The sequence below is a fragment of the Heteronotia binoei genome, chromosome 8 (assembly GCF_032191835.1).
Source record: "Heteronotia binoei isolate CCM8104 ecotype False Entrance Well chromosome 8, APGP_CSIRO_Hbin_v1, whole genome shotgun sequence".
In the NCBI taxonomy this organism is placed as follows: domain Eukaryota; kingdom Metazoa; phylum Chordata; class Lepidosauria; order Squamata; family Gekkonidae; genus Heteronotia; species Heteronotia binoei.
The window spans coordinates 92,796,097-92,857,044 of NC_083230.1; the positions used below are offsets into that span (position 1 = coordinate 92,796,097).

At 44.9% G+C, this 60,948-nt stretch overlaps 1 protein-coding gene across 1 annotated transcript; it reads right to left on the reverse strand.

Annotated features, from left to right (window-relative positions):
- Positions 1 to 36,291: 36,291 nt before the first annotated feature.
- On the reverse strand, positions 36,292 to 39,706 carry ASCL1 (achaete-scute family bHLH transcription factor 1). The gene is made up of 2 exons (XM_060245601.1): positions 38,936 to 39,706; positions 36,292 to 37,582 (listed from the first exon to the last, which is right to left on the reverse strand). Exon 1 carries the CDS (start codon positions 39,660 to 39,662, stop codon positions 38,976 to 38,978), a length of 687 nt encoding a protein of 228 aa, XP_060101584.1. The 5' UTR covers positions 39,663 to 39,706; the 3' UTR covers positions 36,292 to 37,582; positions 38,936 to 38,975.
- Positions 39,707 to 60,948: the final 21,242 nt, after the last annotated feature.

Sequence of the window (60,948 nt, forward strand, 5' to 3'; positions counted from 1 at the left end):
GCCTGAGATGTGAATAAGCCTGAGATGGTGTACTTGATGTTGTTAGGTCCAGTGATTATGTTGTCTGGGTGTATGTGGCAGCAAAGCTAACATCTAGCTTTAATGCAAGTTCTAGTACCAGTGTCCATGTTCAAATTAGATGTTTTATGTTGTACTATTGTGGGTGATTAGTTGTTTGAGATTGGGGGGCTATCTGTGAGCAAGAAAAGCTTTGTCCCCCCAGTACTTGTGAAAGAGAAGTGTCATTGTTCAGTCAAGGTTGTAAGTTGTTGATGATATGTTAAAGTGCCTTGAGTTGAGAGCTGTATGTCACCACTAGTGGTGTTCTGTTATTCATTTCATTTCATTTTATTCGATTTATATCCCGCCCTCCCCACCGAGGCCTCTCTTTGGGGCCTGTCTCATGACAGGCTTTCTCTGCCTTTGTTAATCTGTTTCTTGACTTCATCAGGTGGATACTTTAGTTCCAAAAAGGTTTATTGTAGTTCCCTCAGATGAGAATCTTTGTCTGTAGGACTGGGGCAGATGTATCCATAGCAAAGAGTCTGGCTGCATACAGTGAATCATTTGGTATGTTTAGGAGGTACGTTTATGGTATGTTTAGGTATGGTATGTTTACCTGGAGACATGTAGGTATGTTTGTCAGTCAGTAGGTTTCTGGTATAATGCAGTATCTAAGTATCCATTTTGTATTTTTACAGTAGTGTCCAGAAAATGTATTTCTTGCATAGATTGGTTCATTGTCAGATTGTTGATGGGGTGAAAATCATTGAATGCCTGGTGGAATATGTCCAGGACTTTTTTATCATGTGTCCATAAGAACATAAGAGAAGCCATACTGGATCAGGACAGTGGCCCATCCAGTCCAACACTCTGTCACACAGTGTGCCCCCCCCAAAAAAAAACAACAGGTGCCATCAGGAGGTCCACCAGTGGGGCCAGGACACTAGAAGCCCTCCTGCTCTTGCCCCCCCCCGGCACCAAGAATACAGAGTATCACTGCGTCAGTCAGAGAGTTCCATCTATACCCACTCTGACAATAAAAACGTTGTTAATGTATCACAGGTATAAGAGAGGTATGAGTGCTCCAAGTCAGTCATAAGCATATTGTGGGGCCATGCAGGTGCTCATGGCTGTACTATTGATTTGGAGGAACAGTTCATTGCCAAATCTAAAGTGGTTATGGGTGAGAACAAAATGGCATGGCTTGGTGGCAAAGTCAGCTCTGGTGTTGTCAGAAATCATATTCATTATGGCTTGTAATCCATCTTGGTGTGGGATGTTGATATACCGAGATTCCACATCCATGGTGACTAAAATACTTTTATCTGGAAGGTTGTTCAGAGATTATTTTTTCTCAGAAAGTGTGTGGTCACAAACTTAACTAGGAGCATTTGTGAAATGCCTTTCCCCTTAAGGCTTACCTGGCACCTGTCTTACTGTCCTTTAGGTAGCAAGCCAAAACATTTTTTTTAATGCAGGCTTTTAACTAAGGGCTTTTAAGCATCTTTTTAGTTGTTTTATGGACTGTTCCTAGCTTGAGGATTAATTGATTTTTAAAGTTTGCTCAATAGTTGTTTAATGCCCATTGCTTTTTTTTTACTAACTTGTTTTACTACTGATACTTTCTGTTGTTTTATAGTATCATAGTATTATTATTTTTATTTGTGAGCTGCCTGAGGTAGTATATAAATCCCCAAATAAATAAAGAGTAATAAATGATCAGTAATATTCAGAGAACTCCAAAAATCATGACCCAACATCGGCTTCTTCTTAGAACAAATCCAAAAAGTGGGTGGCTACTACAGCCCAAAGTACCAAGTAAGGAATTGTGGGAATGATGAATAGTTGCCTAGATAGTTAATGGCAACTAAATTTTGTGTAGTGGGCAAATCAAAATTTCACTTTACTTGCTACGAAATAAAATGCAATGCTTTGATAACTGCAACCTCTAGCCAGATATTCAGATGAAAACAGGTTCATTCACAGACCTCTAATGCATCTTAGGCTTTGTATTTTAAAAAAAAGTCCATCAAGCCTTCAGTTCACCACCTAACATGAAAGCTGTCTATGCCTGTGGCCATCACAACATCCTTTGCTGCCAGAAGATGTAGTAATGGCTACAAGCATGGACAGTATTAAAAGAGGATTAGACAGATTCACAGAGGATAGGATTATCAGTGGCTACTAGCCATGGTGGCTGAAGAGAATCTCCACATTCAGAGACAGTAAACCTCTGAATCCCAGGAGGAGGCAACATCAGGGGAACGCCTCAGCCTCTATACCCTGTTCTTGGACTTCCAGAGGGAGTGCTTGGCCAGCATGTAAGATAGGATGCAGGACTAGATGGACTACTGGTCTGATCCAGCAGGACTTTTCTTATGTTCTTTATTTCACTGTATTTTACAGGTGACTGCAAAGGGATGCCACTTCTATCAACTGTTTTCTGTGGCACAAACTAGCTGTAAGTAAGCATCCTGTGGTCTGTTTGGGATGTGAGCTTTACTGATTGAGACAATGCATTTATTTTAGGTTCAGACTGCTGTTCAGATTGGCAGCGATCCCTGACTGTGGGAAAATTGTGCTTAGATAGTTCTCCCACTTCCCCAACCCATTCCCACTCTACCTGCCACACAAACCCTTCCTCTCATATAGCTATATTTTCCTGAGTTGCTGTACCTGTATAATACCCTGGGCAGTTTCCTTGAACTGTGTAACACCATGACTTGTGATGGTGCACTGATCAAGGATCCTTGTACCATGTCTTATCCACTGTTTGCCACGCACATCAGATCATAGATTCATCTGTTGTCGTTGTTTTTAAAAAGCATACATCTCAAACTACCTTCTCTGGAGTACTATCTTTGAAATCAATCTAACAAAATTGTCATTGGGAAATCAAAGATTGTAACCTTCTGTTTACACAGCCCAAAGCAGTCTAATTTAAATTCCTGTAAAGCCTGTAAAGCTATTTCAGAATTACTGAAGGGGGGAAAGGGAACTTTCAGGAATAACACTGGAATCCAGTGTGCTGTCTATGGTACTGAAAATGTCATGCTTTAAATATTTAGTGATTCCTTCGATCCAATGACTTTTGGAGAAAGGTTGACAGATTTATTAAAATAGTAAGAACATTGTTGAAGAGAAGGAGGGAGGCGAGGGAAAAACAAATGAGAACAAAGTAATAGGATTATAAAACTATTTCAGACACATTTTAATTAACTGATATGTTTGTATAAAATGTAAATTCAATTTACTCTAAGCATTTAGTAATAAACATAAAATAGAAGTTGGTTAACTAAAATCTTGTAATTGAATTGAAATACCTTAAACTGGTGGAAAACTGTATATTTTAGTTCTGATCATCATAATATGAATTAGGAATAAGAAATTTAAAAAATCATGGTTATTGTTCAAAAATATATCAGGCCATCAAATACATACAGATTCATTCCCATTGCATCCAAGACATAGCTTCAAGTTTACTCCCCCCACCCCTTTATTGATACTGGACCCTCTGTTGCCTCTTACAGACATTTCACACATGATGGCTTCCCTCTAAGGCATTTCACATATGATGGCTTTTCTCGAAGGCATTCCTCAGACAAAGGCTCCCAGATTATGCACTTTGTCCTCTTTTCCACCTCCAGACTCCAGTGGGCTTGTAAGGAGAGCGAGAGATGCGGAGCAGCCCACAAGCACCCTCTCCTGGGAGAAGTTGGGCCTGTCACTGCCCACTCTGCCACACGTGGCTCTCTCTCTTCACCCGTGTTGGGGGGGAGGGCAAAACTAGATCTCCCATGAAATGCAGCTGATGGCACTGTACTGTTCTGTGTCAATATGCAGAAAGTAACCTACTGAACAGGTGATGTCACTTCCAGTAATGTCAGGGGGTGTGGCCTAATATGCAAATGAGTTTCAACAAAAAACGCCCTGTGAGGAACCATTTACAAGCACTCTTTGGGTGCGATCTGTCAACCGGTTACAGACCCACCTAACAGTAACAGGATCCAAATCACATTTTACCAACTTGTCAACACAAATATTATGTGGAACCTTATCAAAAGCCTTACAGAAATCAAGATAAACTATGTCCACAGCATTTCCCTAATCAAGCAAGGTAGTAACTTTCTAAATGAGATAAGGTTAGTCTGACATGACTTGTTCTTGAGAAACCCATGCTGGATCTAATAATCACAACCATTCTTTCTAAATGCTCAAGGACTGACTGTTTGATGATTTGTTATAAAACTTTTCCAGTAATAGACATCAAGCTGACAGGCTGGTAGTTACCCAGATCCTCCTTTTCCCCCTTCTTGAAGATGGGGACAACATTTGCCTGTCTCCAGTCTTCTGGCACCTCACCTGTTCTCCAAGCATTTTGAAAGCTAATAATTAGAGGCTCAGAAATTACATCTGCAAGCTTTTTAGTACTCTTGTATGCAGTTCATTTGTCCCTCCTCCCTGAGGACAGTTTCATTCAAATAAACTAGGTGTTTATGTACTACCCAAGCGCTGATTGTAGGCTACAACTCCCTTCCCTCATCATGTGTTCTGTTTTTGCCAGGTTCAGCACCTTTTCCCTCACAAAAGAAGTGTGAGGAAAAGTTGTAATTGAGCAGTTCTGCCCTCTCTTCATCATTGGTTACAATTTTATTTTCCTATCCCCACAAGAGGCCTACCATGTCCTTCCACTTTTGCATACTTTGAATATAAGAGAAGAACCCTTTTTTGTTGTTTGCAGCATTTCTCACTAGCCTCAGCTCATACTGAGGTTCAACTTTCCTAACCTTTTATCTACAAGCACTGGTGTGATGGTAATGAATGGGTTAAGGAGAAAACTAAGGACGCATAGAGCCTGCATCAGGTGATCTGAGGGTGGGGGCCAGAGTGCTCGGAACTCTCAGAAGTGATTGACAGCTAACGGATGAGGGCAGTTAGTGTCAGATGGAGTCTGAGGGAGATTGCTGAAGAGAGCAGTTGATTCTGAGAGGGAGCTGAGACAGGAGCTGAGGAGAGTCTTCAAGGGAAGAAAAGCTCACTGCTAGCTCTATAAAGACAGCCAAGGGGCTGTGTGTGACAAAAGGAGAGTCACAGTGAAGACCTGAGAGGTCACAGACACATATACACGTCTCTTAAGAGCTAAAGAGGTGATTGAGGGAATAGATGTGGGTCTAGAAGTCTGAAGGGCTGGGAGTAGAGGCACTAGTCGACTTGAGAGACTTGGCACATTATACCCAAGAGGCCAGCCTATAATAGTGTTGGAGAGTGAAATCTATATGATCTGTGAAACCTGAGAGACCTAAGTGAACAATATATTATAAAGCCTGGAATACTGAGAAACTGTTATCTACTTGAGATACAATATAGTCCATGTAAATATCTCGCATCCCCAGTTGAAGACTGTGTGTATGTAAATAAATTTCTGTGGTTTACTTTAAAGTTCGCTGGTGCCAGTATATTGGGAAAACTATCAAAGCTGCTGTGGTCCCCTACAAACTGAGTTATCCATCCATCTGAGAGCAAAACAAACCCCCCAAAGAGACTAGTGTTGAGAAATCATAATACCCACCCATTGAGTTCAGTAGTCTGAGGTAAAATTCAAAAAGAAGAACTGAGGCTGAAGAGGGACTGGGGTAGCCATAAGTCGCTTATAGAAGCAATCCAGTCGGACCGCGAGATGCGCTGTTATAACTGGTTATTTGTTTCTATTCATCGATTATAAGGCCCTCCTTCCACTTCCTAAATAAATCTTTTTTTTAATTTCTCAAGTCCCTTTGGAAGCTGTTTATAAGCCACCTTGGCTTCTTTAGGTTCCTCCCATTTTTCCTTCTCATAGGAATTATGATTGTGCCCGCAATATTTCACTTTTAAGAAACTCCCACTCCTCTTGAACTCCCTTCTACTTAAGTATTTCTGGCCATGGGGTTCTACCCAGTATAACTTTAAGTCTGTCAAAATTTGTTTTCCTGAAGTCCAACCTATATGCCAGACTACATGTAGCTTTTCCCTTCCCCAAGACTGTAAATTCCAAAATTGCATGGCCACTATTACCCAGGGTACCCACTGCTTTCACCTCATCAACTAGTTCTTCCCTGTTGGTAAGAATCAAGTCCAAGATAGCAGATCCCCTTGTTTCCTTCTCCACTTTCTGGAAAATGTTGTCTGCGAGACACATCAGGAATTTGTTTGATCTTTCATTTTTAGCAGAGTTGGACTTCCAACAGATATCCAGGTAATTGAAATCTCCCATTACCACCATGTCCTATCTCTCTGAGAACTTTGTAACCTGTTCTAAGAGCGTCTCATCCAGATCTCCTGCAAGGCTTGGTGGTCTATAGCAGAGCCCCACCATAAAATCACTATTGTTTCTTACTCCTTTTATTTTACCTAGAGACTCTCAACTGAACTTCCACACTCAGGTATTTCTCCACATACCGCATATAATGCAACTCCTCCACCATTCCTTATTTGTCCGTCCCTTTTAAATAAGTTGTATTCCTCAGTCCTAATATTCCAATCGGAAGTGTTTCAGTACCAAGTTTCCTACCAAGTTTCAGTAATGCCTTTTAGGTCATAGTCCCCTTCCTGTATTAGGACTTCCAGTTCTTCCTGCTTGTTTCCCACACTCTGTGCATTAGTGTAGAGACATTGGAACCCACATTTTATGTTCCCTGAGGTTTTTGTTTCTGTACTTACCTGCAAGTTAATGTTACCTAGCCTATTTACCACTCTCCACAAAACTTCAGCGTTCTTATCTCCAGTTATTGGCATCACACTAGACTTTGAATTTTTGTCTTGCTCCCCCATAGGATTTAGTTTAAAGTCCCCCTTATTAGATTTGCAAGGCTTTTACAAAACACATTTCCCCCTATCTTCATGAGGTGCAAATCATCTCCTTATAGAAGAGCTTCCTCTCAAAAGTGCAATCCATGGTCCAAAAATCCAAACCTTTCCTGATGATGCCATCTATATAGCCAGTCATTTATTTGCAGTATTCATCTTTCCCTTCTTGAGCCACAGCCTTTAACAGGAATAACTGACAAAAACAAAGCCTGCAGTCACGGGTCCTTCACCTTCTGACCCAGAGCCACATAGTCTCTTTTAGTACATTCTGGGCTGTGCCAGGAAATATGGATCACCAAGAAAGGATAATTATTCATGGGCTTGATGAGACTTTCTATTCTTTCCGTCATGTCCTGGATGTGCGCAGCCTGTAGACAGTGTACCTCTTGAGATGACAAGTCCAGTCAGCACAGTTTAAGCTCTACCCCTCTCAGTAGGGAATCCTCAATTAGCAGTGCATGCCTTGGGGAGTAGAAGCTCAAGTCCTCTCATCTACGAGAGCCTGAGAAATTTCCTTTGAGCTTCTAGGAGAAGAATTGTTTTTTATACCTTGCTTTTCTCTACCTTAAGGAATCTCAAAGTGACTTACAATCACCTTCCCTTCCTCTCTCTGTAACAGGCACACTGTGAGGTAGGTGGGGCTGAGAAAATGCTGAGAGAATTGTGTGGGTAGCCTGAGGTCACCCAGCAGGCTTCCTGTGGAGGAGTGGGGGAATCAGTCCTGGTTCTCCAGATAAGAGTTCACTGCTCTTAACTACTACACCATGGTGCCCTTTTACATAACTAGATTTCAGTGCAGTAAAATAGGAAAGGGGCTGCCATGAAAATGCTGGCCTCAGTTCAGTTCAGGTCTGATCTAATCTAATCACTTCCATTAATGAATTACTCTGGTTTGGAGTGTGCATCCCCAATCATGTGAAAAAAACACATCCAACTTGTTCAATGGAGTCCAAACATGCATGCGAATACCTAGTCATTATTTGCAACAAAAGCATATGGCACTATTCAGGGTCCCACTCATTCTGGTGTTTATACAACCAAATACAGCCAACTGAATCCACTTTAGGTAGCTATGGAAATAATACAAAATTGGCCAGCAAGCTTCTTTTGAACAAATGGGGCTAGAGAGTTTTTTGGATGATAACCTTTTGTTTTATTCATTTATTTAAATAGGATAGTCCTCCCTACCCTAAGGCTTGAAAGCAAACATAAAAGATCTTGTTGAAACCCAACAAAAACAGCCACATGATTACAAGCACTTCAAAAATCCTCTAATTAAATCCATCTCCCTCCACCCAAGTCAGCTTAATCGAAAGGTCTTGAAGTTCCAGCATTAGTGGATTCTGTTGTTATGGGACACCTTTCTGAGTTTCTCCTCCTGGCCATCATGCAGCTTATAAAGGATATCCTCAAGAAGGTGTTTTCAACTGATGGGAGAGACTTGGGAAAATATGAATAAAGCATCTACTACACATTCAACAATGAAGCAGCTGGCCTAAGTCCATCAATATGTTGTCCAGGAATTGCCGAGGAAAACTGCATATCTTCTTTGTATTAAGAAACTTATGTATTTAATCACCATCAAAACACAACTGATTTATGATGGCCCCAGCAAGGAGCTTTCAAAGCAAGTGAGAAGCAGAAGTGGTTTGCCATTGCCTTTCTCTGCAGAGTCTTTCTTGATGGTCCTCCATCCAAGTACTGACCCTGCTTAGCTTTGAAAATCTTTAACCCACAAGAAAAATGGACAATCTTCAGTCACTTTGACTGCTAGATTCCATCTATTAAAGCTACTGATGGTTTCCTTTTTAAAGGGATTGTGCAAATTCATGAAGGAACAGTCCAGCAACTGCAATTAATGATGAAACCTAAACCTGAAACCTCCATGTTTGAAGACTGTGGGTTTCATCTGGTCAAAATGATCCACATGTGCAACAGTGAAACAATTCCCCCTTTCTTGTGTCAACCCTCTAACTCACCTCTCCTGCTCCTGAGGGGGCGGGGGCAGAGCAGCCTTTCAGGGAGCATTTTGTACAGCTTTGGGAGGGGGAGGCAGGGAAGTTGTGCTTCCGTGAATGGAATTTAAATGGGAACCAACCCACTATCTCTGAGTTCTTAATGCTGGGGAAAACTCACAGTGTTGGCCAAGACTTTCATGTCCAGCTTATAAACTCCTCAGGGGCACCTGCCGTGAAGAATGCTGGAATCAATGGTCTGACCCAGCGAAGTAGTTTCCATCTTCTTATGTAATATTGGTTGCAGTAAAGCCCGAACTTTGAGATAAACTTTTTCAGACCATCTGCTACTTACATCCCAACCTCTGATCTAGCAGCTTTCCTCATATACGACAGCACGGAGACCTAAATCTCTGGTGCAAAAAAGTGCTTCTCCATAGCACTTCTATGTTGTGCCAGCTGTGCACACAAATTGCCACAGTATGCACATTGCTGTCCCTGACGTTGAACTGCATGGGAAGCTCTTTAAAAAAAATCTAAAGGATTACTTGGAAGTCCCTGATTTCTTGGAAATGAGTCCTCTCCATTTTAGTGGAACTCCCTTCCAAATGAGCTTCGGATTGCAGCCATTTATGTCCAGCCAAAGATAGCAATGCTGAACCGTTAAGGCCAATGCAGCCTCCTTTTCCTCCAGACTAGCTGCTCCACTTGCTTTTCAGGAACAAGTGAGGCTTTGGCAGTGAATCCTAAGCCCAAGGTCGGCATGCCTCTTTTGCTTCAATGTGGCCTCCTGTTCTTCAAGGCTGTGCATTGCTATTTGTGTGTCTACTTTCACTATTCAGATTCCAGGAGATGTCAATCTCTCCTCCGCTCCCTTTAGTGCTTTACTAAATGAGTGTAATTTCCCTCTCCCCTTAATGCCTCCCGACTCCCTCCAAGCTCCCTCTTCATCTACGAGCAGCATCACTAATTGCTTTTTAGGGTCCCTTTTCTATTCGCTGTTCAAAATTCACAGGGCATTCCCTGGTTCCTTTATGCTCCTTTTCTGAACCTTTTCAGCTTCTTTTACAAACTTCGCACTTTCTGGGCCTCCCTTAGTTCTTTGCAAAAAAAAAAAGTTTGATTTTTTTTTTGGCAAAAGAGCACCCACCCTCATCCAGGCCTCCTCTTTTCCCCCCTCTCCAAAAAGCACACGCATTGTCCCGCCTCCTGCTGAATGGGGGGCTTTGTGTGTGGAATTTCCGGAACACAGCCCAATGCCGAAGTCTCAGTGTGAGTGGAGGGGCTTTGGGCAAGCAGCCTCCCTTAAGCCCACCCCATTACCACGGTCACTGTTTGCCCTGGACCCTCTAAAAGAACCATTGTTGCTTGTTGCCAGGTATTCCCTAGCAACATTTAAGCCAAACGGCCTCCTCTATTTATGACCCAAACTTTTCAACGGTTTCCAAAACACGTGCTTGTCAACGCAGGAGAATACGTTTCAAACAGACGCACAAGGGAAAGGAATAGCCTCTGGGGCCTTTGCTGGAGTTGAAATATGTGTGTTCGGAGTGCCTTCTTCTTTTTTAAAAAAATATCATTTACCTAGGCACAGCAGCCCAAACAATTGCAATTAAAGCTTCACCCATGTCTCTTTTCCCCCTCTACCCTCTATCTCTGGCCTATAATTTAATAATGAAGATTGGGAGACTGGGATGATGAGATTATGGTAGCAAGAGGGGGTTTTTTTGGGCGGGGGTACCCTTCTAAAAGACTTTATTACGTTTCTCAAGAGTTTCTAGAAGATGTTGTTTCATTGTTCCAAACTCCCTAACTTTTGGAGTCTCAGATTCTCAGTATTTGAATGGGGTTCAGAGCATGGCTTCTGACAGACGGAAGCAGCTTTGGTCACTCTGGTGACATTTATACTGTGGCAAAGAGCAAGCTGGATGAATGAGCTGTGTGTGTGATGCCTGAAAGGGCATCCTGCCAATCTTTTAAACACATAGAAATATTAGAACTGAGAAATAAGTCTTCCTCTTTTGCTTTCCCTCTACCCTCCAACAAACAAACAAAGAAAAATGACAGCAAGAACTGCTGCTTCCTCTGCAGTTCAGGAAGCTGCCACAGCTGTTGACACACCAGAACTTTTCATGACCAGTCAATGAAATCCATAAATAATAACTGGGTGGGGTGGGTTAATGCCACTAATAAGTTGCCCTGTTGGAAACCTCGTGACGTTACCTGTTCACACTTGACAAAGTTATATCCCTAAACATATAGCAAATAAAATCCTGGGCTTAAGGTCACGAATCACAGAATATACAGATGTTAAGTAAAAACACAAATGTGAAATCCTTTCTGTGCCAAGTTGCAAACCCCATTCCATTTCTATGCCTCAACCGGTAGTATAATAGAATTATATAGCTCATAGGCTTTTAGACAATGCAAAGTTATATAATATCCATTATTATATAAAATATAGGGTTTACAAAGATTCCAGATACTGTTGTGTGAGGGAATGTATCCATTCTTGCAAATACCCCCACCCCGCTTTATTACATTTATTTTCCCACAACCTAGAATATGCACTTTTTATATTGCATATTTGTATATTTTTATCATAGATTTCACAGGCTAGTTGTGAACATGTTGACAGTTTCAAAAGTCAGTACCCAGTGGCAAAACCATGAGAGCCAGTTCTCAAGAGAAGCAGCCAACATTTCTGGGCCATAGACATTCTGTGACTCTGAAATCACAGCACACAAATACAAAATTTGAAAGATCTTGTGACAGGGAGTGGTTAATGACTGAACTATGACTGAGGAAACCTGGGCTCAGCCTCTAAAACCATCAAGCTGAAGGACTGTGGCTAGTCACTTTCTCTTAGCCTAATCCTATTTACAAGTTTGTAGTGAGGGTAAAATAGAGGAGTTGGAAGCTCTGTGTACCTCTGTGAACTGCCTGGAGGAAGGAAAGGTCTGTGCAATATTGAACTTTGTAGACTCCCCCCAAAATGTAGCAGTTCTTTCACTGGAGGAAGAGCCACTTGTTGGAGAAAGTCTATTTAGGTTGGAGGAAGGCTACTTGGAGAATGGCTTAATCCATTGCACTGGGGTTAAAAATTGAATGTTTGCACTACAACTAAGGAGACCTGGGATGAAATCACCATATTGCCATGTAGTTCACTGGGTGATTATGGATCAGTCTCTTGCTCAGTCTACTCTTCTTCACAGGGATAAAGGATAAAATGGAGGAATAAAATTGAAGTATAAAGTGGAGGAAAAGAGGACCGTGTACACTTCCCTGTGCTTCTTTGGAGGAAAATGATGATAGATGGGCAAGAAGGAGAAAGCATGGGGAAGAGAAGAAGGGATACGGAGTTGCCTCTGTCCACTCTTGAATAGGCTGGTCCTGAGCTAACATATATGCTTTACCAGGGCTTTTTTTGTAGCAGGAACTCCTTTGCATATTAGGCGACACACCCCTGATGTAGCCAATCCTCCAAGAGCTTAAAGGACTCTTCGTACAGGGCCTATTGTCAGCTCCAGGAGGATTGGCTACATCAGGGGGATGTGGCCTAATGTGCAAAGGTCTTCCTGCTACAAAAAAAGCACTGTGCTTTACAGAGACTTCTCATTTGTGTACACACAAACACACACACAGAGCCAACTGGTCTCACTGTACCCTGTGTTGATCTCATCTGTTTCTCAGCTGGAAACAACAGCTATGCATGTACTTAACATTTTATTCCTCACCCCAAGATTCACTTGCAAATATTATTGGATTTACAAAACTCCTTCTGCTAATAGAATCTCCTATTGGTTTACTGGGATTTGGACCTCAAATCAGAAGGGTTCTGACTAGAAAAAGTTGACAGCATTGCCTATCAGAAATCTGCACTGAGCCAGTATGTATTCCTTGCTGCTGTGGCCCCTGGCATGTTGGCTCCTTAGTGCCACTCTCCAGTGCAGCTGTCAGTCAAGCAAATGGCATGTCTGCAGCTATGAGGAAAGAGGAGAAGGAATGGGCCATATGTTTGATTAAATTTGCTTGTTGGTCAAGACAATGAGCAGAGTTGTCCACTCTGGAATTAAATGGAGCAAAAAGGGAAACCCAAAATCCTGAGATCATGATTGGATGTGGGGTTGGGTTTTCACTGACCAGTGTCACTGCCTTACAAGGAAAAAGATTCAGTAATTTCATACACTGAAACATAGCACTATTTGTCAATTTTGATGTGAAGTGCAATTTCCACCTTTCTCCCCGTTTGAAAACTGGGACCTTTCCTGGCAGGCCACCTTTGTTGTCATCCCTGACAAACAGAACACCAAGCTTCTTTCTCTCAAGCCAGGGTGTGAGTTTAGGCATGTTCCTGGAGAGGGTGTGAATGAAAGGCTGCTTGGAAAATCCTCAAGGAACACAGATCAAGCCAAGAGTAGCTGTGAGCACTGAAAGTGCTCCAGGAAAAAAAAACTAGGTTCGAGAGACCTCCAGCAGCCATATGTAAAAGTGCTCATTCTAGTTCTGTTCAGGAACTAATTGTTTTCTATCCAGTTCCTGAAGTTTCCCTTTAAGGTGGGATAAATAGTTCTAGGTCTCTGGTAGGGTAGCTCCATGGGTCTCTCACTAGGTCTTTTAAGTTGGTTTTCAGTGTCTGACTAGCCCTTGCTCTCTTCTCCTCCCCACAGTATTGCTGCCTGAATCCTTCCCTGCCTGAAAACACATCCTTTGCTCCACCCTGATCCTGAAGCAGGAAGTCTCAATCAGGGGCAATATGCAAAGCAGAAAGCAAACTCTTTGTTTGCGGAGGGGACTGGAGGAGCCAGTGTCCCATTTTCTGCACACACAACATCTAAACTTTAATCACATTAACAATCACAGGCAAAACATGCCATAAAATACCATACATAATTGCATTCTGACCAGTTCAATGTATGAGTATGGGTTTTGTTTGGACAAATGTCTACAGGGCAAAAATGAGATGGTTGTTCTTAGAGATATTCTTATTTTATATTTTTAGTATTGTATAGTTTTGCGATTTAGAAAGTATACAGATGTTTTTAATATTGGTATCAGTCTGAAATCTTCTGGAGTAGAGGGAGGGAGGGAAGGAGGGAGGGAGGGAGGGAGGGAGGGAGGAAGGAAGGAAGGAAGGAAGGAAGGAAGGAAGGAAGGAAGGAAGGAAGGAAGGAAGGAAGGAAGGAAGGAAGGAAACTGTAACTCTTTATTCATTGCTCTTTCCTTCTTTTGGTAAACCGTTCCTTTTTCCTGAACAAGATCTTCACATCTCAAAACATTTTCATCTGATGGCAACAAAAATGTGATTATATTGTCAAATCCTTATTTGATTCCAGGGTTTTGGTTTCTTTTTGTTTTTTTGCAGAAACAGATTTTTAAAAGCTGGTTGTAGATGAAACTAAATAACATTTCAGTGAAATGGTTACAACCTACTCAAGAATTAAAAGTGAAATGATAATAAAGCTCATACATTTTGAAATCTGCTGAGATTTTGAGATCCTGTTGATGCCATGGGCTTTGAAAGATTAACTTTTCTCTTTCAAATGGCATTAATAGCATTAGGCCTCAATTAATCAGATTTGAAATTTGGAAACAAAGACAGTATTTTGTCGGCATAATCACTGAGAGGCCATACACCGGGGTCTTTTCTTACCAACCTTTTAAACAATTATTTCAAGTCCCAATTTTGTTGGGGTTTTGTGTTTTTTTTTTAAGCAAAAGAAAGAAACCACTGAAATCTGGGCTTTGAATTTTGTAAATGAGCTTGCTGCCCAACACACTCCTCAGCAAGATAAGGGCAGAATGGCATTTGCTGAAATGCTTAGCTATCTCTCCAACAATCCGTCTGGGTTGTGGGCCCCTTGGTAACAGCTTGGCAAATCTGCAAAAGGAATGTGACTATATAGTTTGTGTGTGGATTGTCGAGTCATTATAGCCTCCAAATTGCACAGCAGATCATTAATCACAGGCCAAGATAGGCAATCTCTGCAGAAACCTGATGAAAAGGCTCCCCTGAATAATGCCTGCTAAATCATGTTTAACATGCAGACTCTGCCTGCACAGATATGGAAAGAGCTAAGGGGAGGAGGAGGGGGGAAATCATCCCTCTTTTAGGAAAGAAAACTTCTACTTATCTTTGATTTGCATTCAGCCCTTCCCTCAATAGTCTTTAAGCCTGTTATTTAATTCATTTGGGTGCCAAGTCCCATCACAAAGCAGAAACCCCTCGCCAGGGCCTGTGCGCTCTTATGACCGCCCCCCCCTCCACAAACTGCCTGTCTTTTCTTGTCAGTTCTATGTCATTTGTGGCGTTGAACTCCACCAATTTGAAATGCTGACCTCTTCCATAGACAACCTTATTCTCCTTGAGTGAAAGAAAGGGCCGAGGCCTACAAACCACTCAAGCGAGAGATAGCAAGAAAAGAGGAAAGTGGTTGACTCGTAAATCAATTTCCACAGGCCACCCAAAACCCACACCACACACACACACACACACACAATATTGGGCTGGAAAGAAAGGAGAAGCCTTGTGTTAGTGGGGGGAAATACTTTCATTTTGAAGATCTTCTGTGCAGTTTTTTAAAAATGGAAAACAGATTCGATATGCAAATGACTGTTCTGTTATATTCCTCGGGATACTTGTATGGGTGTGGTTGCCTGCAGCAGATTCCACCTGTTGTCAGGAATCAAAAAGGAAGCAGGCATACAAAATGCATGAATGAGTCTTTGTTGGGATCTGCAAAGTTGCTAAGAAAGAAAAGTAAATCCAGCACACAATGGTGCTGCTCATAAAGGATGAGCTTGCTGAGGGCAGAGGATAGCTAGCTAACTGAGCAGACAGATAAATAGACGTGCTGGAGCTGCAGACTAGCTTATGGGTGTGTCACTGAGTCCTTGATGCATACCACTTGTGCAGCTAGTTGGTATCCTACATGCTGGGGCAGTGAATCCCTTAGGGCTGTTACTCACTGAATGCAAAAGTGCTTCCTTTTGCCCATCCTGAATCTCATGCTTGTAAACTTCAGTGTGGGCCAACAAGTTTTAGTGTTTGTGGGGAGGGAAAATGGTTCTGTATCTACTTCCTTCATCCCATGCATAGTTTTCTCTACCATCTCCTCAAATCTGAAAAGCGCTAAACTCCTTAACCTTTCCCCATAGGGAAGGTTTCCTTGGTCATTTTGGGCTTGACCTTTCCTGCAACAGTTCCAGCAATACAATACCCTTGGTGAGATAGAGCAGCCAGGACTGTACAGAGTATTACAAACAGGGTAGTATTGTAACCAACAAGGTTGCTGAGAGGATAAAATGAAGGTGAATTATAAAATTGCATTGAGTCTGCATTGTGGAGAAAGGTAGGGCATAAATGAAGTCAGTAAATGAATTACAGCAACTCTGCAGCACTATACAGGGGGTTTATCCATTTTGTTTTTCCAATCCCTTTCTTAGCACTGAATCTCAACACAGTGAGTTAATGCTGTCATTGAAGTATAAGATCGCTTTCCTGGTCAGTAAATTCAGGATTTTTCATTCTAATGTGCATCACTTTATTCTTTCTTACACTGAATACAATGTATTCTTCCTTACACTGAATACAATTGCTGCTTATTTACTTAGTTTGGAGAGACCCTCTTGGACATTCCATTTTTTACTACCATGAATAATTTTGTATCATATGCAAGCTTGACCCTTCACTTTCACCCCCAATTCCAGATTATTTCTTATCAAACTAAATGGTCAACATACTGATCCCTGTGGGACTCACCATTTACTTCTCTCCACTGCAGAAATGATTTACTGATACTTTGTTTCAGGTTGTTTTTCCAGTTACTAACCTACATGATTAAAAAGGTAAAGGTAGTCCCCTGTGCAAGCACCAGTTGTTTCCAACTCTGGGGTGACATTGTATCACAATGTTTTCACAGCAGACTTTTTTTGCATTGCCTTCCCCAGTCATCAACACTTTCCGCCCCCCAGCAGACTGGGTACTCATTTTACCGACCTCGGAAGGATGGAAGGCTGAGTCAACCTCAAGCTGGCTACCTGAACCCAGTTTCCTCCAGGCTCAAACTCAAGTCATGAGCAGAGCTTGGACTGCAGCACTGCTCCGCACCACAGGCCTCTTACTAACCTACATGATTACCTGTCCTCTTATCCCATAGTCAAATACTTTGTCAAGGGCTGTTCAGAAACCCATGTATGCAGTGTTACCCAGATCACTATGGTCCATATACTTCTTAAAAGAACTTCCAGTCTGATGAAACAGAAATTTCTTCCTTAGTAGGCCCTGTTCTTCTGTTTACTTAAAAATCTGTCTTTCATAGAGTCCATCAATTTACCCAAACAGATGTTAGGCTATTTGACTTGTAATTTCAGGATTTTTTTCCCAAGAATCCTTTTAAAAAATCATTGTTACATTTGATATTTTCCATTGCTTCAAAAAGGACACCAATTGTAGCAATATGTTGCAAATTTTGTAATGAAATCAACAATGTCACATTCTTCATTTCTGAACCCAAAAGTGTATGCCATTTGGACCCAGTGACTTCTTGTCAGTTAGCTTCCTCCCACTAGGATCCCAAACAATGGCCCAGCACACTCACCCATTTCCCCATTGTGACCACCTCCCCCTTCACAGACACTACCATCTACCACAACTTTCATCACTTCTATTTGACTCAGTTCATCAGGGACCCACCTGGAAGATGGCAGTTCTGATATATGAAATTCTTTACTTGCACAGGGGAAGGTATTTTTTTATTATTTATTTATTGGATCTATATCCCGCCCTCCCCTCCGGAGCAGGCTCAGGGCGGCTCACAACAATCAAACTAAAATAATAAAACAATAGATAAGCATTAGAGTTTAACAAACCAAGTTAATAATAACAATTAAATAGCTTAAAATAATTTAAAACAATTGGTGCTATTATTATTAATTTTAGTATGTTCAGCAATGTTGGGCGTCCTCTCATACTATTATTCAGCTGAAGGTGAGTCAAAATAGTGCTGTTTTACAGGCCTTGCGAAACTGGGCAAGGTCCCGCATGTCACGGCTGGGGCCGGGTCAGGCAAAGTCCAGAGGCAGTCCGAGGTCTGTAGCCAGTAAGCAGGAGGGTCCGAGGCGCCAAATCCGAATCACTGTAGAAGTATCGCAGGTCTGAGGTCCAGAAACCGAGGTCAGGGAGTCCAGAAGTCCAAAGCCAAAGTCAGGGAGTCAGGAACCAAAGTCAAGCCGGAGTGGATGCTAGAATGTCAGGGAGATGACTAGTTGCTTCCACAAAGCTTCCTCCCAAAGCCCACAGCTATATAGCCCTCTGCTGGCTGTTGCCCGTTTGGGCTAATTGCTGGCTCAGGGAGGCAGCCAGGATCCTGTTACCACCCAAGCATCCTTGCTCTCAGAAGGGCCAGAATCCTCTCAGAACTCAGGGCTCAGGGAGCGTCTTGCTTGTGAGCGTGCCGCCCTCCTCCGATCCCTGAGGTCCTGCCGGAGGCGGTCACGCACACGAGCCACCCGAGAGGGCGAGGCAGGGGGGCTGGGATCTTCTCCAGCAGGAGGCAGGGGCACTGGTGCAGGTGGCAGGGGCACTGGTGCAGGTGGCAGGGGCACAGTTTCCTCATCAGACTCAACTTCCTCTGAAGGGTCCCCAGCACCCATGACACCGCAAGGCCCGTACTTCTTCCAGAAGTTGGTTCCACCAGTGGGGCTGCAATTGAGAAGGCTCTCTCTCTAGTAGACTTCAGTCTTGCCTTCCTCGACCTGGGGATCGACAATAAATTCTGCGTTCTGGATCTGAGTACCCTCTTGGGAACATGTGGGGAGAGACGGTCCCTAAGGTAGACAGGTTCTCAGTCATATAAGGCTTTGAAGGTAATAACCATACCTTGTAGTGAATCCGGTATACTATTGGCAGCCAGTGCAGCTCCCACAGCCCTGGTTGTATGTGCTCCAGTATAGAGAGGCCCAATAACAGCCTGGTTGCCGCATTTTGCACCAACTGCAGTTTCCAGATAAACATATGAAGCTGCCTTATACTGAATCAGACCCTCGGTCCATCAAAGTCAGTATTGTCTACTCAGACTGGCAGTGGCTCTGCAGGATCTCATGCTGAGGTTTTTCACGCCTACTTGCCTGGACCCTTTTCAGTTGGAGACACCGGGGATTGAACCTGAGACCTTCTGCTTACCAAGCAGATGCTCTACCACTGAGCCACCATCCCTCCCAAATATGGGACAAGGGCAGCCCCATGTAGAGGACATTGCTGGAGTCCAATCTCAAGGTGACTATCGCATGGATCACAGTTGCCAGGTCACTATGCTCAATGAAGGGGACCAACTGTCTTACCCACCTAAGATGGAAGAAGGCAGATTTGGTAGTGGCTGCTATCTGGGCCTCCACTGCCAATGTGGGCTCCAGCAGCACCCTCAGGCTTCTGACTCTGGGCACCGTTTTAGTGGTACTCCGTCAAAGCTGGTAGGGGAACTTCCCTTTCTGGACCACAGGTAGGGTGCGATGGTTTGAGATTGAAGGGGGCCAAAAGAGGAGACACTGCCCCCTTGCCCCATCTTCTGCCTTTTGAACTCTGGAGTTTCTTACAAGGGTTACATTCATTCAAAACCTGTCATACACTCATGTAATTGCAAACACACCATGCACACAAATGCAGAAAGGAAGCAGGGATGTTTACAAATGGCAGCCATATGTCTCCCACTTCTCTCCCTTCATGTGACCCTACCTATGGCATGCAGTGCAGATCCATAAGTGAGCTACCACCAGAGGTATCAGTTGTTGTTGGTGTTATGCCCCAGCACTACTGTTGACTGCTGCCATTACCTGAGATTCCTCAGGCTCTTCCATAGTCCCAAATCTCCAACTAATTCGGCTTCCTCCCCCTAGGATCCCAAACATTGGCCCAGCACGCTCACTCATTTCCCCATTGTGACCCTTCCCACTTTCACAGACACTACTGTCTACCATAACCTCTGTTACATAAGTTCAGGATACAGGTAGATCAGTCAGTTACAGTTCAGCACCCATCATATCTCTTTTTAATACACAGAGCCCTGGCCCTTTCACACAGCAGTTCACCTCTCTCCTTCCCAGAGACACTTCCAGGCAGGGCAGCCTGTTCCCTTCATCAACCACCCCTTATTTAGACACTGAACAGAGCTATTGGGATTGGGATCCAAACATTGCTTCAGCCTCACACTTCCACTATTTATTCATATGTGTATGTATATAGATGGAGAGGGTGGGGCCTGACAGGTTTATATGTGTGCATGTTTCCTTCCCAAGACAGTACACATTCAGTCAACAGGGTTAACTAGAAAAGAGTTAACTTTTATTGAAGGCTTAAAACAACATTAGAGTGATTCAAGTAAATAGATATAATATTCCTTAACAATTGAACTTTGATCCCTAACACAATTTATGCTTCCAAATCTATTTCTTACAAGTTGTCTTCCATTCAGCCTGCTTAAGGTTACATGTTTCTCACCCACTGGCTCAAGCTGTCTTTTGTACTGTTCTAGCTCTCTTTGCAATTGACTTAATAGCTCTGCCATATCTTTTCCCAATAGTCCGTCAGCTCTCATTGATTGTTCTCAAAGAGAAGCAGAACTGGACTGGCCCATCAGATGTATCCTCTGGGAAGCCTGACTGAATGTACTTTGATGGAATCTTATATTATTTTGAACCTCTTTCGGTCTTTTTACCTCATATCAGAGTAACCTTGCAGCTGATGATTTCTACTCTCCATCCTACCATCAGGACTCTCATTTTTCTCCCTTTGAGCAGCTAGAAAAGGAGCACCAGCACCATCCCTGTTGGGACCTACTCCTACCCAGTTTATCAATGGAACAAGATCCCCTTCTTAGAAGAGGTTAACTTACACACCAGATCAGATTACACTACACACAGAAACCTTGAACATTCCAGGCATTCAAAAGGAAGCTCCTAAAGTAGACCACCATTAAGGACAAATCCCAACCCAGGGAACAAAAGAATCAGTCAATCAGGTGGATGTGTTCACCTCCAAAACCTCCTTTCCCCACTTACCCACAGGGTCTTTGGACCTTCAGCAGAGGCCTGAACAAGAAGATGCAACTGCCTCTGGAATCTCCTTTCATACTTGGGAGGAGGGTGTGGAGACCCTGTCAGAATCAGAGCCCTGCTAACGCACTTGGAAGGGTGAAGCAAACTACCAAATTATAAGAACAGTTCTTATGTTTGGAAGCTGCTAGTGCAACATGCAGAAACCAACTCTGTGGACAGCTCCTTTGCTAGCTGGATGACTTTGGCCTAGCTTTTAGCACTACTGGACAGCTCCTATGCTGAATCATGCTCTGCTTGTCAGGCCCTGATGCTGCTGAATGTGCTTGACTGGGCTGAACTCTATTGGGCATGTCTGGGAACAGAACAAGCCCCCACCCCTCTTGCTATATTTTGGTACCTCCCACATTTTTCTCCACCTCCTAACATGCTATGTGAGCTATACCAAGGCCTGCAATCTAATTCAGTGTTATATTAGACAATCCTATCACAGACCTCTTAGGGGCTGCTTTCTTGAGTGTTGAGGACTTTTCTTCTGGGCCATCTTTGAGTGCTATATGCCCAGATTCCTACATCCAAGATAACAGAAGATATCGCCTCCATGAAAACAAGAACCGCACATATTTATCCAGCGCTCTTAAACCTAAGTAAGCCAAACAACCTCCCAAGTTGAGTGCAACCTCTCCACATCACAACACATCCACTGTGTTGGCTACTGTAAGCACACAATCTCCATGCTCATGTTTTTCCTCTCATCCTTCAACACATTGTTTAGCTTTCTCCCATCTTGCTACTATACGTGCTAGTTTTATCATGAAAATGACATCCTCCAGCCAGTTCTGCAATGCAGAACATTATTACACTAAATGAGAAAGTACAGAAAATGAGCTGACAGCCTGCCACTATAGCAAGGTATAGAGATAATAGACTGTAAAAATCCTAGGGAACTGCACTCCCTTGCATGCCTTGTGGGATTCTTTTCTGTGAGGGACAGGCCTTTTAGTATCAAGGGATGGAGGGTAGGTTTTGCCCTTACTATATCCAAATGCAGTATTTCATTAAAAGAATGAATCACAACCATCTTCATGCATGGGTGGAATTAAAGGAGTGCTCTGGAGTGAATGCCTAAGCCTGTTCTCTGGTAACCTAAACCTGCTGCTGACTGCATAACCACAACATAAGTATATGATAGAATGCTGGGAATGGCTTTAACATATGTGGAATGTTGTCATCTAGATAAAGCAAGCCATATTTATTTCTTATTTTATCATTTAGCACATTTTCATCCAACTATACCTCCAAGGAACCCAGTGCAGCATGTATTCTTCTGTCCTCCATTTTGTCATCACAGCAACAATCTCGTACAGTAGGTTAGCCTTAGAGAGAGTGACTGGTCAAAGGTTCATGGCAGAGTGGTGGGGTTCAATCTGAATCTCTCACACAGTCAGACACTCTAACCACTACACCAAGAAGGTTTGGTCATCAGCATTGTTCATGCTATCAGTCAGTTTCAGTGGTCCTCTAAACACAGAAGTAGTCATGCTTTTATTTGAAATGCTGTCGCATTTTTAATTAGCAATGTATTGGATCCTGAAACAAAGATCAAGCCAACCAAGACCAACTGGCAGTGTTTTAATCAACCTTGTTCTGACAAACAAGGCCCTGAGCCTGCCCTTGCAGGGAGGGCGGGATACAAATAAAAAGTATTATTATTATTATTATTATTATTATTATTATTATTATTATTATTATTATTAAAATGCCTTCAGTTTTCAAGTACATGACTTCATGCTTTTCCTTTTCATCTTAGATGTAATATAGGTGACTCATTATAATGACTCAGAATGCTGATCAGAAGGAGAAAAGAAAGCAAGAAGAAATACAGAAGGTCAAAATATTTCTTCTGGAAATATCCATATGCTTTGGAAGCAAAATTAAGTTTGGTTATGATGTCAGCATAGCATGCACTTTTGAAAAGACTGAAAGGCCTTATTTAAAGGTGACACCAGGCTTATAATTCAATCTTATCTATTTTTTCCTCTGTACCATGTTCCCCATCACACAGCTTCCATGAAGATTCCACAAACCCTTTTTGGGTGGTCAAAGGGGACTTCTTTTTTCACCAGCAGAAAAGCTGATTAGATCTAACCCAATGACTTTAATATGGACTGTGCCAATTATTGCCAAATTATTGCCTTCTACTAAGTTAAACCACCAGGCCATCTATCTTAGTAGAGTTTAATCTGGCCAGCAGCACCCAGGGACAGATGGGATAATCAGAATATTGCAGGGGAAGCTGTGTAGGAGGAAGCAGTACGGATGCTGATACTCACTGTTAATGCCACTGGCCAGCTTTGGGCTGCAGGGCCTCTGCATTGCTGGCACTGCTGCTGAGTCTTGGCTCTGCTTCATCCTGGCTGCCAGCAGCCCTGCAGGGCAATGCCCCCCCCCACCAGAAATTTCGCAGTAAACTAAATGGCCAGACTGCTTCTGGCAGCAGTGTGTCACTCTGCAAAGATCTTTCCCAAGAGCTGCTACCTGAGATCCTTTCAACAGGAGATGTTGGGGACTGAACCTGTGACCATGCAAAACAGATATTCAACCACTGAGCCACAACCCCTCCCCAACTGGCTACATAGATCTGAGCTACCTATTGCTTCATCTCTCCACGTACACACACAGCTCTCCCTCTCCTTCTTGCCTTCCAATGTTTCTACAGGGGTGGAGGGGTGATTTGCTACGGCAGTTTTTCATTTCCCTTGTGCCTGACAGGCTGGGAGAGGAAGGCGTTAATGTTTTCTGACAGGCGGCTCCTAATTGTGGCTGCTTTTCTTCTCAGCTTTTTTTTTTTTTGGTAAAATTCTGACTTAGATGACAAACAGCATAACAAAACCCACCAGCGTTAAAAAGGAGTCTCCTCGTCTCTTTGACCAAGGGGAAAAGAACAACATTACATAGATCTTTTTTCAAAAAAAATTTTTAAATTAACCTTTGAGTTGAATCAGAGGACTAGCTGGGTTCCTTTTCTCTAGAAATGCATAGCTGGCAAGGGAAGGAACCAATTTGTTCTACTCAATGAAAGACACAATTGGGCCATCTAGCTGAACATGAGAAAAATTAAACTTTGGACCCACATGAGTGATGAGTGCATATCTTGGTTTAGGGTGTGCCTGCACAGGACTATTATTAAACCCATAGTCAAGGCATAATGGAGGATACTGGGGTGGAGTGGGGAGGCATCATTCTGAGCCAAATTCACACCTTTAAAACTTGCACCAGTCCATTTTATATGGGATGGTCAGAGGCTAGTTTAATGGCCTCTTTCGGCTTTCTTGTTTGGGATTTTCTTTTTGAAGCAAAAGCAGGCAATTTATTTTATTTATATTATTCATAGTCTGCTTTTCTCACTGGGACTCCAGGCAGATTACACAGAGTGAGTAAATACAATCGACAGGATGGGAAATCCATTAGGCATTGTAATAAGATTTTAGCCACAGAACCAACCAGAAGTATAAAAAACAGCACTGAAGCAAAGCAACTTGTTAGCATGATGCATTAAATGAAGCAAAATTACATTGTAGAATCCAATTTACAGCAAGCTATACAGAATAATATAGACCACAATCCCTAATAATTTATCCAAGTAACTTTGTGGGTCATTTTGTAGAGTGCTATCTCTGTAGAAAAGCCCTTTTGAATAACTCAAAATAATTTTGAATAATTCAATGTGTGGAAAGCCAGGAAAGTAGGGGCCTTCCTGACCTCTCCAAGCAGACCATTCCACTAGGCAGGGGCTGTGAGGAACCCAGTCAGAGGCTTTACTCAGGAGGCGACCACTTTAAATTTCTCCCCGGTCACTTTCCCTCAGTAACACTCCCAGAAATCCTGTCAGAACTCTTAATAATTGGCACCAGACAGTTTTAAAGGCAAATCAGTTGGCAGCTGGTTGGCAGAATAAAATAATTACAGAGAGTAGAGACTTTTTCAGGCTGAGGTAAAAATATAACAAGACTTCAACAGAAGATCCTTAAAATAAACAATAAACCAGGCAGGTTTCAGAGTCCCACTAGACTCTACTTCACACAGGCTGTCTGTGCCTTCTGGGCACTCAGAATGCTGTTTCTTCAGATGTTTTACCCTAACTTAGGCAGTGCCAAATCATATAAATAACAAACTTCAATCACTCTTCCACACACACATAGAGAACTCCTGACTCATGTCAGTATTCTTCCTCACAGACCCTTTCGCACTAGCTATCTTCCAGGACTCGCACCCCTCAATTCCGATGCATCTCAGCCCCATAGCTAGTCCTCTGGTCTGAGTCTTGGGCAACCCTGCTGACCACCAGAATCCAGTTCTCCCCTCAGTGTGTATTTGTGTGATTTTGTTTGTACTTGGAGGTTGCCTGATGCACTGGCAAAATCTCCCTCAGAGAGTTTCAAACCGTCTGAAAACTCCCTCTTCCAGACAGAATCCACTCAGCTCTGTCTCCCACAAGAAGCTCAGCCACTCTGGCTGCTCGCAGCCCCTCGACCAGTTGGTTTTACAACTGCCTGGCCTAAGCCCACTGTCTTCACTTCAGACTGGTATTCTGAAGACTTTTCTCGAAGACCCCCTGGCTAAGACTAAAAATCCTGAGGTGATTTTCTGCTGAGCAAACCTCCAAAGGATACTTTTCCATTGCTTGAGCAACGTTCCAGCCAATCGCTGCAAGTCTGTTTCTCAACTACTCAGGCTAAGGGCCTGAGTCCATCACAGGGGCCCCAACAGAAAAGGCACATCTATGGGCAGTTGTTGATTTTGCCCATTTGCAGGTTGGTACCTGCAGAAGGCCCTGATCAGATGAGTGAAGCTGTCATGGCAGAGCATGGGGGAGAGCCAGTCTTGCAGATATGAGGGCTTTATATGTGATAGCCAATACCATAAATTGACCTGATAACTGATGGGCAGTCAGTGGAGTGACTACAGAATGGGTGTAATATGCATGTTCCATCTAGTTCCTGATAATAGCTGAACTGCACCATTCTGCATCAGCTGAAGTTTCCAAAATGATTTTGAGAAAAGACCAATGTACAGCGCATTATAGTGGTCTAGTCTTGATGTCACCATAACATGGATCCAGGTGACTGCACTCAGTGTTCCCTCTAAGCTGAGTTAGTGTCAGCTAGCTCACAGTTTTTTAGCCTCCAGTTCACACATTTTTGTCTTAGCCCAGGAAAAATGGCCCCAGAGCAAGCTAATTAATGAAGTAGCTCACAACTTTAATGCCAGTAGCTCACAAAACTCCACAGAGAGCATTGGTGGCTAGATCAGTCATATCAAGGTAAGGGGCCATTTTTCAGGCTATGTTGAGTTGGAAGAAAGCCTTTTTGCAACTTCTTTAATTTGCTTCTCCAGCACTAATGCTGAATCCAGTATAACCCCAAGGCTCTTAACAGAGTCAGAAAGGGTCAGCCAAACCCCAATAAAAATGGAGAGCATAACATCCTCCAAGACTGTCCACATTCCTAATCATTACTTTTGTCTTTCCAGGATTTAGTTTCAATTCATTCACTCACAACCATTTAACCACAGCTGCCTGTCAGTGATGTAGAACTTCTACTATATCACTGGATATGTATAGCTTGTGTCATCTGCATATTGATCATAGCCAATTCCCAACTACAAATGATTTGGCCTAAGAGTTTTACATAGAAATTGAAGAGCTTGGGAGCTGGATAGATTAGGATAGAGAGTCTTCTGGGAACTTAAAAACTAAAGGCATGATCCAGCCAAAATTAAAAGCTTTTAAATGTGTCTTTGGTATCAATTGGAGATTTAAATCTTAATTTAGCTCTCTTAATTTTCTGAAGGAAGTTTGACTCTTGAAGGTTTATACCTGGAATATCTTCTTGGCCTCTAAGGAGCTACTGGACTCAGTTCTAGCTCTTCTAACTCTCCTATTGTTTGTTTAGAAAAAATTTCTATGCCACCCCTCTAGAGAATCTGCCCAAGCTCACAAAAGGAAGGGGAAGGGCATGTCCCAGGCAAAGCACCACCTGCCTCATATCTGATCATAGAATCATAGAGTTAGAAGGGGCCTCCAGGGTCATCTAGTCCTACCCCCTGCACAATGCAGGAAATTCACAAATACTGCCCCCCCCCCCCAAATCACAGCATTGCTGTCAGATGGCCATTCAGCCTCTGTTTAGAAAACTCCAAAGAAGGAGAGCTCACTGCCTCCTGAGGAAGTCTGTTCCACTGAGGAATCGCTCTAACAGTCAGGAAATTCTTCCTAATGTTGAGCCGGAAACTCTTTTGATTTAATTTCAACCCGTTGGTTCTGGTCTTACCTTCTGGGGCCACAGAAAACAATTCTACACCATCCTCTATATGTTGGGCTGCCAAGCCCCCGGTTCCCAACCCACTGGCCCACATTGGGCCGGCAGGGGGAACTTCCCCCTACATCACTGGTGCGATGATCATCATCAAAATGGTGGTGCCCATGTGGGGCCGCTCTTGGCATTTCTGGGAAAACTCTATAGTTTTCTCCAGGTGAGATCTGTAAGTTCTTTTAGAACTCTTGGATGCAGACCTGAGGACTTCGTTTCATTTAAAGAAACTAGGTGTTTATGTACTACTCCTATGCTGATCCTAGGATGGAACTCCATACCCTCATTATATGTTCTGTTTTTGCCATGTTGAGCACTGTTTCCCTCAGAAGAGAAGACTGAGGAAAAGTAGAAATTGATCATGGGTACAGACAGTAGGGCTCAGAAAGCAGATCGTAATTGATGGGCTGAACAGTATGAGGACACACAGTCCTTCAGGTACCCTGGCTTCAGTTTGTTTATGGCCCTCAAAGTAAGAACCATCACTTTGAATTGTGTCTGGAAACAGATGGGTAGCCAGTGCAGATTTTTCGTTACAGAGGTGATAGGATCCATGTAACCAACCCCTGGCAGCTACATTTTAAATCAGTCAAACTTTCAAAGGCAGCCCCCATACAATGTATCACACTAATCTAACCTAGATGTAATCAGTGCCTGGATCACTGAGGCCACATCATACTTTTTGAGGGCAGGACCAAGGCTGATAAAAGGTACTACATGCCACAGAGGAGAACTGAGCTTCCAAGTGTAGACCAAGATCCAGCCAATGCTGTTCTCTCATATGAACATATGAAGCTGCCTTATACTGAATCAGACCCTCGGTCCATCAAAGTCAGTATTGTCTACTCAGACTGGCAGCGGCTCTCCAGGGTCTCAAGCTGAGGTTTTTCACACCTATTTGGCTGGACCCTTTTAGTTGGAGATGCCAGGGATCGAACCTGGGACCTTCTGCTTACCGAGCAGATGCTCTACCACTAAGCTACCGCCCCTCCCCACCCTCAGGGAGGGTGCAGCCAGGACAGTCTGACTCTTCAGTCCTTGAGCAGCTTGAGAGTCTGTGGACTCTTATCTGGGAGAACCGAGTTTGATTCCCCACTCCTCCACTTGCACCTGCTAGCATGGCCTTGGGTCGGCCATAGCTCTGGCAGAGGTTGTCCTTGAAAGGGCAGCTGCTGTGAGAGCCCTCTCCAGCCCCACCCACCTCACAGGGTGTCTGTTGTGGGGGAGAAAGGTAAAGGAGATTGTGAGCTGCTCTAAGACTCTTCGGAGTGGAGGGCGGGATATAAATCCAATATCTTCTTCTATTTACCAACAGCACCTCAGTTTTCTCTAGTGTGACCCTTGGTCCCTTTCCATTACCTTCCCTAAGCACCTGTTCAGATCTTCCACAGGCCTACTTGTTTTAGTAGACAAGGAGAAACATAGGTGGCTGTCATCCACAAATTGGTGGCATCTTACTCTAAATCCCCTGGCGATCTCTCTCAGCAGTTTCATGTAGATGTTAAACAGCAGTGGGGACAAGATGGATACTTGTGTGGTCCCAATGACACAGGGCTAAGCAGCAGTCTCCAAGCACCACTTTCTGGATTTGGTCAGTCAATCATAAAAGATTCAGATTCCAGCTTCACTCCACTCAGCCAGAGCTCCTTGGTAGTAAATCTTAATAAATAAGCTTCAAAACTAAGGATTTAAAAACAATAAAATAACTGGCGAGCGAAGGAGCAACTGAGGACCAACACCAGAGATTTGGTCAGTCAAGAAACAGCAGAACCATGGAACCCCTCCCAGCTCAAACAGCCTGTCCAGAAATCAGTGCTTAACTTTGTCTGGCTCATCCTCAGACAAAGGTTTCATAGGACATAACCTCCTTCACTGTGTAATGGCAGAAATGGATGCAGCCAACAAAGCTCAGGCACAACAGATGTGTTTGCTTTTTAAATGCCACAAGAGTCCTGGTTGGTTGTGCTTCAGTACACTAGCATGGATATTTTTCTGGAGTCTCATTTTATGGGATTTTAAATATAAAACAGAATTTGAATGGTGAAACACAGAAGAAAAAATGTTTTGGCGATATGCCAGCAAACTCTCATATGTGCTGTTTATCTGGTCTTCATAATAAGCCTTTTTCTCTCAGCCTCTGAAATATGTGGGTAATAATATCCCTGACAGTGTGGTGTAATGGTTAGAGTGTCAGACTCTACCATGAAGCTTGCTGGGTGAACATGGACTGGCACTCTCCTCAGCCTAACTTACCTCCCCACAGTTGTTGTCATGAAGCTAAAATGGAGGAATGCATTCCCACTGGGGAGACAAGCAAGGTATAAATAAAGAAACATAAGCCAGTAAAAGAATAGCAACCTTTAATCAGGGCCAGCCCTAGGGCGAATGCCACCCCAGGCAGAATCACTGCCTGCCCACCCCCTCTTCAATGCTGTGCCCGCCCACCCCCCCACCGCAGTGCCTCCTCCCCCTTCCTCACCATTTCAATGCCCAGGAAGGGGCATTGGAGCACCGTGCTCCCCAAGCTCTTTAAAGGTCCCCTCACCAATCAGCTGATCGATGGGTAAAAGGGTGCCAGAGGCTTGTGGCTCCTATGCCGGCCCTCCGGCTCAATCATGATTGGTGCGGGGCTGAGGGGGCAGCAGCAACAGGAAGGACAAGTGAACTGCTGAAAGAGCAGCCACCACTGCCTCCCCCCTTCCTTCCCCACAATCCAGGAAGGAAGGGGGGGAGGCAGCGACGGTGGCCACTCTTTCAGCAGCTCACTTGTCCTTCCCGCCGCCACTGCTCCCTCAACCCCACACTGATTGTGATCATGCTGGTGGGCCGGCATAGGAGCCGTGAGCCTCCAGCACCCTTTTATCCACCGATCAGCTGATTGGGGTTGACCTTTAAAGAGCCCAGGAAGCGCAGCACTCCACTGCCCCTTCTCGGGCATTGAAATGGTGACAAAGGGAGGGAGAAAGAGGCTGGGAGAGCAAATAGGGATTTGCCTAGGGGGCGGGGGGAGGGCCAAATTCAGCGCCCCTGCTCTTCTGGTACCCTAGGCAAATAGCTAATTTGCCTAGTGGGTGGACCGGCCCTGCCTTTAATGCGTATTACCATAGCACAGAGTGGTAAGCTGCAGTACTGCTCTGCTCATGACCTGAGTTTGATCCCAGTGGAAATTGGGTTCAGGTAGCTGGCTCAAAGTTGACTCATAAAAAAAAGTCTGCCGGTCATGAAGTGATGTCACCCCAGAGTCGGAAATCACTGGTGCTTGCACAGGGGACTACCTTTACCTTTAAAGTGTATGAAGTGGTTTGAGTGCTTGGATTACTGAGCATCCCTGCAAAAAAATAAAAATAAAAATCCCACAACAGCTTTGCTCATCCAAGCAAATTTTCTGCAGGTGGACAGAAATCAATGAAGGCATACATACAAGTGACTTTCTGTTGTGTTGTGGATGGCCTGCCTGTGGTCAGAAATGCTCCCACTCTATTGGCATTCTACAAACTATGCAAAACTGAATTGTTCAAAAGGGCTTTTCTACACCGGCAGTAGCAGGGGTGGCCAAACTTCCTTAATGCCACGAAGAATAAACATCAGATGTTTGAGGGCTGCAAGACATGAACATCAGATGTTTGAATGTCAGAAGGAAGGGAGGGAAGGAGGGAGGGAGATGATGATGATGAAGTAGGTAGGTAGGTAGGTAGGTAGGTAGGTAGGTATAGATAGATGGATGGATGGATGGATGGATGGATGGATGGATGGATGGATGAGGGAGGGGAGGTGGAAAGACAGCAACTTTAAATGCATTCTTCAAGCTGTTGTCTGGCTTGGTTTGGAAAGGTGATTTAAAGAGAGAAATGCTTTCTCCAAGCCAGCTAATGGGGTGGTGAGGGCTTCCAGAGCCACACAATATGTGTGAAAGAGCCACATGTGGGTTCCAAGCCACAGTTTGGCCACCCCTGGGCAATAGGGTAGCACTATACAAGAGTCTTCACAAGTTTACTTGGATAAATTATTGGGAACTGTGGTCAGTACAACCATGTATAGTTTGTTGTGGGTTGAATCCCACTGTGTAATTTTGCATCATTTAAATGCATCGTGTTGACACATGCTTGCTTCAGTTGTTTTTTAGACTACTGGTTGGAAGTACAAACCAAATCCTATTTCACTGTTAACTGAATCTTGTTGATTTTGCTGTCATCCGCCTTGAGTTCCAGTGAGAAAGACGGACTACAAATAAAGTCCATGACAAAGGCGGACTGTAAATAATATAAGAAGATAAAATACACAACAAGAAGCTAGCCTTCATCCAAGCTAAGAACTTCAATCTCAACCACGTCTGTTTGGGAGCAAGTCCGCTCAAGGGGATGGGACTTCCGAAGGAGTTGCTTGCTGTCCACTTCTCTGAAGCCCGGCCCGTTCCCCTTTAGTGACGGAAAGTGCATCCCAAACTGACCTTTGCTTCCCTTCTGGCAGGTGTTCTCCACCCACCCCCCTCCAAATCCCGCTCCTCCCAAGAAAGCAAACAAATCAAAGTGCGGAGCGTGCTCCAGTCGCTCTCGGGCGGCACTTTGAGCAGCTGGTGCAAACTCTAGCCTGGGCGTCTGATTGCGGCACTTCATGGCGCCATCCGCCCAGGGGCACCTTTGCCACCGCGCGCGCCCCCTTCTCTGCCGCCAGTCTCCCCCTTCCCGCCCAGCCCAGAGAGTTCTTCTCATCCCGGTAGCTGAGGGCCAGGAGGGGCCTGGGGCTCATGCAGATGACAGGGGGCGCATGCCTACAGCCAATCAGAGCCCAGGGCGGGCTGGGCTGCAGCGTGAATAAATCATGACGTTCGACACGCGCTCCTCCGCCTTCCCGGGCAGCAGCCACGCACCCCCTGAGCTCGCGCGGCAGTTCAACCTGCCCCAAGGGCCTGTTGGCAGACAAAAGGAGGCGACGGGCCTTGGAGAGCCACCTGCAGCAAAGGAAAGGGAGTGGGGTCGGTTCGGGAGCCAAAGCCAGGTCATGAATCTGAGAGCACTCCCAGCCGACGTCTGTGCCCAGTGAGTCCGAAATAAGTCCCAAGAGTGAAAGGGTTACGACGACCAAGGAATCTTTAGGGAAGGAAAACAGGTAATCGGGTTTTCCCAGAAGGCCGAGGGAGCACATTATTGAAGTAGATCCGGATTAGGGACAGGAGGAGAAAATCTACAGGGTCTGCTTCACACGCCTTCTGGAAAGTTTCTGCAATGCTGCACGGAACTTTGACGCCTTTAGATTATATTGAAGCCTGCGGGCTGATGTGATTACCCGCCCCCCCCCCCTCCCCGCGTCCAAATCCCACTGAAAGATGCAAAACTCTCCAGTCACTCCTCTCTGGAAACATCTCTGGAGATTTGATTTGAAGTTGGTGCAGCCAACGGGGAAAGTATGCAGGCGTCAGATGAGGGCAAAGTCTGCTTCTCTAACACTTCAGAGCGCGCGCGCACACGCACCCCCCCCCCACCTTATCTTCCGAAGAAACGAGGTAATGCGCATTATTTCCTTCCCTCCTTCCCCCCGCGTAAATGAAGCAGAGGAAAGGGAAAAAGCGACAGGCAAAAGGGAAGGACTGAGGCCTATAACGCCGCTGCTTGCTTTGCAACCACAGCCTGCCATTATTGGGAGGGAGGAATCTTGGTAGTATTCACAAAACACACAAACACAAACCCCGGGAATTCCCCCTTACAGTCAGAACAATTTGGTACTCCTGGAAGGCTGGCACCCTAGGCAATTGCCTAGTTTGCCTAATGGCAGGACCAGCTGGGGGGGGGGGGGAGAAGAGCTCCCATACCCACAACCCTTAATGTGTGATACAAAAGATGTCAAAAGTTGAGTCGTTTTGGGATCACAGAAAATTCTAGAACCCAAGCCTGCGCTTTTAATGTCTGTGTGAACTTGGCATCTGAAAGGTGTGCTCTGAGCTTTAGTTCACTGCAGAAGTCTTTATCACTTAGAAACCTTCCTATTTAAAACCAAAAAGTTCAAAATATTTCATAAATATCTATGACAAATCCCTATCTATGTTGGGGGAGGGGCAGTTATTTACACTAGTCTTTGGGCTGTATTCACTACCTCAAGCCAAATTCCAATGAATCTCTGGGTAGTCATAATGTTCCATTACAAAAGTTTCTGATGTCAGAAATCAGTGCCTGTTTCAGATACCAGGGCCCCAGATGCACACTTTCATAGGAGCTGAGAATGTGTCTTTTGTTTAGATCCTCCCTCTCTTTTGCATGTTTAATAACTCACATTGGTGCTGTGCAGCCTTATCCACCCAGTCATCTTTCTATGAAAAAGCAAGGGGGCCTTATCTCTCCAGAGCACTTCTGGCTGCTTCCCTGGATCAGCATTTTCTGAAAGGAACTCATGGAATATTTTATCCTACTCCTCCCGAAATCATTTCTGTAAAAGCACCCCAGATTAGGAATCCGGTTGATTTTCGTGAGGTTATTTTGTACCCCAGGAGCTACACAGATAGGGAATGGAAAGGGGATGTGGCTGCACTTTGAAAACATTGCTTACTACTAGGTAAGCAACAATTTCCTAAAGGGGGGGGCGGGGTTGTAGAGCCAATTTATGCATTCTGAAAATTGGTATCTGGTAGTTTTGCAGGTACTAGATGTGGAGGACTGGGTACCAAGTCCTGAACCCCAAGGGCGGGCGGGGGGCGGGGCCGAGGAGAAGCTAAAAAGATGGACTAGAATGCAGAAACTGACTTTTCCAGAAACTTCCTTGAAGATGGCCTGCCTGCACTCCAGGGCCCACTCTACCCTAGAGCACTGGGTTAATTTAGCTCTTGTTGTTGCTTCAGGATTTATAACCCAAAGAAGAAGGGGGCTGAGAGATCCTTTCTTTTGAGACCCCCAAACCGTTCTGACCAGCCGATCTTCTCTGAAGTGGTGTGTACACAGCTCTCTCTCCTCTCCCTCCCCATATAACTTCTGTTTTGCTTTTGTCAGACGCACACAACAAAACTACTCTGGACGACTCAGACACAACAAGCCCTGGTTGTTTGGCTCTCTCTCTCCATGCTCTCCAAAAGAGACGCGCAGGGCTTTAAGCTGTGCGCGGTGTTTCCTCTCGCCTATTTTAATATCTCAGATCCTGCAAACCCAACTATACCTCCTCCGATGTCTTGTTATGAAACGGTGCAGCCTTTGGGCTTTGCCCAGCCCAGGATTGTGTTTTTGTTCCCGCATTTCAAAGAGCATTTATTGAATTGCTCCAGCTTTGTTAGCACAGTCATTCTTTAGAAGCGGGATAAAAACAAAAAAAAAAGCTCCAACATGGTCGAGATGTATTTGCCCGCCCGCCCCCCTTTTAAAGCAGCGCTCCTCTGTTAAACCGCCAAACAATTCCCACCTGCATTTCTGCATCGTTTGTTTCTCTCCCCCACCCTTCTTTATAGCACACTGGCTGAGTAGTTTCAAAACTTATAGTGCGATCAAATGGATTCTCCTGATTTATGGAGTTTACGAAATTCGGCTTGTCAGAGCCTCTGAATAGCTTGCCCCCGAGCACAAGAAAAGGTTTCGTGTTGCTAAGCGATTAGAGCAGATGTAATGAGATTTACCTCAATCCTGCTTTGCCCTTTCCTATCTTCAGTGATTAAATTGCTGTGTGTATGTGTATTGAGGGGGGCAGTTCTGTGTTTTAAGAAAGAGTCACCCGCAACTTTTCCCCTCGTTTCAGAAGCCTGGATATTTACTATGCAGAAGGGGGAGGTAGGAGAGAACACCTGTATACACAAGGAAAGGAAAATTCATTTTATAATATGAAAGATTATCCTGATGTTATATTCCAGCCATAAATTACTGGCTAAACTTTCTTTGCATACCTTATCTCTACACCTTTGCAAAAGTGGGTAAACAAACAAAAAATGAGAGCTACCTTTGGAGAAGGGGAGGAGAGACTAGGTTGCAAAAAGGAGATGATAACCGTTATAATTTTCATAAACAAACAATACTTTTAAAGCCAGTTAAAACAATGAAGTTTTGTACTGTAGCTATGGCAGATCTAGTGATTTCTTTCCTTCTTTCCCTTCTATTCTTAACGGCATATTATTTGCAGGAGCGGGGAGCTAATTGAATGAAATATAACGGCATTCTGACAAATTAAATAAAATTCCGCTATAGTGAATGCATGGAGACACTCTATATTAATTAATCGCGTGCAAATATAAATAGGATTGCTTAAAAAAACATTTTAAGATACCTAAAATGCATTGGCTTGCCTCTCTCTTTTTGTTAAGCTTCATTTTGCGCTTTGCTTTCTGCTTGGTTTGGTGCACGCAAACTGAATTTGCAAGCGAAGCGGGAGGAGCTAGGCAAGGAAGGGGGGGGAGGAGAAGAGAAGAGAGGAGGGGGGATGAACCCGAGGCGGATTCTGGTCACGTCTTTGCTAACTGACAACAAGGTTAGCCAAAAAAAAAAGGCCCAATTTCTTTTTGAATCTTGGTAATTGGGTACTTTTACAGGCAGATCACGCTGTTTGGGAAGAGTAGAAAAACCCAACAAGCTTAAAGGATCTGTGTCTTGAATCTCAGGCCTACATTACTTAGCTGATTTCATTTCCCCCCCTCCCCTTCCTGTACTACCTATCTAACAAGATTTTGTGTATTGACTGATAAACATTAAGAATATATATTAGACAAATTAAGCATTTCAATGACATGAATTATAAGCCTCCTCTCCGCAGGAAATCCCTCCCTGTTCTCTTGTGTACACTCTGATTTATCAGAAAGTGAATAGGGTTCTTAGGTGAAGATGGGGGGAAAAGCTCCCTCGCTGCTAAGATTCCTTCTTTAGGGAAAATTCTTTAAATGTGTGGCAGTTAACAGGAAAGACAATGACCCATGTGGGCCTCTCTCAGCACAGGTTTGCATAATAGAAATGCAGAAATGTACTATTATAGGCTTGCATCTACCCATCCAGATATACACAGATCAAGCCCCAGGAATGTTTCTCCCCTCCCATATATTTGACTCTTATACATGAAGCATCAGTGTCAAGACATGAATAACTCCAAAGATATGCAGAAGAACCAGGAAGATCTTGTTTTAAATGAAAAAAAAAGTTTTATTACCAAACTAGTTTGTATAAAACACAATTATACAGGATTTCTCTCTTTTTTTGTAAGTTTGTAATAAAACAGCATGAAAAGGCAGTGGCAAAAATTTTTTTTTCCTTCTTCAAAAGGCAGCAGCTTGTAAAATAAATAGCTACCATTTTGCGTTTGGACAATAGCTGCATAAACTTTGTTCACTTTGAACAGTGTTTAATAACATTATTAATACATTAGCAAAGTTTCTATTAAAAAAGTAAGACACATTGGTGCTAAAGTACATCTGGAGGCATTTCCAAGTCCTTTACAAAACCACATGACAAAAACATGGCAATTGTAAGGTCATGTTGACTACGCATCTAGATATGAAGAGGTAATAAGCAATACATATTTTAAAAAGGTATCAAGATATACACATTTTAAAACATTTGTACAAAAAAAGTCTATAAATTTCTCTCTCTTATATACAAAAATAGCTTAATATATCCCCAAAATTGGTTAGGAATGATACAAATAGATTTTTTTATATAATAAAAAGTTCACAGGAAAAAATTGGAAGCATTTTATGATGGGGGATGGTAGGGAGGGAGTCAAAACTAGACAAAGGGGAGACACATTAAAGGATTCTTTGAATATAGCATAGTTTTGATTTTCAAAATCATCACAAGCATTAGGCAACCAAAGCCACAATCCTATGATGCTCACTTGAGAGTAAGTTCCACTGAATTTGGTAAGCATCATTAGAAATGGGCCACATGGCTGCAATCCTAAATCACTTACCTCAGAGTACAACCCACTGAACTCAATGGGGCTTAGTTCTGAGTAAACAAGGTCCTGCTGCAATTTCTGTTCAAATGAATGAGTAAGTCTTTCAAAAAAAGGGGAGGGGGAATACTGTTCTTGTTTCAATGAGAAGAGCTCATTGCTGTGTAGAAGATTTATATTGAATAGGCAGTGCTGTTTTGCTTATGAGGTTGAGAACAAGCATATAGGTGTTCCCTAACATCACCCTCCCCCTGTAGCTTCTAAGCCCATTCTACAGCCTCCTCCCACATATATTTACTTGGAAGTAAATCCCATAGTGTTCAATGAGGCTTACTCCCAGTAAGAGTGCATAGGATTGCAGTCTTGGGTCTCTTGGAATGGCCTAGAGTGCAAAGGCAGAATCAGGGAGTGCTTCAGTTTCTTGGAGAGACAGTCCAAACTCCTTCTGTGCTTTCATTGTATGACTTTTCCTTTCCACATCAGGAAGGGAAAAGGAGTAGGACACAACAGCAAGCAATCCTGTAACAACATAAGGAGAGGGAGAGAGAAAGAGAGAGCGGTCAGCATCAATGCTTAATCCAAGGACTACTTCCAGACACAGCAGTGAAATCTCTGGCTAGCATTCAGACAGGGACAAGTGGTCTTGGCTTCAAGATTCTCTTCAGTGAGCCAAACCACTGCCAACTTCACAATCCAGTTTAACTTGAATTATTCTGAGTTGTGTGAAATATATGCCATAGGCATACTTCCAGTAACTTCAGTGGAGCACACTGCCAATTAAAAGCTTTAATTCTCTGCATGCCTCCTAGACTACAAATGAAGTCGCTTTTGAATAAACTTTAATAAGATTGGCCAGAAGTGTGCTTATACAGTGTGTTATTAGGCCAGGGCTGGAAATGTGCAAGTAAGTATAATGTATGGCCCCAAAGTTGTGTTAAAAATCAACTGAACATGCTCAGTAGTGGATGTGTTTTTGGATTAGAGTGCCAAACTGGGAGGAATCCAGGGGTGCCATATCATGCTGTTTAGCATGTTGTTTCATATGCTGTTTTAAAAACATTGTTGCAAGCCATGCGCAAGAGAAGTGTACGCCTCAGTACAAAGAACACCAGCTCTGGATTAGTTTTTCAGAGACCCTTGCTAAAACCTGCAGAATTCTCCAGGCCTACTGTAGATGAAGCGCTTTCTCCACTGCAGAAACCATACCATGAATACGGTTGTAACATATTACAAATCAGTTACTCCAGTGCGCCCTCATTGATGGTAACAATAGTTGACCAAACTCTGGAGAGTGTTTGGTGCTCTGCAGCCTGGCATCAAATGACAGTGTGATCCTAAGCAGAGTTGCCCCTCTCTAAGTCCCCAAAAGTCAATGGCTGTTGAAGGTGTGACTCTGTTTAGGGTGGCACTTCAAAATCACTCCAGAAGACTCCTCCCCTCCTCCAGATATCAGGGCAAGCCACAACCCACCTGTCTTGGAACAGCGAGGCTGATTTCCAGGAGGCTATTCCAGAGTATGTGTCCACTCAGCACTCAGTCCACAGCCATTCCAATCAATGGGGAGACAGGCCACTGATTTCATTGGGGTCTGGATCTCACCTCAACTTCACTACATTCCCTGACTCTTCCTTCTCTCCCCGCCGCCCCCGCCCCCGCCCCCGTTGAATTTTACAGGGTAAACTCCTTGGGATGGGACTTTTGCTGGTTTGGGGTATGTCAAGGTCGTGGAGCAGCCCTGCGCCTTGAAGGCCGCCCTTGTAAAGGCACAAGAAATTCGTCCCTTCTTTCTTTCGGTCTCCCAAAGGCCCCGGATCTCTTCTCTCTTGTCCCCCCACCCTGTCCCGCCCCTCCCGGAAGGGAAGCCAGGCCCACCTGCAGCCGCGCCAGCGCCCCAGCCCCGCAGGCCTCCCCGTCAGAACCAGTTGGTGAAGTCCAGCAGCTCCTGCTCTTCGGGGCTGAGGGGGTCGTAGGAGCCTTCGTCGGACGAGTAGGAGGAGACGGGCGAGCCGGCCATGGAGTTCATGTCGTTGGGGTAGCCGCCTGGTGAAATGGTGGGCGAGAGGACGCCGGCCTGGAAGGCGGCGCTGACGGCGTCGTGCTCGTCGAGCAGCTGCTGGAGGGCGCGGATGTACTCGACGGCCGAGCGCAGCGTCTCCACCTTGCTCATCTTCTTGTTGGCGGCGCCGTTGGGGACGTGCTCGCGCAGCGTGGCGAAGCCCAGGTTGACCAGCTTGACGCGGTTCCTCTCCCGCTCGTTCCGCCGCGCCACCGCCGCCGGCTGCTGCTGCGGGAGGCTGTAGCCGAAGCCGCTGAAGTTGAGGCGCCTCTTGCAGCGCATCAACTCCGGCGACGACGAGCGCTGCCGCTTGACCTGCTGCTGCTGAGGCTTCGGCGCAGCCGCAGCAGGCGCTTTGGCGGCGCCTGGAGAGGGCTGGCCGCCGGCCGCCGCTGGGCTCAGCTGCTGCTGCGCGCTCTGTGAGGCGGCCACGGCGGCCGCCGCCGCAGCAGCAGCGAAGAAGCAGGCGGGCTGCAGGAACTGCGGAGGAGGTGGCGGCTGGCTGGCGCTGCTGTCCATCTTGGCGGGGCTGCCGCTGGCCATTGGGCGGCCGCGCGAAGGAGGAAAAGGCGCGCGGCGGGGCTCGAGGCTTTCGGCGCGGGGAGGGAAGGAAAAGAAGGGGGCTCGCGGAGGCAGCGAGCGAGAGAGGGAGCTCCGGTGGCTTTGCCCTCCTCCTCCTCCCTTTTCTTTGGAACCGAAGGAGGCTCGTGGCGCTCGCGTGTGCGCAGCCTGCTTCGCAAAGCCTCTTGTGCCAAAAAGGTCCAGAGATTGTCTGTCTTATAAGGGACGGCCGGAGCGCCGCTGGCTGGCCCCCCTCCTTGTCACTCTCCCCCTCCCGCGCCGCCTTGTCCTACTGCTATTGCGCCCCCTTCACACACACACTCTGCACCTTGCGCCTTCCACACTCCCCAGCTTTGCAATGAGTGGCCGCCAGCCGGGGAGCGCCGCTGCCTTTTCAACGCGCGGGGTGGCGGTGGTGGCGGCGGCTGGAGGGGGGGGGGAATGGATGGACCGATAGAGGGGCGAGCACAACACACACACACGGAGAGAGGAAGAAAACCCCACGCACACGCGCTGGCCCCAACTCCGCCTCCGCGACGCCCTCCCCCCACCGCTCCCCTTCCAAGGTTTGTTGTTGCAAGTGCGTGCGCCAGGCGCGTGCCGTTGGCCCAGCCACTGAATAAACAATTGGGCTGGGCCACCGCGTGGGGGTGAGGGAGGGGGAGAGAAGGCAGACAGCACAACAGCGCAGCCTTCGCTGATTGGCTGAGGCTCGGGAGTAGGCGGCATGGAGGGGTGGGCCGGGGGGTGCGAAGGAAAGGGTGAGGTGGTCGCCCGGCTGAGAGGAGGGCGGGAGACGTCCCAGTCGCCCCAAGAGTGAAGGGGTTCGCTGGCGAGAACCTTTGGCCTCTTCTCCCAAAAGCAGACGGTGTGAGAAGATGTCGGCACCTGAACGGAGTGGGGTCTTCTGAGGAGCAAATCTGCGACGGGGAAGCCAACTGGGGCTGCGGTGTGAGCGAAGAGCTGGCCATATTTTCTAGGAGCTCTGAGGCAGAAGAGTCGCAGGGCATGGTGGGCTAAGGGAGGTGGCGCGATTGTTTGGAGAAACAGCCCTGGCCGGCTGGCTCCCAAGTTCAAAATTAAGGGATGCCTTTTTTGCAAACCAAGTGGAGTCTCTGAAGCTGCAGTCTTTGTCCATGAGCGGTGTTTGTAATTTTTAAAACCCTTTTTCTGCTTAGTAATTAGAATATGAAACTAATATTGGCTGAAACGATGTCCCCCTACCGCGCTCATGAATAACTTCAGGCAGCTCTACCTGAGAAAAGGTTTAAGGGTCTGGGTGGCAACAAGTGAAACTACAAGACAAGAGTTACTGCCAATCAGTGGCATTCATAATACAGCATTCCTTCCCCACCCCCACACAGTACTCAGCCTTATTTGCTACCTTCCACCTCTTTTGTCTCTTCATGCAGCATGCCATCTCATCTTAACAACTGGGTACCATTCCAACTTAACAGTTCTCTTGTAGAGTTGTTGGGTTATGTATAGACTGCAGAATAAACAGGCACAAATCAACTCCAGTGTATTGCTTAAAAGAGAAAAATACTGTACTAAAACATGGGGGGGGGACTTTGGAGAAAATAAAGAAAGATACATACTGAGTTTCTAGAGCTAGATCTTGACTATTGCATGGCTAAAACAGTAATGGCATCTTCTTCCTCACAAACAAAGAGAGGAAATACAATAATAAATGCAGACAATATATTGATCAGCCAATAAACAGGTCAAAGATAGCTTCATTATACTAACACCACCCACAGTCTTCCCAGGCAAACATATCTACTTCTAATTGGTTACAGGATTGCTAGGTAATTTCCTGTTTACCATTTAACATGCAATTTAACTCTATAATGAATGAAAGTGTTGGTAACTTGTAAATATATTCCAGCAAGAGAACATGCCTGTACATACTTGGAATTACATTTTATTAAGCGAAATAGAACTCATTTCTGACTAGATAAGTTGGAGCCTCAAGCCAGTACTGAGTTATTTATTGGTTTAACTTTTACTTCCACCTTTCTCCCACAAGTTATTTATTGACTTAACTTATACTTTCACCTTATACTTCCACCTTTCTTCATCTTCCTCCTCTTGTCCATTTCATCCTTGCAGCAACCCTGTGAGATTAACTGTTAATATGTGTGACTGGCTCTGGGTCATCCAGAAACCTTCGAAGGCTGATTGGGGATTTGAACCTGGAGTCTCCCAGATCCTAGTCTGAGAGTCTAGCTGCTACTTCACACTGGATCTCAAATAAATAACTGAATAACACAGGGGTGGCCAATGGTAGCTCTCCAGATGTTTTTTGCCTACAACTCCCATCAGCCCCAGCCAGTATGGCCAATGGCTGGGGCTGATGGGAGTTGTAGGCAAAAACATCTGGAGAGCTACCATTGGCCACCCCTGGAATAACAGTAACTACCTTCCCCTTTGTAGGCTCTCAGGGTTTTTTTCCCCTAAGGGGAACACAGTGGAATGGAGTTCCGGACCTCTTTGTGGAAACAAAATTCTAAAAAAAATAAAAAATTAAATTTCAAGAGGGGCATCCATGTGTTTCTCCTTCATTTCCCTCTTGAGAGTTCTGGTACCTCTTTTTCCAGAAAAAAAGGTCCTGTATGATCTGGTGATAATAGCACCATCATGTGCTAAGGCATTCCTTGGTGCCTAGAGGTGATGATGAGTTCTACCAAGGTTAGAGTCAATGTAAAGTAATAGTTAGGGTGGACTAGGATCTACAAGACCCAGGTTTCAGATACCTACTCTGTTATGGAAGGTAGCTGGGTGACCTTTACTGGGAGTTAACTGGTTAGTTAGTACAGTATTCCATCTCAAATTCAATAGAGTGCACCTTTGGCTACACACAGTAGAAGCCTTTTGTTCTCAGTGTGCTGGCGAAGTCTCCATGACAGCCAGGGTGATGTAGTGGGTAAGTGTGCAGACTCTTATCTGGAAGAACTGGGTTTGATTCCCCACTCCTTCACATGCACCTGCTGGAGTGACCTTGGGTCAGTCATAACTCTTGGAGCTGTTCTGTTCAAGAACAATTTCAAATCAAATTTCAAAATTAAAAAAACTTTAATGGCATAAAAAGAACACTTTCTGTTAGAGCTCTCTCAGCCCCACCTATCTTACAGAGTGTCTTTTGTGGGGAGGGGAAGGGAAAGGAGATTGTAAGTCACACTAAGACTCCTTCAGGTAGTGAAGGGCAGGGTATAAATCCAATATTTTCTTCTTCCATAATGCTCCACAAATCTTGTTTTGGACAGCCAATGTCTGGATTCAGTTTGGGTAGGCATGACTGTGACTTGAAAGATGTGCCTCTTGTGTCAGGCAATTGGAGATGATGTTGGAAAACTCTTTACTCCAAAAAGGCCTCCATCAGAGGACTCAAAAGCAACCAGGAGTCAAGTTGCACCGTTAAGACCAACCAAGTTTTATTGAGAACGTAAGCTTAGAGAGCACATGAAAGCTTACGTTTTCAATAAAACTTGGTTGGTCTTAAAGGTGAAACTTGACTCCTGCATTGTTCAACTGCTTCAGACCAACATGGCTGCCATCTTGGATCTATCAAAAGCAACTGGTTTCAGCATTTGAGATAAGGACGACATTGGTTTGATTTCAGTGAAGGGATATTTTCTATCTTGCCTTGACTCCATTTTGCAGAAACATGCAACCCTTTGTCCCACAGAACGTTCATACAAAATACTTGTATATATGAAAGCACTTGAGTAGGTACTCCAGTTGTCAGTGGGTGAAATAGTAACCAAGGGATAAACAGAACCCAGTTGTACCAGTTTTTGAGAAATATGTAGCTCTTGGGTCATGATGAACTTTTGCATGCATATACCTATACACATAGTGCGGTGTTCAGCCTTGCCAAGGAATGGAGCAACACTGATTCTTCCCATTGTTCCCAGACTTCTTCATTCTAGGAGAGACAGCACCAGGGAGCTGGTCCCTGGAGCAAATCCATAGACTTGCACAAAACCCCAGTGCTTGCCATGAAGTTGGTTGGCTTTGCTAGCCCAGCTTTGCTGTCTGTCACTAACCATGGCTGAGTCTTCTTAATTTTTCTACACCCCAAGCCCTAGCTAACAAACTGGAAACAATGACTAATAAAACATCCTGGGGTGGATCCTACCCTGTATTCCTCTAAGCTGAGTTAGAGTGAGCTAGCTCACAGTCTTTTAGCCTCTGGCTCACATATTTTTGTCTTAGCTCAGGAAAAATGACCCCATGGCAAACTAATTTATGCAGTAGCTCACAACTTTAATGTCAGTAGCTCATGAAGTAGAATTTTTCCTCCCAGGATTCCACAGCTTAGAGGGAGTAGAGGGAGAGAGCCAGTTTGGTGTAATGGTTAAGTGTGCAGACTCTTATCTCGGAGAACCAGGTTTGATTCCCCACTCCTCCACTTGCAGCTGCTGGAATGGCCTTAGGTCAGCCATAGCTCTGGCAGAGGTTGTCCTTGAAAGGGCAGCTGCTGTGAGAGCCCTCTCAGCCCCACCCACCTCAAAGGGTGTCTGTTGTGAGGGGAGAAGATATAGGAGATTGTAAGCTGCTCTGAGTCTCTGATTCAGAGAGAAGGGCGTGGTATAAATCTGCAATTCTTCTTCTTCTACCTACCCTAACCTACCATTCCACTGAGTTAAGATGGAAGCCTTCCTCAAGTCTAAGAAGCCACTTAAGATGGGGGAAGCATTCATAGACTGAAAGAAGGCTCTTTGGAGGATGGCTGGATCCCCTTTCCTGCTTTAGGATAATTTTTCTTCTTCTGATATTTGAACTCAGTGGAAATGTTGAAATTTTTCTGGAAAAATTGGTGCTGGAACTCTCAAGAGGGAAATGAAGGGGAAACACATGAGTGCCCCTGGTGAACTTTTAAACATTTTTTGAGAATTCTGTTTCCAAAAAGAATTATGTTTCCTGAACTTCATTCCACCGTATTCCCACAGGAAAAAAAAAAAAAAACCCTGGTTGTGTTTGCCTTAAAGTAGGCAATGGTGAGTCCACTCCTAAAGAAATCTGCTCTGGACCCAGAAGAGCTGAATAACTACCATCCAATCTCAAATGTGCCAAAGTAACTGAACAAGTGATGGCTGGCCAACTTCAGGAATTCCTGAATGGTGGATTGTTTGAATCCATTGCAGTCTGATTTCAGGGCTCGTTGGGACCAAAGTGGCCTTGGTTACCCCAGCTGATAACCTGTCTGCTGGTGTGCTAGGCAGTGGTACACCAAGCAGACAGCTAGACTTCTCAGAGTTCCACACCAGGCCAACACAATCAATACTGGTGATCTTTAGTATGGGGAGTGCCCTGAAAAAGAAACCCTTTCAGGAAAGGATAGCCACCCGCCCCCCACCCTTCAGTTTGAGACATATGAAGGACCAAGAAACCTGGCAGTTTCACCCTCCCAGATCCAGGTCTTGGTCATGCAAGCCAGATCCATATTATGCATTGCATAGTAATAATGCAATGCAGTGGTTTTATTATTAATGGACCTGGCATTGCACTGCATCAGTGTTGAAGGAGGATACTTAGGCCTAGCCCCCACACCAGTGTGTCTTGGGATGGGACGAAGTTTGGAACAGGACTGAGCCTAACCCCTTCCTTTCCCAAACCAGTACCTTCTCCTACCATCGTACCTCCCTCTATCCCCAATCATCTCACAATGGCCCCGTTTATTATTACTACTTGCATGGGTTTTTTGTTTGTTTGTTTCACACCTTTTTCACTTTAAGTGGAGTCAAACATTTTACTTTGTAAATATCCCCCCCACACACACTCATTAACACATCTTTTAAATAAAGCAGTTTCTTGATTAGTCTTGATTGTGTATCTGTGGTTGCTTTCCATTAAGATTTTCCCCAGCAGAGAAAGGTCTCCTTTAACAAAGACTTTTCTCCATCAAAAAAGTAATACACCATTGGAGGAAGCATTTTCTTTTGAAAGAAGGCTTATGGGAAGAAGGCTTAAGGTCCAACTTACAAAGGAGTCATATGATCCAGTTCCAAGGTATTCCCTTGAGGTTACCTCCTAGCTCTGGTATTAATTAAAATTGGTAGTCATTAAAAGTTCCAAGAAGAGGAAGAGGAGGAGGAGATGATGATGATTGGATATATACCCTGTCCTTCACTCAGAGTCTCAGAGCAGTTTACAGTCTCCTTCCCTTCCTCTCCCCACAACAGACACCCTGTGAGGTAAGTGGGGCCGAGAGAGTTCTGAGAGAACTGTGACTGACCTAAGGTCACCCAGCTGGCTTCACTTGGAGGAGTGAGGAAATCAAATATGGTTCTTCAGATTAGAGCCATCACTCTTAACTACCACACCAAACAAGCCCAAGAAGTGATTTTTAAAAACTTGACCTTTATTTTTGTTTTTAACAGATGCAGGGGAGGAATGTTTCTCAAACATTTGGATATAAGAGGAATCTGCCAAAAGGGCATGGTTTGACAAATATTGTTGCCACTAACTAGCAGGATGTTTCCAATCTGGCTTTGCATTGGACTGGACAAGCAAAGATTTCTTAACACAGATAACCACTTATATAGAAGAGAAGTTACTATTACAATCAAAGTCTTTGACAGAGGGATGAGACTTAATCAATCCTTTGAAATGTTTTGATGCTTTTCTTTACAGAAGCCTGAATCTTCATCTTGGAACCAGGCTCAAAAAAGGCTGTGCTGACAATAGGTGTGATGCCCAGACTGCTCTGATCCAAAAGATGGGAAAGTATAAGGCAACTGGGTGTGGCCAAGTAGCTTTTGTCTAGCAAGGCTTTTGATTTACTGTTGGAGATTTGATTGGCTGTGCAGATTTTTTAAAATGTTGCTTTGGCAGCATCTGCCACCACGGCCCAAGGATCTATGCTCTGTTACTGAAGTTAAGCTGTGGCAATCACTTTGTGGTGGGCTCTGCAATCTGCAGCAGCCATGTTGTGGCAGTCATTTTGTTGTTGTGCCCACCACGCCATTTCAGAATTCCAAATGTGCCCATAAGCTCAAGACATTTGGGGTTCCCTGTTATAAAGCCTCTTGAACAATCCCTGGAAATAAAACATTCTGATATACATGGTATTAAATGGGGTGCGGATGCTTTTTATTATAAACAGCTATGCAAGATCTGCTTTTTAAAAAAAACAAAACTGGTCTTCATATTAGCCTAAAATGTTTGGTAACACTTTGAAATACAGTGGCGGAGTGTCAGACATATAATGGAAGGCAGGTTTCTCCCTCTCATTGTGAGAGAGGATTGCTGGAAACCTGTTGTCCTCTACTTGGCTGTCACAGGGTGGGAAGAAGGGAGGAAGGAAGAGCTACCTGGCAGGCTACTTGCTTGTGGATGGTACAGGTTTGTTGGTGGAGACTTGTGCCCACGCCTGTTGCTTGGCACCTCTTTTTTTTTTTTAATGTACCTCTATTATTTTTCCACTAGCCTGGTTGCAATATTATAATTTCCTTCTCATTCTGTTTCTGCAGCTGATATATATCAGGCTGTTCCAATCCAATCCAAATACATATCAGGCTGTTAAAAAGACACTGGAGCAAAAATGAAAGGGGCAATCCTATTGACAGGCAGGCAGACACAGGGGGCTGTTCATATGATCAAACTGGTGGGCTTTGAACGTGGGATAATTGAATTTATGCAACAACTGGCATACTCTGAAATGGCTGTTGATTAGATTTTTTTTAATCTCACCCTCCCTCCAAGGAGCTCAGAGTTGTACACGCATTCAACTCTCAATTAATCCTTGTAACAGGTCAGGAAAGCTGATGGTGGTGGAAAGGGCTCTCAGTTTACAGGCAGCTTATGGTGGCCCAATGGGCTTTCAAGGTAAGAGCTCTTCAGAGGTGAATTTGCCAGTGCTTACCTCGGCATCATGACCACGGACTTTGCTGGTGGTCTCCCATGCAAACACTAATCAGAACCAACCTCAGCTAGCTTCCAAGATTGGATGAGATCAGGCTAGTGTGGGCTATCCAGGTCAGGGCGATGATAGTGGAAAGTGCTCTCAATTTGCGGCTGACACTGTAGGACAGGGGTGGCCAACAGTAGCTCTCCAGATGTTTTTTGCCTACAACTCCCATCAGCCCCAGCCAGCATGGCCAATGGCTGGGGCTGAGGGGAATTGTAGGCAAAAAACATCTGGAGAGCTACCGTTGGCCACCCCTGCTGTAGGATTTTCAAGGTGAGACATTTAGGGGTGACTTGCCATTGCCTACTTCTGCGTCATGACCCCAGACTTCCTTGGTGGTCTCCTGTCCAAGTACTAACCAGGGCTGATCCTGCTTAGCTTGAGATCAGGTTACCTGGACTATCCAGGTCAGGACAAAAATGATAGCATGAGATAGCAACTGACTCAACATCAGGGGGTGGGGTTGTAGCAGGAACTCCTTTGTATATTAGGCTACACCACCCTGATGTAGCCAATCCTCCAAGAGTTTACAGGACTCTTCTTACAGGGCCTACTGGAAGCTCTTGGAGGATTGGCTACATCAGAAGGGTATGACCTAATATGCAAAGGAGTTCCTGCTACAAAAAAGCCCTGCATTCTCCTGCAGGTTTCTCAGTCTTCTGATTCTTGATGTCAGATTTGTGTCCATTTATCCATTCATGAAGGGTTGACCTGTTTGTCCTATGTAGAGAGCCAAAAGGCATTGTTGGCATATAATGACATATGCTGTGTTAGGAGATGAGCATGTGAATAAGCCTATGATGGTGAAGTTGATGTTGTTAGGTCAAGTGATTGTGTTGTTCTGGGTGTATGTGGCAGCAAAGTTGGCATCTGGGTTTATTGCAAGCTCTGGTCCCAGTGTCCATATTCAAACTAGATGTTGTATTATTGGGGCTATTACATGCCTTTTGGTCACTTTAGGCATTTTGGGAACTTTTTGTTTCTTTGTTCCAGAGAACACAAAGGGGAGTTAGCTAGTCTGTTTATGCTTTATTCTTTTAAATCCAGGTATTATTTATTTATTTGGCTTATATCCCACCCTCCCCACTGAAGCAGGCTCAGGAAAAGGTACCCTTTCCCCCTTTGATCTCTTAGTAAAGTCTTTTTTAAAAACAAAACAAACACGTGGCTGTTTTCTTTTGCATTACTTTGCTGCTGAAAATCCAACACAAGGGCTGGGAAAAACCTAGATACCTACTACCTTCTCCTGTGATGCTATGCCCCAGGGTGTTTGGGAGTGCCCTATGCTCATCTGTTAGCACCTGTCATCCCTTAGCACCTGTCACATCAACCATCACCAGTGGTCTGACCTAGCCTCAGATCGCAAAGCATGGAGGCACACCATCCACCAGGCTGTCTCTTCCTTTGAGAACGCACGCATAGCTGGTCTTGAGGACAAAAGGAGATTGAGGAAGAATCGCACTGCTACAGGACCAACCCTAAATCAGACTTTTCCCTGCAGCCGCTGTGGCCGGACCTGCCTGTCCCACATTGGTCTTGTCAGCCACCAGCGAGCCTGCAGCAAACGTGGACTATTGCACCCTTCTTAAATCTTCGTTCGCGAAGCCAAGCCGAGAGAGAGAGATGCTCATCTGTGTGGGCCAATGATAAGTGTGGGATGCCCAGTGATGCATCTGTGCAGGCTGAATTTCATGCCCTTGAACTATCTTCCCAGAGGCACCATCCCTATTGGCTTTTTGTTGGTTGCTAAAGGCAATTCTCTTTAGTATGTAGCCTTTTAAGATTTATTCGCTACTGAACTGTGAAGCTGCTGTTTAACATTGTTGACTTTCACTTTAATTTGCTGGAGTCTGTTCTTTTTTAATTGATGTATCCCCTCCCCCCCCCCAAATGATTGTTTTAAATTTTCACCAGCCTGTATCCAATCATGCAGCTTCTCTGATTGAAGGGCATCTGAACATATGAAGCTGCCTTATACTGGTCTATTAAGGTCAGTATTGTCTACTATGAGCAGCTATGGCTCTCCATTTCAAAGGCCTTCATATCACCTACTACTATGGCTGTTATCCTCATGTGAACTGGGGGTATATGGACCAGTTCCAACTTTGGAGCAAGATTTACTGAAGTGCGCCCTTCCATACCACTGAATGCATCATTCTCATTCATCTCTCTCTCTCACACACCCACACACACACTCCCTATTTAGCAGTTTCTGGGTCTTGTGTGGCAGAACTACAGAGAGCAGGATGGGCCAAGATTCTCACCTTGGTGGGTGACTTGTGTGATGTCCCTTGGGTCTTGGAAGATGCTCCCACCAAGTTGGCCCCTGATGCTGGCCTTGCATAGTGCTTCTAACCATGCAATATGCATGTTTACTTGGAAAGAAGCCACACTTTGTTCATTGGAGTTACTCCCAGGCAAGCATGCATAAGATTACAGCCACATTCTCAAAAATATACTGACACACACACACAGAATAAGTAAACCCACTCCGAATTTTCATAAATCTATGAGGGCTTTGAGCCAGGAGGCGACAACCTTTTGTTATGCAGAGAAATATCCAAACTTACACATTATGTCGGAGCTCCTGACTAGGTGCATGTATAAGGATAATCTTTGGAGTGGGGGAGGGATACTTTCAAGTTTTCTTGTAGGGCTTTCTACTCAAATTACCGGTCAGAGTACAGAAAGTTACAAATGCAAAACTGTGATTCTCACATACCCTTCTTTCATTAGCTCTGCACCTGCAGTTAAGAGTCCTTAATTTTCCCATAATGATAAATATTCTTTCCCCCCTCCTGATTCTCTTCAGTAAAAACCCCTGCCATTATTTTATTGTTGTTTTTTGGGAGTAAATTGCAGTCACAGGCCTGTGTCCCCCTGCCTAGCTTTTTAAAAATGCCCTATGCTTTTTATTGTGTTTAAAAAGGGTTCGCCTTCCCCCCTTTTTCACGTTATGATGGAATGCTGGGTCTTTTGGACAAGCAGAAAGAAAGTCGTTAATCTATAATAATCTGATAGATCTTCAAAAGAATCAATACATTTGGAACTTTTTGTGGGGGAGGGGGGTACGATTTGTTACACTCTGTTTTGTTACAGTAGGCGATCTGGCCCGAGTCTTAGGCACATGTGCTTTCTTCCCTTCCAAAATAAAGTAGAAGGTCTTTCATGGTAAACAAAACCAGCTTATTCTCTGCACAGAAGACATGAATGGCTGGGAGGGTTGGAGGGGGGAGAGGAACTTACAAAGCGCGGGGCATTTTCTCTGTCTCTTTCTCTCTCTGCTGGGTATAGCATTCAAGACCGGGCCAGTATTCAAGCCGCAGTCTATTTTTTGCTCAGCAAGAGAGTTTAGAAAAGAAGCGTGGGGTCTATTCAAGGATCTTTCCCCCCTTCACAATTGTGGGGCTTTATGAAACCTATCTTCCATGCCTTGTCAGGGTATTTTCTGGGACCAATTAGTGCTTTGTTGGAAAAAGCTTCTTTGCTCAATCTTTAAGCAGGCAGAAAAGAAGGAGGACAAGAAAAGGGGGAGGTTGGGTGGGGGGGAGGAGAGCTCTCTCTCATTTCTCCCCCCTTATTTTGATGATTTCAGTCATTACTCCGCGTAATAATTAATATGACAACTGGACGCTTAAGTTTGTATAGAAACACCTCGGCAACAGGAGCGAGCGTGCAGTGGGTGGTAACAAGCTAGAGATCAGACCGTCCAGGCACACACACATGCACACACAAGGGAAGAATGGCTGCAACAAAAAGAATAAAGATAAATAAATAGTTGGCACAACCCTCAGAAAGATAAAGCAGGACTGGAAAGGCGGGGGTGGGGTGGGGGGTAAAAAAGAACTCGGAGGAAAGGGGGAGAGACAATGGACAAAGCCCACAGAGAAATTAACTTATTTTGAATCAGAGTTCTGGAAAAAAGCAAACCTGAATTCCAAAATAGTGTTAATGAAGGGAGAGAGAGGAGGGCGGAAGGTTTTGTGAGAGGCAGGCTGCCCCAGATTTGCAAGCAGTTTTATTTCAATGTAAAGTATTCCTAAAATTTAATTTTAAAAAAGTTTAATTCTAAAGGAGGGAGGTTTGTGTTTCTGTGCAGCATTAGAAGGGAATGAGCGAGTGTTTTAACAGGGTGATCTTAAACAGTAAAATGCACTGGAGTCAAGGCTGAGGGAGGGTACAACTCTGTTTAGGATTGTAGGTGCTCCTCCAGCTTTGATTTCCCAGAGCGGGGACACGAAGGAAGGGGGCAGGAGAACCCGTCGAAGAAGCTACTGCAGCTGGACTGTGTTTTCCTATTATGGCCCTCAACGCTGTAAAGAATCCCTCCCCCTGTTCTAGATGGTTCTTTCGGAATGACCGCGACCTTGACCCCTCTGCCCCAAGCCATTACGGACAACGTATTTCCTCCCCCTCACTTTTTTTGAAAAAGCCATTTCCTTTATGAGGCATTTTTTACCTTTTTTAAAAGTACCTTGGGAGCGTCTCTGCCCCTCCCCCCTCACGCCATTAGGCCATAATAAATAATTAAGAGAGGTTTAAGCATATTAGCTACAGCTCATGCTAACGATCGGCCTCAGGTCTCAAGCTAACCCGAAGTGACAGTTTGCATATAGGGCTGCAGAGGGAGACGGAGCTGAAGGCCGAGAGAGGGAAGGAGGACCCTCCCCTCCCTTCTCTCTTTTGCAACCTATCCTAATGTGACGGAGGAGACCAAGGCGCGGGAGTCACTGGAAGTAAAGCAGCCGGCCGATCAGGTTTCTCGAGCCAGTCCTATTCCCGGGCTTTCCTCTGCACGTGCTGGTTCGTCCGGGGGGGGGGGGGGGTGGTCTTGCATCCCAGGGACTTGCAGCAGCAGCAGCAGCAGTCTTTGGTGGGCAGCAAACCAAACCGCGCAGGGAAGCTTCCTTTCCCCTCCAAGAGCCGCCTTCCTCGCGCAAGGGATGCTGGGATAGGGTCAGGGGCAGTTTGCCGACTGGGGCTGAGGTCAGTCGTGTGTCTCCTTTGTGCGGCCACGTGTGCCGCGTCCATCAGCGGCCAAGCCCGGCAGGCTCCTTCCTTTGCCGCGAGACCCGAAAGGGGAGCCGTGGTGGCTCCCTCGGCTGGAGCCTAGGATTCGCGGCGCTGGAAGGAGAGCCGGAAGGAAAGCCCCTCCCGGGCCGCGGTTTGGAAACAAGAGGGCGTTGGATTGGACGTCCTTCTGTCTGCCTTGACCCCCCACCGGCCTCTTTGTAGATCGCAAGTGCGGGGTGCTTTCTAGGAGACTCCGAGGCACAAGGAAGAGGTTTTTCTAGGGATGCCAGCAGACTGGAGGAAACAATGCCTTACCTTTTTAATAGAGACAATGTCTAGAACATCCCAGCAAGCATCTGTTAAAGGGGCGGGCATTTTCCCTCCAGGCAGTTGGCAACCCAGGGTTTTCAGGGTCACATAGAGACCAACCTCCTGCTCTCAAGTTTGAACCTTCTGCACAGTGAATGAAATCCACTTAGATATTTGGCCAGTAGTTTAAACCTAGTTTTTAGGACTGCAGTCTTCCCTGATTCATCAGGCACCAGATTTTGAATCAGTCACATTGAAATTAATTCTGGACAAAAATGCACAGGACTAGTTTGCATACCTGCCTAAGATCAAACTATTTGTAGGCAGTCCTTTTACACAATTGCTGGGGACTTCTTGATAAGCATTCATACTGTGTTGATGCTTAGGGATTTCCCTCCCAGGCTCCATTGTGTATTACCAGCTGCAAGATCAGATGTACAAAAGCCACCCAGACATTTTGCAAGTCTTGTTTAAAGCTTTTATTGGGGTGAAGGCTTCCAAATTTGCCATGATGTACAAAATTTGGGGTCAGGAAAGGAGCAATCCATGAGGTGGGGTTCAGATGATGAGAAAGTGGTCCCCTATCACCTCGTAGACTGCCTTACGGGAAAGTTCTGCAAGTCCAAAGGCAATTGTGAGAGACCCAGTTCATACATAATGGATGGGGAAAGGATAGTCTTCCTATGATATAGATACAATAGAATGGTTCCACCCCAGTTTTCAGTGCTGTTGTGGAAGTATTCCATAATTGATCCAACAGGAACTTCACAGGTAACTGGACTATTTCAGCTCCCCCTGTAAGCCCAGTCTTTGCAAACTGAGCACAGGATCACAACAAAAAGTGGGCATAAGAATGTGGAGTTGTATGAGGAATGGTGTGCAACATCAGTGATGATATGTGACACAGCTTGTGTCACTTATCTGTTGTCCATCCCCACCCCCATGCTATGAATTTATTGTAGTTGGTGTCCATGATATATAGCCCTTCTGAAGAACCTTTTCCCATAATACTAGAATTCAGGGGCACTCAGTGAAGCTGATTGGCAGTACTCAGAAAATGTTTCCTTACTCAGTGAGTAAATAAATTGTGAAATTTGCTGCCAGTGGAAAGATTAATGAAGGAGAGATCCATCAGTGGCCACTAGGAACAGTGACTAAAGGGAACCACCATACACAGAGGCAGCAAAATTTGTATTCCAATACTAGGACGCCCCATCAAGGGAGTTCCTGACCTCTATACCTTGTTTGTTGGCATTCTATAACAACTGGTTGGTTGCTGTATGAAACAGATTGTTGGGCTACCGCTAAATCTTCCCCACTGCCATATGAGTGCTGGCAAAATACAGTATTCCTTAAACAAATGCTTCCTCAAGGAAAGATCTCTATATTCCACATAACACAACAGCATCTGAGTCTAGAAAAGTATAGATTTTTTTGAAATGGTTCTTGGGGGTCAATGGACTGGAGGAGACCAAACCAACCAACCCTGAAGCTTAATCCCAGAGAAGACAGAAGAACTGTTGAATGGGATCTATCTGATCAGAGGGCAGGTATATGCAGTCAGTGTTAGATGACCTCCACTAGTTCACTCTCACCAAATCTTGGAAGCCTAGCAGGGTTGGCTCTGGTTAGTACACAGGGTTGCCAACCTCCAAGTGATGTCCCCGAAAACTGATCTCCAGATGGCAGAGAAGGAGGAAGAGAAGAAGTAGAAGAAAAAGATATTGGATTTATATCCTGCCCTTCACGCAGAGCAGTTTACAATCTCCTCCTCTTCCTCTCCCCACAACAGATACCCTGTGAGGTAGGTGGGGCTGAGAAAGCTCTCTAAAAGCTGCCCTGGAGAGAGCAGCTCTTTCAAGAATTGTGACTGACCCAAGGTTACCCAGCAGCTGCATTTGGAGGTGCGGGGAAATCAAACTTGGTTCTCCCAGATTAGAGTCCGCACACTTAATCACTGCACCCCTGGAGAAAATGGCTGTTTTGGAGGGTGGTCTCTGGCAACATATCCCACTGAGGTCTTCCCCCCCCTCCTTCCATATGCTCCACCCCCCAAAATCTCCCAACTATTTCCCAACCCAGAGTTGGCAATCCTGATAGTACTTGGATGGGGAACCACTGAGGAAGTTCCAGGTGTGCTACACAGAGGAAGGCAGTGGCAAGTCACCTCTGTCCCTTGACTAGACAATCTTATGGGATAGCTATGAGTCAGCTGTGACTTGATGGCACTTTACACACAGTGTGTTATATAGTGCTGGAGTTTGTAAGCTGCTTATATTTGAGTCATTATGGAGTTAAATGTTGTTAGCAGGATGTTGTGTTGTCAACCTAGTCAGCTTGGGACAGTTTGTGGAAGTTGTTTTAATTAAGTGAGCTGTAATCTTTCTATTGGTCAGTTACCATCTTGTTTGTAGACAATGCTTTGATCTTGTATGCTTGTATTCACAAGTTTGTGACTCTTTATGTTCAGTGACAAGAAGGACATGAGGACATTCTCGTCGCCATTACCTCTTTAGCAATGTAACTGAAAAGGATATAAGTAGCAGCTAGGATGTTTTTAGTTCCTTTATCCAAAGTTTTCCCTTCCCTATTGTTTTCCATTAAACTATATGTTTCTTTACAAACTTAAGCATGGTGTGACTCTTGTCTTTGCACTCAGCCTTATTTAAAAACAAAATCCAAACAGATAGCACTCCCCCTTACAACTCAGGCTTACTTTTGGGTGTTGTCTGCCAGTGCACTTGAATGTACAGGTTGTGGCAGTGGCTACGAGTATATTTTATCAAACCGCTTAATTGACTGCATCCTTTCTTGCGGGGGGTGGGGGGGATGCCCCATTCACAGTAACACATGCCCTACTACTAGGGCTGGTTCTCTGGTTCCCAGCCACTTAACCATAATAAGGAGGCTAGAGAAACTTCCAAAAATACAAACAAAACTACATCAAAAACTAGGTCATAGCACATCTCTTCAGTAAAATACCCAAGAAGTAGGCCAGAGGCCTCAACAATGAGGAGAGAGACTACAGCAGCAGATAATTTTAACGGGGTTTCCAGAGGCAGAGAACCACTTTTACTCTGTCATAAAACAGAACAAGGAGAGATAGGTTCGAGTCCAGTAACATCTTAGGGACCAACACAATTTTGGGGGTTTTGAGCTTTGGAGAGTGTTCATATGTTCAAGAGAGTGGGTGCTCAATAAAGTGGGCTTGACTCTCGAAAGCTTATTCCGTGAAAACCTTGTTGGTCTCTAAGGTGATGCTGGACTTGAATCTATTAGTTCTACTGCAGGCCAGCATGGTTACCCTCCCAAAACTATCTTGGGAGAGAGTTCCACAGTTTCAGTATCGCTTTTGAAATACCTTCATTCCACATTGCCACTCGCTGATGGGGACTCGAGAATGCACAGGTTGTGGCAGTGAACACTACTATATGACCTTTGAGGCTGAGAGGGAAAATGGCTTCCTTAATGACACCTGGACAGTGCATGGCAGAAGAAAATTCATATCAGGGACAGGCTTGCTGTTTCAGTGTTCTGTATCTTAACAGAGCAATCCTAAGCAGAGTTACACCCTTCCATTGAAGTCCATGGGTTTGGAAGGGTTTGAACTTTATGTAGGAATGCAGAGTTGGTTATCATACTATACCAGTTCTCATTAAGACTTGACTGTGATGTGGGTGAGCATGAGCAAGAGAGGAGAGGGATGAAGATAACAATAATGGTGGTGTAAAAGGGAGAGGAATTGTGAGAAGGCTTTTTCCTGCATTTTAAGCACCCATTGAAATTTCATTTCCCACCCAGCTGTTGACAGCATAGGGACCTTTCCCTCTCTTTTATGATATGCCTGTTCCCTTTCAGAGGTTTTAATGTCATCTCCTCACAAATACCAGCAGAGATGAAGATTCTCTTCACTTCTGTTGTGGCAGAAGTGGGATTGGTTCTCTTATGAAATTGGCCACAAAGGGGCCAAGCTATCCAGCACTCTCAGCCATTCATATTGCTTACAGCTTAGGCTGAGAGCTAACTACTAGAATGTAGGTCAGTAGAAAGTAGGTGAAAGGTAAGAGCTATCTGAGGGCAACCTTTGCCTTATATGGTATGAGCAAGAACCGGATGGAGTAAAGATAACTGGCCATCTGCAGATGAGGCTGGTGGTTCTGGAATGTAGATGATGCATATTATCAGATAAGATATAGAATGTGATACCAGTTTCCGGTGGGGGGGGGGGATTCTTTATAAACCCTGGGATTTTGAGCAGAAGTTGTTGATCTGCACTAGAGACAGGAGACTGTCTCTATGCTGGTCATGCCAAACTAATTGGGACTTGGAATTTAGACTCTAACCGGAAAAATGTAGACTAATGGGGTGTAGTCTTTGGGACTTAAGACTTTTTATAGAACTATGCTTTATGCTTGACTATATTCTAACTGCATAACTGTATTCTGAAAATGCACTAATGTTATCTAATTGCTTTGCCTTTCTACCTTTATTTTAAGCCTTCTGTCTAAAGCTTGGAGTCTAATAAAGTTTATCTGTATGGTCTTGAAAACTTATTAGTTTCTCTGTATTAGCCTTCTGAAAACTATGGTCGTTTTCGCACTCACCTCCAGCTGGCGCGACCCCCCTCTTCACCGCGCAGGATCTGCGCGGATTTCGCACTAAATGCCGCGGAGCATCCTTTTGCGCCGGAAACTCCCGTTGCAAAAGCCGCTCAAACGTAAATTGCCAAAAAGCAGTTTGGCGTTTGCGCGGCTTTTGCGACGGGAATTTCCAGCGCAAAAGGCTGCTCCGCGGCATTTAGTGCGAAATCCGCGCAGATCCTGCGCGGTGAAGAGGGGGGTCGCGCCGGCTGGAGGTGAGTGCGAAAACGACCTCTGAGTTGAATGGGTTACTGAGGGTACAAGATGTACAAAAATAAATCCCACCTCACCTGTAAAAACAAAGGTGCTGATTCTTGAGGGCAAAGTTCCTCAGAAATTTCAGAGAGATGCAAGTTTTATACACAGTTCAGATTCTTACTTAGCAGAGGGAGACTTTGGCAGCCCAAGAAGGTAGCCATAGTTGTACAGCAGAAAATGACTTCCTTCTTGAGCCTTCTGGCAGTTTACAGGGGGAGCTTTGAGGTAGATTTTTTGCTTTTACCGCAGAGAAGGCAGGCAGCAATATAGCAGAATAGGTACCTTTGGCACTCCCAAGAATTCAGGCAACCGAGAGCAGGAGCTGGCATTTGAAGAGAGCAAAAAGACACTGTCTGGATCTTATGCAAGAGTCCTGTCCTTACTCATCCATACAAAATACCCTGTGTGAGTGACCAATAGATATCTCATCAATACATATATGTGTAGTTCAAGCAACACACAGGGAGACAGACAAATTCATTATGTACACAATCAGTACTATACATGGACAAACACTGTTTTGTGCCTACTGCAATCATGCTCACAAGACAGACAAACTCATGCCAAAATCAGGTAGTTATACACAGACTGATTTATGAGGTAGTGATCAAATGAGGGAAAGAAAATGTTAGAAAAGCAGGTCCCTGACCTCGTTGAGCATGTGGGCACTCTGGGGAATTTTGATGATAACAGGTAATAGGCACCATCACCATGGGAGGGCACAGCCAACCACAAAATGGCTGCCACTGAGGCTGTAGCCAGTCACCAAGGTTCCAAGCCAAGTGTTGTCCTACCATGGAAACAGCTATTTCTGAATGGGTACTCTCTGCAGGCACAAAGGTGATGCCTCCTGGAGCACCTCTTGCTACTATAAGGTAGGGAAGTCAGGACTGAGTGGGGAAGAAGGCAGTAGGCCCCAAGAAACAAACTAGTAGGTGCCATGGGGTCCACAGTTTGTCATTTGGGGAATTGCTGAAACACAAGTTGAAAATGCTCAATGGTGAACTAAACTGAATTAGTTCAGGCAAAGTGAAAACCTGGAGAGGGATCATGGCTGTTTTATAGATTCAAGGACAGGGCCGGATCTAGGGGGTGGGGTGGGGCAGAGGGGGGATGCTTGCCCCGGGCACCAATGTAGGTGGGGTGCCAAATTGGGTATTGACTCCATTGTATTCTATGGGACCATAAGATAGAATGGCCAATAAGGGGGCACAATTTTTTAATTTTGTCCCCCCTCAAAAAACGTGTAGATCCGGTCCTGCTCAAGGAAGCCCTTTGCAAGCCACTGAAATGGTTGGTAGTGGCTGATGGAAACAGTGTAGAAAGAAAACTCTGCAGAGTATTTTTCTTTGCAAGGTCTGTTTCACTGCCATCCTTGAAGTCAGTTCCAGATCTCCTGACTCTTCTCTTGAGTCTGCTCTCTCCTTGTTCTCTTCTCCTGAGTCCACTCTCTCCTTGTTATCTTTCTACAGGAGACAGCCAGGCATTGGGAAAATGAAAGGAATGGATGACATTTAATTTCCATTTGTTTTTGTTTTAAAATGAAAGAGGGGTTCCCTCCCATTTTTAGAATAAATGCTCACCTATAATGGAATGGCCTCAATGCACTGGGTCTCCAGCCCAACTAAATGTAGTTTCACTTAAGTTCATTTGAAATCCCAAGGATGTAGGCGTAATGAGTAATTGTAACCCAACAGTTTTCTGTGGTGGAATTTATTTTGGGTTGGCCCTCTTTATGATCCTAACCATATTCTTTATGGTCTTAAAAATACTCTTAAACATACTTTTTATGAAATTGGCTACAAGAACTCTTTATGAAAGTAGCCATGCTCTTGTGAAATTAGCGCTAAGCTCTTCAAACACCTTAGAATCCTCTGTATTTCTCTATGGTCGTTTTCGCACTTAGCGTTTGCTCCCCTTATTCCACGGCGCAATTATGTCCGGCTCATTTTCCTCGTTTTCGCACATGGACTCATTTGCGGAGTCGCTTTCCATGAAGCCCCGGCTCAAATCGTTTTCCCACTGGCATCGACTTGAGTTCGATGCCCTGTCAATCATTTTTTTTTAAGCGCAAGTCTGGTTGCGTAAGGACGTACTAACGTAACATCGGCAGTCACAGCTGTTCCTTCCCCTTCTTTTCGTGGACAAACCGCATCACGTGTGCTGCTGCTGCTTATGGATTGGCTGCAGCTGTAGAATCCTCCACAGCCCTTTATGTATTAACAGAAGCATTCACAGTGGAGAATCCTAGCACTAGATTCCCCCCCCAAATTCTGAAGTTGCGAAATATCGCAATAACGAAGAGAGAGAAATCGAGGGGTTTGTGTGTGTGTGTGTGTGTGTGTGGCAGCTTCTTCCTTTCCCAGCCTCGCTCCCTCCCGGGTGGCGAAGCTGGGATTTCCTCTGCGCTCTTTCCCCTCCCTGGCTGGCGCTTGCAACGGGGACCTGACTGATTCCTGCCGCCAGAGCTCCCCCCCCCGCCCCATTCTCTCCTTCCCCTTCTGTGGCGCGTGTGAAGAGCGAGCTCGCGTCTATTTTCTAACCGAGCGGAATGTAGCCAGGGAGAAGAATGCAGGACTCCAACTTCCCATTTTATACATGGCGATTTTGTGCAGGTCCAGAAATCCTGGTGGCACAGCTGAGGGAGGCATTGCCTTTTTAAAACACACACACATGAACGCTTTGGCCCACACCGGCACTAGATTTCCCCCCCCCCCCAACAATGTATAATGTAGTTGCGAGATAACGCAACAGCAAAATAACGCAGGAGGGGGTTTTTTTTGTTAATTTCGAAATATCGCTATTACGCAAGAAATATGACGTTTTTTTAAAAAAATGGCCGTGCGGGCACTTTTGGGAAGCGCCGCGAACGGCTGATGATTGGCCAAGGGGGTGGATGGTGTGGGAGGACGGAAAGGGAGAGGGTGACGCCCACAAAGCAGTCGATCCGGCGTGGATGGATTTCCCACAGCAAACTCCGAGGAGTGGATCCGGTGTGGATCCGGAGGTTTTCAAAAACTCCGGAAGGAGGTGGATCTAGATACTCCGGCGTGAAACCCCTGCAGCACCGGAGCAAGACGCAGCGCCGGAGCAACAGGTGCGAAAACCAGGAAAAGATCCGGAGGTAAATGGG

Coding starts and splice junctions, on each gene's coding strand:
- ASCL1 (XM_060245601.1), bottom strand. CDS start 39,662: ATGGCCAGCGGCAGCCCCGCCAAGATGGACAGCAGCGCCAGCCAGCCG.